The sequence below is a fragment of the Schistocerca piceifrons genome, chromosome 6, assembly GCF_021461385.2.
Source record: "Schistocerca piceifrons isolate TAMUIC-IGC-003096 chromosome 6, iqSchPice1.1, whole genome shotgun sequence".
In the NCBI taxonomy this organism is placed as follows: domain Eukaryota; kingdom Metazoa; phylum Arthropoda; class Insecta; order Orthoptera; family Acrididae; genus Schistocerca; species Schistocerca piceifrons.
In genome coordinates this window covers 270,302,064-270,374,152 of record NC_060143.1, presented here as the reverse complement: position 1 = coordinate 270,374,152, position 72,089 = coordinate 270,302,064, and the positions used below count along the sequence as shown (strand labels likewise).

At 43.1% G+C, this 72,089-nt stretch overlaps 1 non-coding gene across 1 annotated transcript; it reads right to left on the bottom strand.

The window, feature by feature from the left end:
- Window positions 1-35,798: 35,798 nt before the first annotated feature.
- Trnas-cga lies at window positions 35,799-35,873 on the bottom strand. The gene has a single exon. It is a non-coding gene; the product is annotated as a tRNA-Ser (tRNA).
- Window positions 35,874-72,089: the final 36,216 nt, after the last annotated feature.

Here is a 72,089-nt window from a genome sequence, read left to right as displayed (position 1 = left end):
AAACTTTAAATGAATTGTTAAGATTTTAATTTATTACTCATGATAAAACTTCCTTTTTTATTATGACATAGAAATTTCAGACAAATAAAAAGAGTATGTGTAAGATCTGTAGCATTATTTCTTTGTGACTATTTCGAATCGAAGACACAGAAATAAATATTGAATTATATCTTCACTTTTTAAAGGGAATTTGAATCTGAGAGAACCAAAATGTATATTTGAAAAAATTAAATCAACAATTTAGATTGTGAGCAAAATATAACAGTTGCCAGGGACAATTACACCTCAATAGTAAAAATTTCGATAACGAATTAATCCCACGGCGAATATTTATTGTTCAATATATCCACAAATACTATATGGGTAATGCTTTGGCTCTAAGCTGCCTCCTTTCATCTGCAAGAATGTAATTCAGAGGCTATAGCAATCCTTAAGAAACCACAAAAAGCCCTACGAAATTGATTTTTTCAGAATCCAAAAATTTTAGCACCGCTGCTATGGCAAATTTATATGTCAGTTTTATAGCGTATTATCAGTAAAAAAGTAAAGTGTCTGTTACAATCGAGATCAAACAACGGTTTTTCGGAACTATAATATTGGTATCGGTTTTAACCAGTCGGTTTCTCCCATCCCTACTCCAGTCGACCCGATCGTCCAACTCACTACCTTCTCTGGTTAAGGTTTTGGAAGCCATTCGTCCTCAGACAGACTATGGCAAGAAAAAGGAATAAAAGTGAGATACTGTTAATACTGTCATCCTTCTTTACCTCCTCTGCATTACTGCAGATGACGTGTCACTGAGCGCATTTGTACTATGCATGCAGTACACGTGAGGTGTCTAGTTGTTTCCACTGCCCTGTGTGGAATACACAAGTTCTTGTACACTTCACTGACCTGCTGTCTTCATGATAATGATGATGATGATATCCCCAGCGCAGAAAACAGCACGCAGGTCGTGGACTACTTTTTTGAGGTTGAAATTAACTTCGCAAGGAACTGCTGCTACGAATAAACTATAACTCATTTGGGATGCCACTCGCGTTTTTATTGATATGGACATGAGAAACTATTCTTGATCACAACGTATTGAACATATCTTTCCACAGTCATTATATGTGGCTAAAATAACATGAAATACATCCTGCCACAGACAGCATGTCTGTCTACTGGAACCGTCAGAACTGGAGAATAAAATTACATGAATCAAATACTACTATTACAGACAACATGTCTGTACCTAGCGACGGTCGAAACTGTAGTAAATAAAATTGCATGAAACAAATACTGCTATAACAGACAACATGTCTGTCTACTGGAACGGTCAGAACTGGAGAGCCGGACTGCCCGAGACTCTTCACGCGCCAAGCCAGCAAGGCGTGACCCGAACGCCACCGAAGTGCATCGGCAGTAATATCGTCAGTCTTTTGTATTAGTAATACTTTGATTTTAATAATTTCGAAATGACTGATTGATAGCTGGCTGTTGAGAGATGTTTATTTTAAAAAAATGAAGTAATTTGAATGACAGGTTTAATTAATAATAGCAACTAACGTTTAACGTTTTGGCGCCCTACCGCCGAACACAGCAGCCAATTACAGAGCAGCAGCATCTTGCAGGCGGTCTTTCTCACGGGAATGGTACCGAATCTAACATCTGTCACCGGTACCTCATCCCACATTGCGTCATATCTATGCTTCTTGCCTCTCCACTGCCCTGGGAATAGCTTCCTGGAGCCTTGCTCTTTCGCAAGAAATATTACAAGACAACTACTGAAAGTGTTCCCAATAGATCTAAAACCGCCATAAAAGCAAAGTGTTGGCAAAATTCATTTTAATTTCCACCAATTGGTGTCCAGATACTTATGACGAAGTGATGTACGTCTTAAACACTACGAACACAGAGTAACCGTGTTACTTCCAGTTTCGACGCGACCTCCCACTGCCCCTGAGAGCGACAAAAAAGTGTGGCGCCGCTGCGACGCCAGTAATTGGCTGCAGAGGTGCCGGTGTCGCCCAGTGTGTCCAGAGGCCGGGTCGGCCATAAATCGAGCGCGAGCCGCGGCCACAAATCAACGACGCGGGCGCCGGAGCGGGCGGCCGCCCGCGGGATGACAAGTGCCCGACACAAAGCGGCGCACTTGTTCCGTACACCGGGGGGTCATTACCGGCGTGATTTGTGCGGAGCGCGTGTGTGCCGTCGCTGAGCAGGGGCCGAGAGCAGCACGTCCCGCAGAGAACGGCGCTGCCGCTGCTGCGGGCTCGGCCAGTGTGTGTCGACAAAGCGGGCAGGGCCGGCGGAAACAGGGGCGCGGCGCCCGTCAGCACCGCCAGCTGGTGCTGGTCCGAGCGGCACGAACGACATATACGGGCCCTGCAGCGAACTTGTGACGTCATACTAGTAGTCCTGTTCGGCTCCCGCTCCGTGCATGGCCCATGGAGAATCGTTATTTAATTGAAATGTACCGACTAAAGGAATCAATTTTTTCGTGTCCTGTCGAGAACTTTTGTAAGATAGCAAGAACTATGCCCCTTAATGAAGTCATTAAAGATCACCTAACTCATGTTGAGCGAACAGTAGGGTTGAACAAAAATGACTGACAAGGCACAAAGCATCTTGTACACGGTATAATATGGACGTATTAATAATTGAGGTTGGGTGATGGTTTTAAAGTAATTCACACAACATGAAAAACTTTGTGGAAGTGCGTCGATTTACTGGAGGCAAGTTTATCCCAGGGAAATGTTCAAGAGTTGACCGTAGCCAGCCGGGAAGCGGCAAAGGGAAGCGACAATAGGCAGCTTAGGGCGGCTCAAGCTCTGAGAAAGTGGTAACGGGGCGGGGCCTCCAGCTGCCTTAAGATGAGTGACAGTGAGTGGGTGGTTGACCCCATGCTGGTGTACCAGGAGGCAGACGGAGAACTTGTACGCCTGTTGATAAATGTCCATCATCCCGTTTTCAGTGAAACATGCGAGTAAGCCACGAAAAGCTGCGGTGGACTGGTCAACAGAGGCCAAATTATGCGTGTTCGTGACTATAGCAACTTCGCGCTGAATTCACGGTCCGCAGAGTCTGTAGTAAATCAGGTGCAGAGCGACAGAATGAAATACGCCAGCCTCCGATGGGAACGTAGGACCCAGGAATTTGAAGTACTCTCCTGGGAGTCAGAATTCTGGAAAAATTGGTGTTTGTGGAGACGCTAACCTTGATGGGTGGCCTAGGAGGAGCTAAATAACAGAAGTTGAGCCGAAGGGAAATTTTGTGGGAATTTGTTCACTTCCAAGAGCAGGCATTGGTCAGTGCAGGGAAGTGACGCATCGTTAACGCGACTTGCGCTGCAATTAGCGTAAGTGATTTTGCTGGAGTGGAAACCGAGGTGAAGAGCGGACTGGGAGAAGTCCCCGTAGAGGTCTTCTGTTCCCAGCTTGCCTAGAGTACGGACATGGCGTTCTTTACTCAGCTTGCCTGAGAGAGAGTGAGCATCTCTGCAGTTTAGGACTTAGAAAACGGAACGATTAAGCTTGGAGATAGAAAGTTTTCGTTCAGCTATATACTGAGCAAGATAGCTAGAAGTGAATAGATGAGCGCAGCCTTGCAGCACCACAAGGTCGGCCGACGTCTACCGCCACACTTGATTTGGTGATATTGCGGTTGCTTCGGGCACTGATTAATTTGTTGTATCACATCGGCAAAGTTTCCACGAGGGTTTCATGGACTGTGTATTGTAGAATTCTTCTCGCACTTCGCATTACGCCTGGTTCAGTCGACAGGAATTACTTTTGATTTATCGCGCTTTACCCCACGCAAACGCAATTTATTACCACTGCCTGTTAGGAGAGTCACGTAATGTGATGACTGAAGGTCGTGAGTTAAAATAAATCTGTGCTAATCGACTGCATCTGTTTTCAATCAAGTAGTTGAAATCCCAAGTCACTTTCTTAATTAATTTTATGTTCAACATTTTCTTCTGTTGTTCAATAGCTGAATATAACATCAATGTGCACCCCTTTTTAATTAAAAGGGATCAATTCTGAACCAATTAATGTCAACACTGCCACTGCAGTTTAATCAGGAGTCACAGGGCCTTATTACTTTCTTTGCGTTATCCGATATTGCGGCAGTTTTGCACTCTCTGTTGATCTGTTAGTCAATTACCGGGGGTGAACACACACCAAAACCAGAGAGGACTGCTGGCACTACTAACACTTGCTGTGACGTGCTGTGACGTACGCGCCGCGGCCTCTCTTTCTCGGTGGCCTCGTCGTGAAGCCACGGGATCTGCTCTACCTTTCGAAAGTCCGGCAACCTGCCGACGTCTTTTGGCACTATTTCCAGTGCTTGGGCTCACAGACTGAACATACAGACTAACAAGACAATTACAAGACGAGGTCAACGTAGTGTACTCCTGCGAATGAGCGGAACCTTCAACACCACGTCACTAGAGGCACTTTGCGTTGTGATGGGAACCTGACCTATAGACATAATAATACGTCACAGAGCTGCACTTTACTGACTTAAGAGGGACAGGCTCGATAAAATCACCGAAATTACGGGAACCAACAGTATGAACAAAACACAAATGAAACTATGGCGGATTCAAACATGGCAGAGACGGTGGGATGCACCTGATAAGGGTCGCCGAGTACACTCTCTCTTTCCTGATGTTGACGAAAGACTAAAAAACTGAAACATGTCGACCCAAGCCGGGGGATGGTCCATTTCCTGACAGGCCACGGGCCGTATCCAGTAGATTTAAACCGTATGGGAATAACTAACGATGAAGTATGTGTTTGCGGAGAAACTGGGACACCAGAACATGTCACAATGCTGTGCAACACACTAGCACAAGTGAGACCTATACAGAATGACATCGCGAGAATAATACGTAACCCCAAAGACTGGAACACAATAAATAGCGTAGCCGATATTGTATCGAACACTCTGCACGAAGAATTCAAGCGCGAAAACCCATATAGAAGGAGGCGTAGACAAAGACAAACAACACAACAAACCACATGGGAGGATACAAACACGACCACAGATTTCGAAACCGAGGAAGTAACACTAAGTGAACATGACTCAGAAGGGATCAACATGTAAGGGATCAAAACCAACAATGTATGACACTGCAAGCCACAACACAGTCAAATGGTTCAAATGGCTCTTAGCACTATGGGACTTAACATCTGAGGTCATCAGTCCCCTAGAACTTAGAGCTACTTAAACGTAACTAGCCTAAGAACACCACACATATCCATGCCCGAGGCAGGATTCGAACCTGCGACCGCAGCTGCAGCGCGGTTCCAGACTGAAGCACCTAGAACCGCTCGGCCACAACGGCCGGCCATCACAGTCACAAACAAGACAACAATCATAAAACAAATAAACACTGGCATCATATGCTAAGACTGTAGTAATAAGGTAATGTCGTTCGAGCGGAGAAGGCTCGAAGAACTTTTATTCCGAGGCTCCTCCTCCCCAATGGCATCCTGCATAGAGTTTAAAGTATACTGCACACAAGCAGTAACGTATTGCTCGTCTTACTGTGTGCAGACAGAAGTATATTCTGTTCTGTATTCAAAGCTATAATCAGTGAATTTCATATTAACTTATTCAAGGAATAGCAATGAACTATATTCTATTTCAACTAACAAGTTACAAACATATGAGTATTTCTCATGTGAAGCTAAAATTCATGTATTCCTTGTATGACTATATTCTATTTCAACTAACAAGTTACAAACATATGTGTATTTCTCGTGTGAAGCTAAAATTCATGTATTCCATGTATGAAGTGCTCAATCAGCATTTAATCTGTATAATCTGTGTAAACATACATTAGCGCAAACCATTTCAAATGAGAATAGCTCGAGGTTGTACCGAGACCTTCTCAACTGAAATAGATGGAAATAGGCCATTACTAACCAACACGAAACTTAGACTGTACTACTGATCCAAATACAGCATATGACTTCCCTCTATATAATACAAATTATTCTTAACCATGCTCATTGTGTTACATTTTATTTTTTTATTTTTATTTGACATTTGCATTGTATAAATTATATTCTCATCAACTACATAGTAAGAAATTATGTGGAACCATTTTGACAATTGTTAAGCATTCAATTCGCTGTAACCTCAGAGAAGTCTTTACATATTATGATCTTTATATTATTTTAAAAAAACCATTAACAACTATATACCAGTAAGACTGTAACAATGACAAGTCTTTGCTATTAGATTCAGAAGCATCCGACCGATCTTACATTTCAAGGCGGTGTGTTACTCTGCACTGTTAATGAAATAAAATAAAATAACTACTTCCAAGACTTGTCATACCCACCTACCTTACTTCTTTTAAACACATTTACTACTCAACCAAATTTCTCTCAGCTTTCATATTAAAGTAAGGATCTTCTTTTGAAACTATGTACAGCATAATCATTTTTCGATAGTGAAAGTTTCACTCTGCAGCGGAGTGTGCGAAACTATCTGGCAGATTAAAATTGTGTGCCGGACCGAGACTCGAACTCCCGAGTTGCTATTCGTGGGCGAGTGATCTACCCGTGAAGGACAAAGGTCCCGAGTTCGAGTCTCCGTCCGGCACACAGTTTTAATCCGCCAGAAAGTTCAATAACTATTTTTCGTACACGTTATTCTTATGGTTAAATACAGATCCCAATTTTCAGTATAAACTCGCTTCGTATATCGTTATAGTCCCCAATAATTCACTAACAACCGGATCAAGTATTACCTCCTCTGCTGTAAATTTCTATAACACCGTTACCAGGTAGAACTAATAGGAAAATAGAGAACATCCAACGAAGAGCATCGCGTTTCATCACGGGATCGTTAAGTTGGCGGGAGAGCCTTACACAGGTGCTCAATAAAAGTACAGTGGCAGACGCTACAGGAGAGGCGTGCATTACGGAGAGGCCTACTATTGAAGTTTCGAGACAGTACTTTCCGCGAAGAGTCGGACAACATATTACTTCCTCCGACACACATCATGCGAAATGACCTCCATGAAAAAATACGAGAAATCACAGCTACTACAGAGGGCTACCGGCACCTATTCCTCCCACGCACCAGTCGCGAATGGAATAGGGCAGGAGGAATTACTTGGTGGTACCAGAAGTACTCTCCGGCACACACCGTTATTTCAAACCACTCAAACATATGGACAGGTGGGTCCTGCCAGAGGTACAGTGCATTCTTCACAAGGTTTGAAACGTACATAAAGTTTAAGTAATACTATGAAACAACGATATATTTACGTATCTTTTTCAAACGAGGAAAGCCTGATTTATATCGATTATTTTTTTAAATTACTTTGTCTTATATTAAAAAGTAAGTCGGAATATAGTGTAAAATAAAGATGGCATTCGTAGCAATTTTAGAACGACACAATGAACATTCGCTAATCGCTAGAGTGGAGGACGTGCACTATGAAATGATAGTTTCGGTGGGGGTTGGGGGGGGGGACTATAGGTTTATGTAAGATTGTAGTAGCTTGTTACAAGCAGTTAGTCCCGATGGATTGTGCTGGGATAGGTACTACAATGGATGATAGGAAAAGGGAAAAAAATGTGTGACACCGGGGTGTGGCTAAGCTTTCATGGAAAGAAGTGGGTGGAAAAGACGGTGTCATTATGTGCGATGGGATACAGAGGGAAGCCTAGAGGTCACAGAATGAGTAAAAATTGCGGTGGATTTCATTGACTGTGGTTAGGAGTCCCTGCGATAGGCTGTGGAATATATGAAAGTATAGACAGGCGCATCGTGTTCGTATAGTCGCGGTACCGAACTGGGATTGTAATTAAAGGGTAACGTAAATTGCCTTCACTTAAAAATCACTATAAATATTTATATATGCGTATATACCGAATGAGAATGCAAACTGTCGTGGTGGGTGGAGGAAGTTACATATGTAAATGGACCGTGTATCTGACATACGTTAATTAATCTGTCTCCACTATAATGAATTAGGAATACAATGACTACTATATGAAACAAGAATCACAATTACTTCTATTAGTCTGATAAAGTTGCTCGTAAAACAACTGACAAACAATGGCAACATTATTATAATAAAACCTACGCATGAGACCTGAATGTTGAAATAATTTACGGGATTCAGCAGGTGACCCCGCCGACAAATATCTGCGTTTGTCGACGTCACCTGGCTGCATTCCCTTAAGTCATTTGAGTCCTGTACACATCTCACATCTCAAATTGTTAACCTCTATGGGGAGGAAATATATCGTTGCTTGCCGTGGTTGGATAAACTTCACAGTAATAGAGTAAGGTTTCTATGTGCGTTGTCATCTTTGCTGATGAGTCGTAATCAAAATATTGTTTCAAAATATTGTTCTAACGTTTGTCACATTAATTCTCCTGCTGCCAGTCACATCAAGCAGTACGCTGGCCTAGCTCTTGTTCGTCAAAAGATCCATTACAATCATCGACAGTTGGATTTTGTTTCCGAGAAATTGTTTCGGCTTCATTTAATTATTGTTTCAAAAATTTTCGTCTTATTCTTGGGATTGCCTGGACTGTGCTTCATGGTCGCAACCTGACTGGGAATTTCATTCAGTAACAATCTCAAAGAAAGCAGGTGTTGACAGATGTGAAAATTACCGAACTATCAGTTTAATAAGTCACAGCTGCAAAATACTAACGCGAATTCTGTACAGAGGAATGGAAAAAATGGTCGAAGCCGACCTTGGGGAAGATCAATTAGGATTCCGTAGAAATGTTGGAACACGTGAGGCAATACTGACCCTACGACTTATCTTAGAAGCTAGATTAAGGAAGGGCAAACCTACGTTTCTAGCATTTGTAGACTTAGAGAAAGCTTTCGACAGTTTTGACTGGAATACTCTCTTTCAAATTCTAAAGGTGGCAGGGGTAAAATACAGGGAGAGAAAGGTTATTTACAATTTGTACAGAAACCAGATGGCAGTTATAAGAGTCGAGGGACATGAAAGGGAAGCAGTGGTTGGGAAGGGAGTGAGACAGGATTGTAGCCTCTCTCCGATGCTATTCAATCTGTATATTGAGCAAGCAGTAAAGGAAACAAAAGAAAAGTTCGGAGTCGGCATTAAAATCCATGGAGAAGAAATAAAAACTTTGAGGTTCGCCGATGACATTGTAATTCAGTCAGAGACAGCAAAGGACTTGGAAGAGCGGTTGAACAGAATGGACAGTGTCTTGGAAGGAGGGTATAAGATGAACATCAACAAAAGCAAAACGAGGATAATGGAATGTAGTCGAATTAAGTCGGGTGATGCTGAGGGAATTAGATTAGGAAATGAATCACTTTAAGTAGAAAACGAGTTTTGCTATTTGGGGAGCAAAATAACTGATGATGGTCGAAGTAGAGAGGATATAAAATGTAGACTGGCAATGGCAAGGAAAGTGTTTCTGAAGAAGAGAAATTTGCTAACACCGAGTATTGATTTAAGTGTGAGGAAGTCGTTTCTGAAAGTATTTGTATGGAGTGTAGCTATGTATGGAAGTGAAAAATGGACGATAAATAATTTAGACAAGAAGAGAATAGAAGCTTTCGAAATGTGGCGCTACAGAAGAATGCTGAAGATTAGATGGGTAGATCACATAACTAATGAGGAGGTATTGAATAGAATTGGGGAGAAGAGGAGTTTGTGGCACAATTTGACTAGAAGAAGGGATCGGTTGGTAGGACATGTTCTGAGGCATCAAGGGATTACCAATTTAGTACTGGAGGGCAGCGTGGAGGGTAAACATCGTAGAGGGAGACCAAGAGATGAATACACTAAGTAGATTCAGAAGGATGTAGGCTGCAGTAGGTGGTGGGAGATGAAGAAGCTTGCACAGGATAGAGTAGCATGGAGAGCTGCATCAAACCAGTCTCAGGACTGAAGACCACAACAAAAAACAACAACTACTAGGGATTTGGCGAAGTTTGAACGTTTCCGTCGCTTTGAGTGTAACACTACATCACAACGTTCTTTAATACAAGATAATCAATAAGAAGGAACGAATTTCAAATATTTATTGCTTCCAAACTATAAAAGATAGAAATACAGTTCCAACGTTCCTGGAAAATATCTGAAATTCGTTCAAATTTTTATGCAGTCAATGTGAGCACCAAGTGCTACACGACAGATATCAAAACGGTGGCCCATTTCTTGTCACACACGAAGCAGCTGGTTTCTCGTTTTCGAATTCATAGCTTCAACAATGCTATGTCGCCGACTTCCAAGATTGTCAAGTATAGCTGGGATAAAAACGCGGTCTTTTACGTAACCCCACAGGTATGTCACAATTACAGGGTGTGGTAGATAAGTAATGAGACTCAGTCTAGAAAAACAAATTTATTGATCCAATTTGTACAAAACGTTAATATTCTTCAAAGTACTCGCCTTGGGCGTCAACACAACGTTGCCAGCGCGTTTTCCAAGCTTCATAGGCCCCACTGTAGTCCGTTTGAGTTATCCCAGTTAGTGCCTTCGTGACAACACGTTGGATGTTCGGAATATCGTCGAAACGATGACCCTTCAGGCATCTTTTGACCTTCGGAAATAGGAAGAAATCAGAAGGACTCAAGTCAGGGCTGTATGGTGGCTGTGGCAAAACTTCAACTCCAATTCGGGTCAAGTAGGAGGTCACGAGGAACGCTGTGTGCGCCGGAGCGTTGTCGTGGTGGAGACGCCAGCGTTGAGCAAGGTCCTGTCGCTTCCGTTTGACGGCTCTGTGCAATCGCTGAAGGACTTCTTTGTAGAATTCGGCATTGACAGTCTTCCCCTGAGGGACAAACTCTTTGTGAATTAACCCTCGCTTGTCGAAAAACACAATCAGCATTGTCTTGATGCGGGACTTTGACATTCTTGCTTTCTTCGGCCGCAGGGATGCCGGTGTGTGCCACTCCGAGCTCCGGGTCGTACTGGAATGTCCACGATTCGTCGCCTGTTACTACGTTGTCTAAAAAGTGTGGATTATTTTCCAAATCATTCAACATCTCACGGCAAACGTCCACTCGTTGTTGCTTTTGTTCGGCGGTGAGCACTCGGGGAACCAATTTTGCGCAAACTTTCCTCATCATCAAATCTTGCGTAACAATTTGGTGAACCGTAAATTTACTCACGGAGACCTCATCAGCGATCATTTTGAGACTTAAACGACGGTCGGAGTCCAGGAGTTCTTTCACTTTGGCCACCGTTTCATCCACACGACTCGTTGAAGGGCGTCCAGATCGTTCCATGTCTTCAACGGATTCCCTCCCGTTTTTAAATTCATTAAACCACCGGAACACTTGAGCTCTTGATAGGGAGTCTTCTTTGTAGGCCTCCGTAATCATAGCAAAAGTTTCTGAAGCAGTTTTGCCCAAGCGACAGCAAAATTTGATAGCATACCGCTGTTCTATCGAGCGATCCATCTTCAGCGTTTTCACAAGTGTCACGGGCACACAAACAACGTAATACGCGAAGCTCGACCCTCACTGCACCAGAGCTCCGACGCGACTGCGAACCGGTTCTATTGTTAGCCCAGATCCCCCACCACGTGACGTACAGGTGGAGACCGCCCTGCGAGCGACTGGGGCGCCGCGCGGCGGCCAGTCTCATTACTTATCTACCACACCCTGTACGTGGTCTGGAGGACTGGTGGTCACATTGAAGACATAAAAATTTGAACTCCTCTTTTCCCAGGAACGTTGGAATTGTATGTCTAAATTTTGTAGTTTGAATAGCCCTGTAAATCTGATGGACAAAGTTTTCGACGACACTGCTTTCTCTGTACTAGGGTAAGGTTTAAAATTTGCCCCCACACGCAAGCCTTTGCCAATGGTTGATGTTATTAGTTCTATTGAACTGGCTGTTTTTAAACTAGCTTCTGATCCTCTATAGGAGGCTAGAACGAGAGGCATGTCGTGTGCTGACGAGTGTGCTTTACGTTCATTTTGGTGATACGGATGTTGTTACGACGGTAATACCAAAAGTAAAGTCTCCTATTTTTTTATAAGTACATAGACCTGTCTATTTCTACAATGGTTTAAATCAGTTTACAGCTTGAACATTTGGCTGTTTTTCGACAAATCACCATTTCTGTCGATGCATTTTTGTAGACGCTGTGGCAATATTTGTATGCCCATGCCATACCAACTCGCCAGCATGCTGTTTAGAAAGTTATGAAGTGGCGTGATTGTTGCTTGGTTTCAGGTGTGAAGCGGTATGCCCACGTTTCGTCACCCGTGACAATTGAGTCCAGAAAGTTGTCCTGTTCGGCTTCAAGGCGGTGAAGAAATGCGAGGGAAGCATCAACTTGTTGCCGCATGTGGTCCTCAGTCAGCATGCGTGGCACCCATCTTGCGCACACCTTCCAGTAGTTGAATGTTTCCGTTAAAATTCTATGAGCGGTGCTTTGGGAAACCTCAGGAACCAACTTGCAGAGATCATCCAGGCTGATCCACCGATATTCACGCATGCTTTGCTCAACCTTCAACACTGTCTCCTTAGAAATTGACGGTCTCCCTCTTGGTCCGACCATCTGCAAACTCTCTACACCACTTACGAACATTTTTGACATCCTTGCACGACTCACCATACACTTCCGTCAATTGGCGATGGATTTCAATAGGCGTAGTGCCCTTTGCGTTGAGAAACCGAATAACTGCATGCAATTCGCACTTGGCGGTAACATCCAAAGGGAGCTCCATTCTCAACGGCTGCCAAGCCAAGATTGAGGGTAGCAGAGCGGCGTGCGCATGTTTACACACTGCGCGTGAAGCATTCTTCATAACAGTGTGACCAACTGCCACACAAACAGTGTGATACGACATCTGTTAAGGGTTGGGGTTGGGTTGTTTGGGGAAGGAGACCAGACAGCGAAGTCATCGGTCTCATCGGATTAGGGAAGGATGGAGAAGGAAGTCGTCCGTGCCCTTTCAAAGGAACCATCCCGGCATTTGCCTTGAGCGATTTAGGGAAATCACGGAAAACCTAAATCAGGATGGCCGGACGCGGGATTGAACCGTCGTCCTCCCGAATGATCTGTTAAGGAATCAGAGAATAGCTTCCATGGTACTACAGGTTGCTGTAGAAGGTAAAAACTGTAGAGGAAGGCAAAGATTGGAATTCATCCAGCAAGAAACTGAGGACACAGTTTACGTGTGCTAGTCCGAGGTGAAGGGGTTGGCACAGGAGAGGAATTCGTGGCGGGTTGAATCAAACCAGTAAACAAACTGATGACTCAAAAGAAAAAAAGAAGCTTTCTCTCCACACTTTTTCTGCGTCCGGCACCGATCCTGTGATACGCTGAATTACACAGTAAACATTGCATCTTTTGAATGTAATCCTGCTTGTCCAAATCAACGGTAGCGTTGCCCTTGTCCTCAGACAAAATACGAGGGTAATCCCAAAACCAGGGCCACCGATTTTAACTGCTGAGGTCATCAGTCCCCTAGAACTTAGAACCACTTAAACCTAACTAACCTAAGGACATCACACACATCCATGCCCGAGGCCGGATTCGAACTTGCGACCGTAGTGGTTGCGCGGTTCCAGACTGAAGCGCCTTGAACCGCTCGGACACCCCGGCCGGTCTATTCCCTTTGCATCTCTCTCTGTACCCAACGTGACAGGTCCATGTCGGCAAAGTCAGTCCCTGTCTAACCTCTACTTCAATTATGTTAGCTAATCCCTGCAGTTCTCATGTTGTGTAAGCATTTGGATTTTGTAAAGTGGAACGTTCGGCGTCTCACACCTTCAAAGGCTAAAACTGTGGGTTCCTATTCTGGTTTCGAGAAGTTTATCTGTGGCGTGCAAATGTTTTCAAAGAAAAACTCTGACTTCTAGTTTTTGCACAATAGTGCCTTCTGTCAAACCTCGTTCATCCTCTTTCCATTCCTAGGTTGTGGGAGTGAGGGAGGGGATGTTGCGCCATAAGAGATCCTATCTGTGTTTGTCAATGATGGTCTGGATGTCACAGGTCGGCATTACAAAAGACCGTCCACTGCCACTGCCTGCGAGACATTTACCTGTGCCTCTGCTGGCACATCCTCCAGTGAAACCGGCTCCAGGGGTGGCAGCCTATGTGAGTCCCCTCGCAGCCCAATTGCTTCTGGTCCGACCCAAACCTGCTTTCCACCCATACTATTTCGCAGGAATTATCTACTTCAATTTCACTACAAGGTAAACTACTTCTGACTGCAATAAATACTCCACCACCAACTGGGTTTAATCTATGCTTCCTGAACACGTTAGGTCGTTTGAAAACATTTGGGCTGAACATACTTCCGGGTAAACGTCAACAACAACGACAAACTGCAGGAACGGACTCCTGCCTCGAAATGGATAAAAGAAGGCCCTATGAACGTGTGTACGGAAATTTCAGACTACCTAACAGATGAATACGAAAATTTCTGTTCCGACACTGACAATGTTGAATGTTTATGGAAAAAGTTCAAGGCAATCGTAAAATGCATTTTAGACAGGTACGTGCCGAGTAAAACTGTGAGGGTCGGGAAAATCCACCATGGTTCATCAACAAAGTTAGGAGGACGAGGAGGAGATTAGTGTTTAACGTCCTATCGACAACGAGGTCATTAGAGACGGAGCACAAGCTCGGGTTAGGGAAGGATGGGGAAGGAGATCGGCCGTGCCCTTTCAAAGGAACCATCCCGGCATTTGCCTGAAGTGATATAGGGAAATAACGGGAAACCTAAATCAGGATGGCCGGACGCGGGATTGAACCGTCGTCCTTCCGAATGCGAGTCCAGTGTGCTAACCACTGCGCCACTTCGCTCGGTAACAAAGTTAGGAAACTACTGCGAGAGCAAAGAGAGCTTCACTGCAAATTTAAACGCAGCCAAAACCTCTCAGACAAACAGAAGCTAAACGATGTCAAAGTTAGCGTAAGGAGGGCTATGCGTGAAGCGTTCAGTGAATTCGAAAGTAAAATTCTATGTACCGACTTGACAGAAAATCCTAGGAAGTTCTGGTCATATGTTAAATCAGTAAGTGGATCGAAACAACATATCCAGACACTCTGGGATGATAATGGCATTGAAACAGAGGATGACACGCGTATAGCTGAAATACCAAACACCTTTTTCCAAAACTGTTTCGCAGAGGAAGACCGCACTGCAGTTCCTTCTCTAAATCCTCGCACGAACGAAAAAATGGCTGACGTTGAAATAAGTGTCCAAGGAATAGAAAAGCAACTGAAATCACTCAAGAGTGGAAAGTCCACTGGACCTGATGGGATATCAATTCGATTCTACACAGAGTACGCGAAAGAACTCCCCCCCCCCCCCCCCCCCATCTAACAGCCGTGTACCCCAAGTCTCTAGAGGAACGGAAGGTTCCAAATGATTGGAAAAGAGCACAGGCAGTTTCAGTATTCGAGAAGGGTTCTCGAGCAGATGCGCAAAACTATAGGCCTATATCTCTGACATAGATCTATTGTAGAATTTTAGAACATGTTTTTTGCTCGCGATCGTGTGAGACCCATCTCGCTTTATTTGTTCATGAGACCCAGAAAATATTAGATACAGGCTCCCAGGTAGATGCCATTTTCCTTGACTACCGGAAGGCGTTCGATACAGTTCCGCACTGTCGCCTGATAAACAAAGTAAGAGCCTACGGAATATCAGACCAGCTGTGTGGTTGGATAGAAGAGTTTTTAGCAAACAGAACACAGCATGTTGTTCTCAACGGAGAGATGTCTACAGACGTTAAAGTAACCTCTGGCTCGCCACAGGGGAGTGTTAGGGGGCCATTGCTTTTCACAATATATAAAGATGACCTAGTAGATAGGGTAGGAAGTTCCATGCGGCTTTTCGCGGATGATGCTATAGTATACAGAGAAGTTGCAGCATTAGAAAATCGCAGCGATATGAAGGGAGATCTGCAGAGGATAGGCACTTGGTGCAGGGAGTGGCAACTGACCCTTAACATAGACAAATGTAATGTATTGCGAATACATAGAAAGAAGGATCCTTTATTGTATGGTTATATGATAGCATAGTAAACACTGGTAGCAGTTATTTCTGTAAAATATCTGTGTATGCGTACGGAACGATTCGAGGTGGAATGATCATATAAAATAAATTGTTGGTAAGGCGGGTGCCAGGTTGAGATTCATTGGGAGAGTCGTTAGAAAATGTAGTCCATCAACAAAGGAGGTGACTTACAAAACATTCGTCCGACCTATACTTGAGTTTTGCTCATCGGTGTGGTATCCGTACCAGGTCGGATTGGCAGAGGAGATAGAGAAGATCCAAAGAGGAGCGGAGCGTTTCGTCACAGGGTTATTTGGTAAGCGTAATAGCGTTACGGAGAAGTTTGGCAAACTCAAGTGTCAGACTCTGCAAGAGAGGCGCTCTGCATCGCTGTGTAGCTTGCTGTCCTGGTTTCGAGAGGGTGCGTTTCTGGATGAGGTATCGAATACATTGCTTCCTCCTACTTATACCTCCCGAGGAGATCACGAATGTAAATCTAGAGATATTCGAGAGCGTACAGAGGCTCTCCGGCAGTCGTTCTTCCCGCGAACCATACGCGACTGGAACAGGAAAGGGAAGTAATGACAGTGGCACGTAAAGTGCCCTCCGCCACACACCGTTGGGTGGCTTGCGGAGTATAAATGTAGATGTAGATGTGGACGAAATGGAAGGTGTGCGTGCAGCGACAGCGAACCGTCCCGCAACACAGTAAACAGATGCATCGCATCTACGTCACGACAGAAGTTCAACGTAGCCTCCAAAGGATGCAATCCACGCTTTAGCACGTCGCATCATCGATCGCGGCACTCTTTCGCAAGTGTCGGCCTCTCTCCGAATAGCGTCGTAGACGTCGTGAAAATACTGTTGAAGGATCTGTACATCAGGATCTGGTTGAGCAAACACAACAATTTTCAGATGCCCCCAGAGGTAGCCTTCTGAGGTAACCTTGCAAGTGCAACATGTAGTTGTCGATTATGTCTCTGCATTTCAGACTTTTGCATCTACCGTAGTCATCAGCAGTGTGTGTTTTATGTATAAATCACGATCTGTTTTTGAAATTTTTACTTGGCTGTTGAAATAACCAATTACTTCATTAGCAAGATCAGCTATTTCACGAAAAAAATCTAATTCGTAATGGTCTGCAATATCGACGAGATAATGATCAACAATTTTTTCAAACAATTAGGTCTTAACTCGTGTGACTGATAAGCTGGAGAGAGACTAAAGAAGATTGAAATATGTTCGCATCAGAATTATTATTGTTTTCAAATTTTTGCTTAAACTGTATTTGTTGTGGACCGTCACAATCCCATTTGTAGATAAGTCGCAATGCATTTATGTCATTATAATGTAATGGACGATCACTTAAACTTCTTCCAGATATAATATTAATCGCTCAAATTAGTGATTAAGCAATGTTTGAAGTTGAATCTTCGCACATGTGCAGTCATCTGATAGGATTCAGTTACAGGGGAGCTTAACTGTACGAACGACTGTGACGTCCCATCAACTCGAGATTTACGATAAGGAAGCTTTACGGTACTTAGCAGCCAATTATGGCTATTTTTTGAAGCAGGTGCTTTCAACTTTGCATGAAGCAAGCTAGCGTTTCTTTAACTTTTACTTCATATGCGAGAGACTATGTTTAAAACCCTTCTTGTCTTCATAATGGCAAGTAGCATCCGCTAATATATAATATTCCAAGAATTCCAATGCTTTAGCAAACAATTTTTAGAACATCAGTTCATGAGGTCATAGACGCCTTTTCGTGTTACCTCGGACAAAAACAAAATACTTTCAGAATTCATTTCCAAGATGAAATCTTTTATAGCTGACTCTTGTAAGAGTATATTGTGGGTAATAAATGAAAACGTCAATTTTGAGCTGTCTTTGTCAGTGAAAATTCTGTAGGTCAGTGTTTGATAAAAAAAACTAATTAAAGAGGTAGTTTCAGATTTAGCACATTGACAAACGCAGAGTGATTTAAAACTGGTAGACGAACTCCAGATGCACTGTAAGCGAGACGTAAATACAGATTATCTCTATCATGTATCAGTGCACGATGAGCAAATAACACACTGCTTCAGCTATGCTCCGTCTATCAGACTATCCCAGGGATTTATGCATTCCGAGAATTACTCTTATTTGGAAAGTAGACATTTGGACAGCTTTTAGGGCAGCGTTTGAAACTTGGTACTGAACATCGTCGCATTGTGGTAGCTCTACCCAACCTCATCAGTGAATGGTTTGAGCTGGATATGCCACACCACAAGAAACGAGTGGATTCCGCTGTCCCCGTGAGCGTGACCATCTTGAACGCTAAAGGCAGTACTACACGGTTTTAGTTCGATGCCTCCTGAGGTGACAAATTTGTTGTCCAGCGTGTTCATTTACTGTAATTCATGGAAAACTAGCAAGACAATTTTTTCCTAGTGGTACTTATAATTTTTTCTCGGTGTTACGGTACAGATTTTTGATGCATGTACAGTACCAATAAGCACGGAGACTCGTGGAGGCTAAGCGCAGAAGTTACCAGTTCAGACACAGAATGCAGTTGCCTGGACAACAGAACGAGACCTTAAAGCTCACTACAAAAGTTACCAACTCTACGAAACGGTTTGAAGCTACTACACTTTGTAACGTCCCCGCAGAAATTAAGGAAGAGATTTATATTTAAATGTTAATGGACGTCGTGCTAAACGTAACCTCCCAGCAGAAATAAAAGAAAAGTCTATGATAATGAAAACGAGCCAAATATTTGGTCCCCATAAAAATTATAGAAAAATAATGACCCAAATGTAAACTCGACACAAAAATTGAGAAATGAACATTAATCATTAAACCCACAATAATATGGCAGCATCGCTGACCTTAGGCCCTGTGCAATAATTAATCTGATAAATTGGTTCAGGGAGGAAAAGCATAGGAAATATTGTTTCAATTAGAATGATTCTTTTTTTTTTAAAAAAAAAAAACGATTGCTTTGAAAACAAAATTATTATTGGGGGGAATTTTTGAACAAATTAATTACAAGTAACATACATTACATTATCAGATGTGCGCAATGCTGCTTCATTACCTTATTTAACAATATACCTCGTTCCGAACCTTGACCAGAGACCCAAGTCGACGCCCGCCGACTCCTCACACACTACTCCGACTGAGTACAACTCGCAACTGAACTGTCGCGCAGTCAAGCGCAGACTAGCAACGATAAACAACTCTCTGGTCAGAGATTCTGTCATGCCTCGCCATTGCTGTTAATGAATACACTGAATACATACGTGTTTCATAACCCTCCACTGGTGGGGCAAAAATTTGGCAGCGATGGTGAGTCATTTGGACTTGCCATGAGCAACAAATTTTTTCTTAACTGATTAACTTTACAAACAGATGTAGAACATGAAGTAAATATGGTGCACATGCACCGAGTACAAAACATATCAGACAATGAAAAAAAGATATATATACAATGAGTACAGAACATATCAGCAAATGAAAAAAAATGTACATACAATGAGTAGAAATCATGTTAGAAAAATGACAAAAGTGCACACGCACTGTAATTCAGAATATATCAGCAAATCACAAAATGTACATACAATGAGTAGAAATCATGTTAGAAAAATGACAAAAGTGCACACGCACTGTAATTCAGAATATATCAGCAAATCACAAAATGGACATACAATGAGTAGAAATCATGTTAGAAAAATGACAAAAGTGCACACGCACTGTAATTCAGAATATATCAGCAAATCACAAAATGTATTGGTCATGAATACAAATCATGTTAGCAAAAGAAATGATTTTCACTATGTTACAAGAATTAAGATAGGAAAGGGAAGGATTGCATCATGGTTGTAGCACTTTAGGTTCCACGCAGCTTCACTGAAAGTCCATATCTTTCTACTGAAGTACAACACCAAGTGAGACAATCTGAAGTTCTTTTCCCAGAAGTATTTATCAGCGTACCCAAGACACTGAAATGTCGTAGTAATATTCCATATTGTCATTTTGGCAGTACATCAGGTACACCAAACAGTGGGACCATAATAACGTCTCCATCGCTTACGGTGGTGGACAGCATGTCGTGTCAACACCACGCTCTTACAAGGCACACCAACGTAGAATTAGTGCAAAAACCAAATATAGTGCTCCATGATCAAGAGGATATACAGGACAAATGGATATTGCAGTAATTCAAGGTAGTTAGGTCAGAAGGTGAAGGACATTAAGTCACATACTAGTCTTCATTGGGAATTACATTAGTAGTTTGCGGCAGTCATAGCCCAGTTATTGAACATTTCTGTACCATGTATGTAGTATTACAGAAAAATGTTCATTAATTGTTTTACAGAGAACATTGGCACTCATTCTCTAATTACAAATCATAGAAGTCATTCGTTTTACTGAGAACATTTTACAGAGAACATTGGCATTAATTCCCTAATTACAAATCATCAGAAGTCATTACTTAAAACAGGAGGTAGTCAATAACATAGTATTACAGAAAATGTTGATAATTAATCATTGATCATCCCAATACAGTAATCAGTAGCATTCATTTCCCAGTTACAAAGCAATATTAATTAATCATTGGCCATCTCAATACAGTAATCAGTAGCATTCATTTCCCAGTTACAAAGCATTATTAATTAATCATTGGTCATCCCAATACAGTAATCAGTAGCATTCATTATTATTCAAGTGACATACTATTCAGAGCTAAACAGTATTACTCAGAACTCTCTTAAACTGGTATCATTATTTGGGACTGGTAATACATTTTTTTGTTAGCAATGCATTGCTTTGGGTAATTATAGGGGAAAGCAAGAAGAGAAAAAGAAAAAAATTGCTTCTGATTTGTTCCTGTAAATGAAAATGTGTAACGTGATTCGTCATGAGTCAGCTGTAGCAAGATAATGAAACAAGTAGAGTATATGTAATCACATTCATAAATGACATAGATTTAATGAACAACTGCTTATAGCACAGTAATTTCATAAATAATTTCTCCTGCAAAAATATATAAAAAAATGGATTATTAAGCTGAAAGAAGAAACGCATTTTATGCTGAAAAGTAGTGAACTTCGAATTAACAGGTAGTGAAATGAGTATAAAGATGTGTTCCATAGCTGTCCTTTCCAAACCCTTCAGTCATTATACTATGCAATATAACACCTGCTGTCAAAGCGAACTGCAACAAATACTTAAATAACTACATAGCATGAATACATAACTTCCACATTATCCTCATGTGTAAAGAAAAAGCTTCATTATCCATCACTTCATTATCTATATTATCATAACTCCATTATTATCATCACCTGTAAGGAAAAACTTCATTATCCATAGTAGTATATTCTTCATAATTATTCATCAGCATTCATTATCATCTGCAAAAAATCACTTCATTACTCATTATACAACTATTCCTTATTTCTGTCGTATTTCATCACTAAAACTAAGATGTGTAGTTCTGTCTGACAGCCTGCATCAATCGCCTCGTATTCTGAAAGAAAAAATTAGTTAAGACTGCTATTCTACGATGTGTATAGTATATTCTTGTTAATGCTTGTTAATCCTGATCCATTTACTCTTCCTCACGAGATTTGCATCTTCTTTCGATCATTCCGAAGGTGAAATTCCATTTCTGTTTAATTTATTTCTTTCACGCATCATTTCTTTCTGAAATTGATGAACAGAGATTAATGTCTTGCATTTAAATCATATACTCACTAAATAATGATTGGTTTATGGTAACATAATTAAGCATACAGCATAACATGTCAGAAACGTAATATGTGAAAAACTTATATAGTTTTCAGAGGCAAAAATGTACTCAGTGTAACACAATGTAACAGTAAAGTAGTCACGATGTTGAGATACCATAAGGCAAAATGTCAAAGTCAACTGGTGTTTGCTATATCTTAACTATTTCATAGTGCATACAAACAAAACATGAAACATTCGTATATACCTAAGAAAGACAAAAAAATGTGAAGTTCGTTGTGTTCAGCTTGTATGTTGTGTAGTTAATAGAGGCGAGAATTAAAGACTTAAATGGAGAGAAAATTTAATAAAATTAATATGTCACTAGATGACATTGCGTAATTATTCATAAGATACGTAAGTTTCTCTGGGAAAAAATGTGCACAGTCTGATATGTAACGACAAGAAGAGCGACCTGCTAATCTTACCTTGCCGGGCATTTGCCAAGAAAAAAAACGATAATCATCAATAAGTAGTCATGTGAATACAATTGCATAAGTGATCATAAAACCAGCAAAATGGCATTATAGCATGTTAAATCATAAAGTGTCTTCATTCAATAAAAGGTTTGATGTTTGACCAATGGTGGTTGCCTTTGGATTTTCTGGTTCTCAAAGTTTCGACATGTACAACATTGGGGTGAGGAATGCTGCGAATCCGATATGGACCTGCGTATAGAAGTTCAAATTTACTGCACCTACCTTTTCCTTTGTTGGATAAGTAGTGTGTACGTACTAATATTTTCTGTCCAATGTGAAAGTCACGGCGTGTACAAACCTGTTTTTGCTGTCTTCTCCGGCGCTCTGCGGCACGTTTGATGTTGTTCAGCGCAATGTCGATTATTTCGTGGTGTCGTAATCGACGAGATGTAGGAAAGTTGACTAATTCTGTAATTTTGTTAGGTGGTTCAACATTTTTCAGTATAACAAACGGAGATAGCATAGTGGATTCATTGGGAATGGAATTAATTACATCTTGGAATGAGAATATGTGTGTGTCCCAATCAATATGTCTTTTGTGGCAGTATATTCTACACAGTTTACCAATTTCTTTCATTAATCGTTCACAAGGGTTCGAAGAAGCATGGTACTTGGATATATAAATCGGAGAAATGTTTCTAGCTCGTAACATACGTGTCCATATACCAGATCGAAATTGTGATCCATTGTCAGAAATTACTTTCAACACATGCCCCACATGAAATAGAAAATGTTTTACAAATGCTTTCGAAACGGTTTTAGCAGTAGCTTTCCGTAACGGAGTGAAGGTGACAAATTTTGAAGTGAGTTCAACAGCGACAAAGAAGTAGCAGAAACCTCTATTAGTTCTGGGAATCGGACCAAAAATGTCTACAGCGGCCATATGTCTTAATTTAACAGGTACAATGGGATATAATGGAGGAATATGTGAAGTTGTGTCTGACTTAGCTTTCTGGCAGATTTTACATGACGCTAAAACTCGTCGTATACGTTTCTCCATGTTGGTAAAATAACAGTTCTGTCTCAGTATAAGAAAACATTTTCTGGCTCCGAAATGTGCGTAACTTAAATGAGTATACCAGATTAATTTGTTAACCAGTTCATCAGGAATGCATAATAACCAATTGTTGCTGTCAGGATGAGAGCGGCGAAACAGAATGTCATTGCGTACAGTGTAATGGTTTCTAATCGTAACATTATTCTTATCTTGCCAAAGGTGTTTAATTTCTTTCCACACGTTGTCTTTATTTTGCTCTTTTGCTATGTCCTGTAATGACGACGAAATAAAATTTTCAAATGCAAGTTGCTGAATGTACATGACGCTGAAATTTGCTTTACAGAAGTTGGTTGCGATTTCTTGCTGATTGTTGCTGAGAGAACGAGATAGTGCGTCTGCTACAATATTTTGTGTGCCGGGAATATGAACTATTGTAAAATTAAATTCTTGTAAATAAAGTTTCCATCTACTTAACCTGTCGTGAGTAAATTTAGCTGAAAGTAAAATTTGTATCGCTCTGTGGTCTGTGTAAACGGTGGTATGTCTTCCATAAAGAAAGTGCCTAAATTTCGTAAAAGCCCATACAACACATAATGTTTCAAGCTCTGTAACGGAATAATTTCGTTCAGCAGGTGACAGAATGCGACTTGCAAATGCATGTTTTTAATTACAGTTGAGCCATCTTCTTCAATTTCCTGAAAAATATGTACGCCTAAAGCAATGGAAAATTTTTTGGTAAGATCTGGGTGCGATAAAAGTGGAGCATTCAACAAGGCTTCTTTCAGGTTCACAAACTCAGAATGTGCTTGCTTATCCCAGGACCAAATAGTGTTTTTACCTGTCAATTGACATAATCTAGGTGTGTCTAAAGCAGAGTGATGAATAAATTTACGAAAAAAGTTAATTAATCCCAAAAAGCTGCGTAATAGTTTTTTTTGTCGTAGGAACAGTAATTTCACGTAAAGCTTGAAGTTTTTCCGGATCAGGCGCAATGCGTTCTGCTGAAATTACATGTCCAAGAAATTTTATAGAAGTTTTGCCAAAGTGCGATTTACTGAGATTAACTGTGAGTCCTTGTGCATGAAAAGTTTGCAACAGTCGTTCAAGAATCATATTGTGTTCAGACCAGTTAGCTTCTGCAATAAGAATGTCGTCTACGCACGTCGTGATTATGTCTTTAAGTTCTGTCGGAAGTATTGTGTTCAAACCGCGAATAAAAGTTGCTGAAGAAATAGTTAAGCCGAATGGTAATTTGCAAAATTGATAACAGTCACCAAAACAGAGAAAAGCTGTATGCTTTCTGCAATTCGGATGAAGCTGAATTTGCCAAAATCCCGATTTCAAATCTAGTGTGGAATAAATAGCCGTACCATGAAATTTTTGTAGTAGTTCTTCTAGTGTCTGTAGTCGATCTGTTTCATTAATAATAATGTCATTAATGTGACGCGAATCAAGTACAAGGCGAAGTGAGCCATCCTTTTTCTTAACAATATGGAGCGGGTTTATGTATGGACTAACTGCTGGTTTAATAATTCCTTGGTCAAGCATATCTTGCAATTCTTTCTTAACTTGCTCGCTATGGATATATGGAATGGGATAATGCTTGGCTTTAAATGTGTCGTGCTGTTTAACTTGAAATTCATACATAAAACCGGACATAATACCAGGAATGTTGTCAAAAACTGGAGATTGCTGTAAAAGAATTTTGTGTAGTTGCGTCCGTTCGTCGTCTGTATTTGCACTGCTCTGCTTGACTTTATCAGAAATCGTCTGTATAACGTCATACTCGGCTTCGTTTGGAGTATCTGTGAACAATGTGGAATTACAGTCTATGCCACGTGATACGGAAATGGCCTCTGTACAATTAATTGTTTGTTCTTCCGCAGATAAAGAGTGCTGAAATTCTAAAGCCAATTGTACATTTTCATCCTTTAGCATTAAATAGGAATTTTTAAAGTCAATAATTGCGTCGTGTTGTACCAGAAAATTATTACCTAAAATAACGTCTGTTGTCAATAAAGGATCAATCCAAAAATTTGAGTGAAAAGTATGGCCTGCAATACAAAATGATAACTGTGTCTGTAATTTAACATCGACTCCTTTACTCGATACTGCTCCTTTTACTTTCGTTTTGCCTAATGGTAATGTGGGATAGGTATTCTCTTTGTTACACTCGTTGAAAGTCTCCTCATTTATAACAGCCATAGGTGATCCACAGTCGATTACTGCTGAAAATTTCGATGAACCAATTTTAATTTCGATGACAGGGTGTGAAATGGTTTTTTGAACAACTGGTCTTTCCTGTAAAAGAGTGTCTCGGATATGGTCAAAAGTAATTACATTTTCGTGAACAACATTCTGCGTGTCTAACATAGTGCTTGAGTTACTGGAAGATGCGATCTGTACAGTATCTAGTCAAATTCTATCTGACGTGTTATTATTGTCAGGACGATTCTGTGGCATTTCGGCTATTTGAACTGTTCTATTATTTCTTCCAGACGTATTACGTTCTGGATGATACCTACTGTCGGGTTCATTCATGAGAATATGTTGTTGCTGATCATTTTGCTGCTGGTAAGACCGACTGTTAGTAAACGTATGTTGATAGTTATGCTCATTGTTTTTACGCCTGTCGTGATAGTCATTCCTATACGGTGCATTGCGGTAGGATTTGAAGTACTGTGTTTTCTGCACGTAGTTATTTCCTTGCTGCTGTGCGTTACTGTTTGTTGTACCAGGGACTATACGTCCACGCGGTGAAACATTAAAGTTTGGTTGACCTTGTGCATTACATTGTTGGTTAGGTATGCTAACCGGCTGGTTTTGTTGCTGTTGTTGTGAAAAACCTCTATTGTATATGGTTCCTGCTGCTGATAATTTTGACGATACTGATAATTAAAATTTTGTCTGTTATTAAAGTTCTGGTGGTTGTCATTCCTGGAGCGTCTAATACCTTTACTATTGAAATTACGTGGCTGATCGTAATTGATGTATGTATGTTGACCTTGGTTATTATATGAAAAATTTTTGTTTACAAAGGAATAATCCGATTGCTGTACTTCCAAAAGCTGTAACAGATCTCTGAATGCCGAAATGTTTTCTTTCTGCTGACCCGTTAGAAGTGACACTCTTAATGACTGTGGTAATTTAGAAATGCATAATTGTATAAGTGCAGATTCACTGTACGGTTCACTTAGGTACTGGTTTTGTTGCACCATGTGCTCAAAAAATTGCGTGACACTGGGAAAGTTTGAGTTCTCATAATTCAGTAAGCTAATTAGTTGATCCTTAATTCCACGCTGTGTCGTCTTCGACCAATACGCTGACAGAAAAGCATTCTGAAATTCTCCTACCGAGTAACATTGTCTCGCTATTGGTCTCATACGAGTTGCCGGTTCGCCTTCCAAAAAACTGCAAATAAATTCAAGTTTGTGTGTTACGGGTCAAGTCGGTGGAAAAGCAAAGCTAAATTGTTGTATCCAATCCAGTGGGTGAATCTGTGTTCTGTCATTTTTAAACACTTTAAATTTTCTCACTGACAGAAAATGTTTGTAATCAAAATTATCGTCTCTGTATGATGGAACAGGTTCAAGATTGTAAGAGAATCTATTTGTCTGTGTCTGTTCGGAATCTAAGTCGCGTATTCTCTGTAGATTACCCAAATTATACGCGCTGCGTGAGTCTGACAAATGTTCGCAAAGTGGCGTCTGTTGTGATGTGTTATTAACTGAAATATTTTTCATCTCTGTTACTTCTTTCTGTAAACTTGACAACTTTCTACGTAATGTATTATTAGATGAATCGATCTCATTGATTGTCTGTTGTAGATTTTGGAATTCAGATGTTTGATTAAATGAAACCAGTGCATTATCTTCTGATTTGCCATCATTATTACTTTCTATAACGTCAATACGACTGGCCAAAACATCATATTTTTTAGTCAGTATTTTTACCTGATCACCGGTTTTAGTGTCACAAGCATTAAATTTTTTTGTATTTTACGTGTGGTTTCATTCAATTTTTTAACGTCTGCTTCAATGACATCAGAATCATATGTTAGTTCTAATTGTTCGAGTCTGTCTATCACTGTCTGAATGTCTGTTGTGAATGTGTCTGTTTTCGATTTAAGATCGGAAATTTCGTCACGTAATTCTGTGTTCGACTGTTTGATGGTATTAATTTCGTCGGACACTGTAGTAATATTGTTGTCTACATATGTGTTTGCTTTCGCGAACTATTTACGTTTGTCTTCCTGTCTTTGTGCAGTGATTGTTTCCATGACTTGACGTTTTACTTTATTTTGGTCGTGTATAAATTTGCGGAAACGCGTATCACTGTTTTGTATGTGGTGATTAAAACGTTCGTCAATCTGAATGTTCTTTTGGTCAAATTTCGCGTCTATCTTTGCATCCATTGTGCGCGAAAGTTCTGCTGTCATTAATTTAAACTCGTCGCGTAATTGTGTTGCTTTTTCAGAGCATTGTTTAGCGACTCCGCTAATTTCGTCTCTAAGTGTTTCTGTTGTAGCTGTTTGCATTTCCCTTAATTCTTGAGCAACAGATCTAATTTCTTCGCTACTTTTCCTAGCACAAGCCTCAATTTCCTCGCGTAACTGTTCTTTAGTATCATGACATTGCGCAGCAACGGCTCTAATCTGTTCAATAAGCTGTCTGGAATTGTTGTCTAATTTTTCATTTAATTGTCTGGAATTGTTGTCTAATTTTTCATTAAGTTTGTCTTGTTTTTCATTCTGTTGGCTGACCTGTTCATTAAGTTGTTTGAAATTTTCATTATTATTGTCTGGTTTTTCTTTCTGTTGTTTGAAATCTTCACTAAGTTTGTCTTGTTTTTCATTATTTTCATTAAGTTGTTTAGTCATTTGTAGCAACAATGCTGTTTGATGGTGTACCTGCAATTGTCACGTTTTGTGTATCCATTTGGATATTCTGTGATTCTCGAAAAGGTTTGCTAATCGGATGCGCACTGTTAGTCACTACCTCCGAATTAAATAAATCTGTCGTGCTTTGAGTACACTGTTCATTTTCATTAGAAAAATTTGTCTGTTCGTCACGTGAATTTTCCAAACCGGTTGTGTTAAGCTGGGCAGAGCTCATTACAACAGAACGCCTCGCGTCATCAATTGTCGTCAAATTAACAGAGGACACAATTGAATTCGTCTGTTCATCACTACGATCAAAATCAACATTGGTGGTCGGTACATATTGATTGTCAATAAACGGAGGATTGTCATCAATACATTGTGTGTCACAAGTATTATCGGTGAAGTTATTTAAATCGGTTATTTCCCTCATTATACCTCGCGATGCACTATTAACAGTCTTTCGCGGCATTTTTACACTAGTCACAATTATTCACAATGAGACATAGACAATGCAAAATCCAACAAATACAAATACAACAAAGAGCAACGAATTGCCGATGATCTGTAGAAGAAAGTGACAAAATTAGTAAAAGCGTTGCGCCAAATGCTAATTATATTTAAGTAAATAAGAGCAGATATCTAACTACTTCTCAGAAGATTCTCAACGAAATACGATCCTGGTCCGGATGTCGCCAAGTGTAACCTCCCCGCAGAAATTAAGGAAGAGATTTATATTTAAATGTTAATGGACATCGTGCTAAACGTAACCTCCCAGCAGAAATAAAGGAAAAGTGTATGATAATGAAAACGAGCCAAATATTTGGTCCCCACAAAAATTATAGAATAATAATGACCCAAATGTAAACTAGACACAAAAATTGAGAAATGAACATTAATCATTAAACCCACAATAATAGGGCAGCATCGCTGACCTTAGGACCTGTGCAATAATTAATCTGATAAATTGGTTCAGGGAGGAAAAGCATAGGAAATTTTGTTTCAATTGGAATGATTCTTTTTTTTTTTAAAAAAAACGATTGCTTTGAAAACAAAATTATTATTGGGGGAATTCTTGAACAAATTAATTACAATTAACATACATTACATTATCAGATGTGCGCAATGCTGCTTCATTACCTTATTTAACAATATACCTCGTCCCGAACCTTGACCAGAGACCCATGTCGACGCCCGCCGTCCCCTCACACACTACTCCGACTGAGTACAACTCGCAACTGAACTGTCGCGCAGTCAAGCGCAGACTAGCAACGATAAACAACTCTCTGGTCAGAGAGTCTGTCATGCCTCGCCATCGCTGTTAATGAATACACTGAATACATACGTGTTTCAACTTCAAAGGTGTAAAGCTGCGTGTACTTCAATATATTTACTTATTTAACTTCCTTTAATTTAGTGAATATATGACAGATAGGAACAGCTTCTCAAACTGAAGACTGAACTAGAGCTGAGAAATTTTTCCCAATTAACGCAAAATATTTAAAGGTTAGGAATCCTGTCGAAAGAGCTTTCAGATGCAACAGTATCATACATGAACAGTGTTGGTATACAAAAATGTAAATTAAGTTAATAATTGCTTGAATACAAGGTCAGTTTAGTGGCAGTAACACAGCATTTATTAAAATTAGTAATTATCACCATATTTGTTCAACTTATTTATTGAAAAACCATTGAAAAATTGAAAAGGATAACCAAAGGAATTAAATTAAAGGGGAACGAATACACTGTATCCGTTTTGCAGATGATTATAGTAGTACTTGCTGACTCAGTAAAGGAAATGGAGTTTATGTTGCTAAAATATGCCAGAATCCTAAGAGAATTTAATCTAAAAATAAATAAGAAGAGAAGAAAAACTATGGTAGTAGGGAAGACAAAAGAAAATGGTAAAGTTAATATTAAACCAGAAGATGATGTTCTAGAGTAGGTTGAGAGCTTCCGTTATTTGGGGAGCACAATCGGTGACGACAATAAATGTATCACAGATATAAAGAGAAGAATATCCTTGGCAAAGCAAGCTTTCCAAAATAAAAGGAATTTACTAACAGGCAATCATATAAGCCTAGAAAGTAGGAAAAAAATTGCCAAAACTTTCGTCTGAAGTGTCTTAACATACGGATGTGAAGCATGAGCTCTGGGAAAGGCAGAGAAAAAGAGACTGGAAGCAATGAAAATGTGGACATCGAGAAGAATGACGAAAACAAGCTGGGTACATAGGAAAAGTAATGAACAGGTCTTAAGAGAAGTGAATGAGAACAGAACGCTGCTAAATTACATAGGAAGAAGGAAATCAAAAATGATAGGGACATAATGAGACACAATCAGTTCCTAGAGAATGTATTTCAAAGAAAAGTTTTAGGGAAAAAACCAAGAGGTAGGCCAAGAGCAACGTATTTTAATAACATCAAAGAAGATATGGTGATAAAATCGTATGAAGAATTGAAGAGGATAACAATGGAGAGATGGACGTGGCTAAATCGACAAGGCATAGCCTTTAGTTTATGACGAGTAAGATTCTGTTGCAAGGCATTCTCCTCTTTGAAAACAATTCACTTATGCTGCACGCCAGTTGTTACTGTGGATAGGGCGAACTCACACTGGGGACGAAACGAGAGTCTAGCTAGTCGGTGTAAGACGGTGTGAAGTCGGGGTTTAACTGCCGGAAGGGCTATTGCCCCGTTCTTCTGTATGAAAGAATAACAAGCGATATCGTAAAAGTCTTCTGAACTAACGGAGGGATAAAGGCATGAGAGAGTCATAGACTAAAATAGGAAAAAGTCCTCGGTCAGTGCTCCGCACTTGTCCGCAAAACTTTTGCAACAGTAAGAACAAATCTGTAAGATCAGTTCCGTTCAGAATGAACTAGCTCTTAGTCGTACAGGTTGTCCTAGGAGGAATGGCCAATATTGAGGGATATGACAGGAACGAGCATTCTAAACAGAAAAATGCAGAAAAGTGGGCCTTGCAATGAAAACTCTTAAAGCTATGAGCAACCGAGTGAGGTGGCGCAGCAGTTAGCTCCCTGAAGTCGCGTTCGGGAGGACGCTGGTTCTAATCCCCGACCGGCGACCTAGATTTCAGTTTTCTATGATTACCCTAAATCGACCCAGGAAACGCCTGGATGGCTCCTTTCAAAAGGGGCACTGCTGATTTCCTTCCTCATCCTTCCATAATCCCAGCTTGCGCTTGTCTTTAATGACCTTGATGTCGACGAGACGCTAAACTCTAGTCTCCTTCTCCAGATTTGAGCACTTTTTCGTGTTCGCTTCTGTGAAGAAAACCACTTCCACTGCAAACTATTTGCTTTCCGAATGTCAAGGGGCGGTAGCATGGCCAATAACAAGAAAAAAAGGTAATTAAACATGGGGCCCAAAGTGCATATCTTACGAACTATGAGGACTTGCTGACCTTCGCTTGGTGAAACACATCTCTCCTACTGAACAAGTGTTTATTCTCTTCAGGTAAGCATTTTATAGCCCTAATTTACCAGTCATTTTCTTGTTTCGATCCATACTACCTCTTCCCAAATTGGGAGAAGCAAAAACCTTGCAGTAGACGAGAATTGTTTCACAGCACCGAGATTGAAGAAATGCTCATAGCGCTGAAAGTCTACACTTTAGAGCCCATATTTACTGCAATTCTCACTTCGAATGATCGTTCCCGTCATATCCCACCTGGGACATCCTATATACAATATGTGATCAGAAGTTCGTGGTTCTCTCCACCGGTAACGCTGGAATTCAGTATGGTGCTAACCCACCCTTTGCCTTGATGACAGCTTCCACTCTTGCAGGTATACGTTCAATCAAGTGCTGGAAAGTTTCTTGGGAAATGGCAGCCCATTCTTCACGGAGTGCTGCACTGTCTAGAGGTGTCGATGTCGGTCGGTGAGGCCTGGCACGAAGTCGGCTTTCCAAAACATCCCAAAGTTCTTCTATAGGATTCAGGTCAGGACTCTGTGCAGGCCAGTCCATTATAGGAATGTTATTGTCGTGTAACCACTCCGCCACAGGCCGTGCGTTATGAACAGGTGGTCGACCGTGTTGGAAGATGCAATCGCCATCATCGAATTGCTTTTCAACAGTGGGAAGCAAGAAGGTGCTTAAACCATCAGTGTATGCCTGTCCTGTGATAGTGCCACGCAAAACATCAAGGGGTGCTAGTCTCCTCCGTGAAAAACACGACCACACCGTAACATTAACGCCTCCGAATTTTGCTGTTGCCACTAAACACGCTGGCTGATGATGTTCACCGGGTATTCGCCATACCCAAACCCTGCCATGGGATCGCCACATTGTGTACCGTGATTCATCACTCCACTCAACGTTTTTCTACTGTTCAATCGTCCAGTGTTTACGCTCCTTACACCAAGAGAGGCGTGATATATCGCTAATTAGCAGCCGCTCGACTAAGAAATCCATGTTTCCTCAACTCCCGCAAACTGCCATAGTACTTGCAGTGGATTCTGATGCAGTTTGGAATTCCTGTGTGATGGTCTGTATAGATTGCCTATTACACATTACGATCCTCTTCAACTGTCGGCGGTCTCTGTCAGTCAACAGACGAGGTCGGCCTATACGTTTTTGTGCTGTACGTGTCCCTTCACGTTTCCACTTCACTATCACATCGGAAACTGTGGATCTAGGAGTGTTTAGGAGTATGGAAATCTCGCTTACAGACGTATGACACAAATGGCACCCAATCACTTCACCTCGCTGGAAGTCCGTGAGTTCCGCGGAGCGCCTCATTCTGCTCTCTCATGATGTCTAATTACAACTGAGGTCGCTGATGTGGAGTACCTGGTACTAGGTGGCAGCACATTGCACCTAATATGAAAAACGTATGTTTTTGCGGGTTTCCGGATACTTTTGATCCCATAGAGTAGGTAACAACATGTGTGCCTGAAAAATGTAGTCGAATAATTTTTTTAGTCAGCCGTTCAGTAATCTCTTCAGCTTCGTACATAATACAGAATTTACCTGAAATACGTGACTGTTTTTATAATTTCGGTTCAGCCGGTTCTTTGTTACCAACGGTATATCATGTCGGAAATCACTGTAGTGTGGAAAAGTCTATCTCTGAACCATTTAATTCAAGCTTTCTTGCAGGAGTGAAATTTTAGAGAGCACCGACTGTGATCCATAAATCACCTGATAACATGAACTGAAACCGGACAGATTCACTTCTCTTTCCATTGTAACTCACCAGCGTGAATAACTGTCGCCCAAACGCGTTTCTCTCGCTTCTTCGTCAATCACTCTAAGTTGGGCTATTGTGTTCGCGGCGCCAAGTTTGGCTGCGTACCTCACGAGATCAATCTACTAATGTTTGTAATTCATGCACGCACACCTACCGGCAGACTCGAGGGAGCTGTGCCGTTTAATGGAGACCAACCCCGAAAGCAATTAATCACCGCACTGGGACCGCCTCTGGTCGCCGTGAGAAGCTCGGCTTCACCAAAGTAGCTGCTATAACGTCATTCACCGACGTCACACGGCCGCTGCTTCACGCACCCACTCTCTTCTCCTTGCTAGGCATACGATAGTTTGTAGCTTTCTTAACAGCAATCTACTGAAGTCACATTTTCAGTTTCTACAATGTCACCTGAAATGGAAAATGATTCTTTATGTTTAATGGTACACACCCTCTATTAATAGAATAAAATAAAAGATATACTCAAATGAAACAGGACTGAAAACATCTACAATGTAAATACATGAGACCTGGCAGAAGAATTAAAAATGATTTGTTATGGACTTCAGCATGCATTGAAAGTCGGCTGTGGCATTGAAACTTCTAATATGTATCTTACTAATTTTGCAGTTCAGTTACAGTATTTCCTACGCTTGTCAACGCGGGCTTACTAGAATGATGAATTTCTGTACATAGTATCGATTCCTAACAACTCAGTTATTTCTACATCTACATCTACATCCATACTCAGCAAGCCACCTGACGGTGGCGGAGGGTACCTTGAGTACCTCTATTGGTTCTCCCTTCAATTCCAGGCTCGTATTGATCGTGGAAAGAAGGATTGTCGGTATGCTTCTGTGTGGGCTCTAATCTCTCTGATTTTATCCTCATGGTCTCTTCGCGAGATATACGTAGGAGGGAGCAATATACTGCTTGACTCCTCGGTGAAGGTATGTTCTCGAAACTTCAACAAAAGCCCGTACCGACCTACTGAGCGTCTCTCCTGCAGAGTCTTTCACTGGAGTTTATCTATCATCTCCGTAACGCTTTCGCGATTACTAAATGATCCTGTAACGAAGCGCGCTGCTCTCCATTGGATCTCCTCTATCTCTTCTATCAACCCTATCTGGTACGGATCCCACACTGCTGAGCAGTATTCAAACAGTGGGCGAACAGGCGTACTGTAACCTACTTCCTTTGTTTTCGGATTGCATTTCCTTAGGATTCTTCCAATGAATCTCAGTCTGGCATCTGCTTTACCAACGATCAACTTTATAAGGTCATTCCATTTTAAATCACACCTAATGCGTACTCCCAGATAATTTATGTAATTAACTGCTTCCATTTGCTGACCTGCTATTTTGTAGCTAAATGATAAGAGATCTATCTTTCTATGTATTCGCAGCACATTACACTTGTCTACATTGAGATTGAATTCCCATTCCCTGCACCATGCGTCAATTCGCTGCAGATCCTCCTGCATTTTAGTACAATTTTCCATTGTTACAACCTCTCGATATACCACAGCATCATCCGCAAAAAGCCTCAGTGAACTTCCGATGTCATTCACAGGGTCATTTATGTATATTGTGAATAGCAACGGCCCTACGACACTCCCCTGCGGCACTCCTGAAACCACTCTTACTTCGGAAAACTTCTCTCCATTGAGAATGACATGCAGCATTCTGCTATCTAGGAACTCTTCAATCCAATCACACAATTGATCTGATAGTCCATATGCTCTTACTTTGTTCATTAAACGACTGTGGGGAACTGTATCGAACGCCTTGCGGGAGTCAAGAAACACGGCATCTACCTGTGAAGCCGTGTCTATGGCCCTCTGAGTCTCGTGGACGAATAGCGCGAGCTGGTTTTCATACGACCGTCTTTTTCGAAACCCATTCTGATTCCTACAGAGTAGATTTCTAGTCTCCGGAAAAGTCATTATACTCGAACATAATACGTGTTCCAAAATTCTACAACTGATCGACGTTAGAGATATAGGTCTATAGTTCTGCACATCTGTTCGACGTCACTTCTTGAAAACGGGGATGACCCGTTCCCTTTTCCAATCTTTTGGAACGCTGCGCTCTTCTAGAGACCTACGGTACACCACTCTAGGGCAGTCTGTGAGTTATTCAGGAAGTATTGTTTAAGTTCCGCTAGTGCCGGCCCATCAACTCACAAGTAGACGTCCCTATCTCCGCCGCTAACGTTAAAGCAGCTCAGCCTGCCATAACGGAAACACAAGCTTACATATACACTGAGGCACAGTGATCAAAGCAGGCTAACTTGGGTTCCGCAAGCCTGGAAGGCTTCACGGGACACTTCCACCCTGCCGCACGAAATAACAGATTGCACTATCAGTCCAACGTGACTACAGAATAGCCAGGTATGTATTTGCGTAGGTGACCAGAATGAGATTTTCGCTCTGGAGCGGAGTGTGCGCCGATATGAAACTTCCTGTCAGATTGTGTGCCGGACCGAGACTCGAACTCGGGACCTTTGCCTTTCGCGGGCAAATGCTCTACCAACTGAGCTACCCAAGCATGACTCACGAGCCGTCCTCACATCTATAACGCCAGTACCTCGTCTCCTACCTTCCAAACTCTCTGCTCAGTTGGTAGAGCACTTGCCCGCGAGAGATAAAGGTCCCGAGTTCGAGTCTCGATCCGGCACACAGTTTTAATCTGCCAGGAAGTTTCATATCAGCGCACACTCCGCTGCAGAGTGAAAATCTCATTCTGGAAACATCCCCCAGGTTGTGGCTAAGACATGTCTCCGCAATATCCTTTCTTCCAGGAGTGATAGTTTTGCAAGGTTTGCAGAAGAGCTTCTGTGAAATTTGGAAGGTAGGAGACGTGGTACTGGCGGAATTAGAGCTGTGAGGACGGGTCGTGAGTCGTGCTGGGATGGCTCAGTTGTTAGAGCACTTGCCCGCGAAGGGCAACGATCCCGGGTTCGAGTTTCGGTCCGGCACACAGTTTTAAACTGCCAGGAAGTTTCATTTGCGTAGGTGGTTTCACTGAAGGTCATTTATCATAGCGATGGCAGCAGCAGAATGTAAAAACCAAACTTAAAGGACATTGAAGAAAAATTAAGCATTGGGAAAAATAGACTAATCACGAAACAGAGCCCAAATCCAGCAAGAGAAAGGTTATCATGTGTTGGTGAGACGACTTTGAATAAATCTGTATGTGTCTCACCAGCAGATTAAGTATAAAGTTATTAAACTTTCATTCGGGAACCTCGAGTGTGTTAAATGTCTGTAAATTTGACCACTAGTTTCCTCACTCATAAATATTTCGAAGAGGACAAAGACTTAGCGGCTGACAGATCATTGGAAATGTGTGCTAAGGACTTGATGCCATTTAGCGATATATAGGCTTTCTACATGTAGAACGAATCTTGACTGAAATAGGAGAAGAGAATGGCTCAGTGGACATTAAAACCCATATTCCGGTGGCGTACAGAATAGTGCAAACAAATTTTAGTATAAGAGAATGGCTTCTTCCTTCAGAAATGTACATTTTAGATTAATGTAACATCGAAAGCAAACTTTTGTTAAAACGCAGTTGGAGGATTTACAGGTATTATTTTCGCCACTTAAAATGAATTCAGCAAACACGCAATACACATCCTGGGAAAAGTAATTGAAATTTACTGAATTGGAATCATATTTGGCTAAAACACACTAAGGTTACAGAATCTAAGTATCCAAAACCTTACTTGAGTTGGCGTTATAGTATAATAGACATCTTCAGGTTTTTGGATGCAAATGATGTCGACTTCTGCTTATTATAGGAAACAAGTATCAGAGAGAACTGATGATGGCTGGAATTTAGAACAGGCAGTACTAGTCAAAAGAGGGTGAAGTTGCAGAGAAAACCGTTCATATCGAAATAAATGAATAAGACCGAAATACTCCGAAAAGGAAAAAAAAAGAACGACGAATAAAATCCACCGTTTTCTGGTCTTCAGTGACACAAGATGACTATGTGATACTCGCGTAAAAAGACATTCCATCAACTTCCAAACCCTACTTGCAACAACACTGCCTGAAAGAGTACAGAATACACTGCCACGTAACGTAGCGCAGAGGGAAGACGGGCAGAGAAGCAAGATTCCTTCAGCTTTTCTGCTGATGACGTGCTGGATAACGGGCAAGCATGGGCAGGTCAAAAGCGGAATGCATGCATCTCTGCTCACAACCCGCCTTGCTGAGAATGTTGGGAGCATGAGAATGCAGAACTCACTCCCGTGTTCTGCCCTGCTTGACTCATTCCTGTTTGAGTCTGATGCTACTGGTTGCCGTTTTGCTAAACAGTGAGGTAGGGATAAGTAGGTCGCATGGCTGTGAGCAACCTGAGCACATTTGCCATACGATTATCCTTACCATTCTTAGCTAACGTGTAGGTTCATGCGTAGGTATCTTCTTGATTCAGAGGCGAAGTTACTGTAGCTTTTTAGGGTTGTAAACGTTTCTTGCATGTTGAGATTCTGTCGTTGTATCTATGTGATGGGAGTATGTTTCGAGGCTCTGTACAGAATCTGTTTGCTACTAATTCTTCCTTATGATAAATGGTTCAAATGGCTCTGAGCACTATGGGACTTAACTGCTGTCGTCATTAGTCCCCTAGAACTTAGAACTACTTAAACCTAACTAACCTAAGGACGCCACACACATCCATGCCCGAGGCAGGATTCGAACCTGCGACCGTAGCGGTCGCGCGGTTCCAGACTGTAGCGCCTATAACCGCTTGGCCACTCCGGCCGGCCTTCCTCATGATAGTACAGCCAATTTTGGTACACTCCCTTATGAATGAACCTTTGTCAGTACTTCGCGAATTATTCTTTTTTTTTTACATTTTAGAACTTTGCGTGCCACGTCTTTTCTGGGCACTTATATTACACGTAATAATATGAAGGAATTACTTTCTGGTAGTCAATTATATGGATTGAAATTCAAATACTCTTCCACATCAGTTTTGCTTGCCACTCTTTTTCCTTGCACTCAGAAGTTGGAATATGATATCTTTATGTAAAATATACGAGGGCTATCCACAAAGTACATTACGTTTTGGAATTAAAAATAAATAAAGTATTGGAATTCTTTTTATTATATACAGATGAAAGCCACACTTAAATACTACTTTTCTACATAGTTTCCATTTAAATTAAGGCACTTATCGTAGCGACGGACGAGCTTGGAAATTCCTTCGTCGTAAAATTCGGCCGCCTGCGCCTTCAACCACGTGGTTACCTCTTCTTGAAGCTGTGCGTCGTCATCAAAACGGTGCATAGCCAACCACTTCTTCATTGCTGGGAATAAGTGGAAGTCGCCCGGTGCCAGGTCGGGACTGTACGGCGGATGAGGAAACAACTCCCACTTAAAAGATTCGAGAACTTCACGAGTGGCATTTGCCGCGTGGGCCCGGGCGTTGTCGTGAATCAGCAGGATCTTTGAGCCCAACTTTCCCCTGCGCTTGTTTCGTATTGCTCTTCTGAGGTTGTGCAGAGATTGGCAATACCTTTGAGAGTTTATTGTAGTGCCTCTTTCCCGGAAATCCACAAAAATCACACCTTTTCTGTCCCAAAAGAGGTAACCACGTGGTTGAAGGCGCAGGCGGCCGAATTTTACGACGAAGGAATTTCCAAGCTCGTCCATCGCTACGATAAGTGCCTTAATTTAAATGGCAACTATGTAGAAAAGTAGTATGTAAGTGTGGCTTTCATCTGTATATAATAAAAAAAATTCCAATACTTTATTTATTTTTAATTCCAAAACGTAATGTACTTTGTGGATAGCCCTCGTATTATTTAGCTTCAGGAATTGGTAGAATCTTAAAGGATTTCTTACTCGAATTAATGTCAGCAATAGCAGTATCACTATGAAAATTATATTTAGCATTCACTTGCACGCTTTTCAGCAAATAAGATAGGTGCTGATGTCGGAGTAGTGCTTAATTCTATAGAAAACTTGGACATGTAATGCCTTGTATGTGTGAGTTGTTATAATTATTGGGTACACATGCCAACACCACTGCATGGGGCAGTAAGCCACGGTGTATTACACTTCTGTATGCTTCGCAAAATTGGTGCGTTTTTCATGTTCACTTAAATTCGATTTCAGTTCGCTATGCCCATTGTAAACCACTGCACAAAAAATGTAAGTGTTCTTTGTCAAAGCAATTTTCAGGAGAATCTTCGAAGTCAGATCACTTTGATAATCTGATTCATCATTCTAACACTGTATTTACTGGGGCATTTCTCTTAATAAAGGATATCTAGACTTACCTTCACAGGTAATCCGTTTTTAAACCTAGCAGGAATATTAAACATGTTATGTAGGGTTAACTGCTTTCTTGAAGCAAATTGAGTCCTAGGAGCTTGCCGAGAACCCTTCACCATTGAAATCTAGTATTTTAATCTTATTGTTCTCCACATTTCGTTACAATGATAATTAATGCGATCAACTCTCAGCAATAGATATAACCAGATTTTTCGATAAATAGCAGTACTCTGCCCTTTCACAAACTCGATAAATCAACGATATCCTACGTATTTTGGAACACTCCACAAATCGAAGTGATGGTCACGACAAACCCTCAACAAGCAAACAGCAATTTGTAATTCACAGTGTGCTCGTACATAAAAATCTGTAATCTGAATGTTTCGTCAGTTGTTTTGGTAATCATTTCGGTTTTTAGCTCATCGCAACACTCATGCTTTCACTCAATAAATAATAACGTACTACAGTACATAAATTACTTCAAAGAAGTACACGTCTTTGGTTCACGTAGAACTGTCTTCATTATTTAGCTGAAAATGTGGCTTTGATGGATTAGTACTTCATAATCACTATCTAGAAACGAGAAAAGGAGAAGCACAGCCGATTCCAACTGTGACTCCATAACTGGCACAACCGTCATTGGGTAACGAAATCAGAAAGTTGAGTATTTTCAGATAGGTTCACAACAGAGGACGCTCTTTCAGTAGCCCAGGTACACCATAGATTTCCTTAGCAACTTTAGTTTTGTACCAGGTACTCTTATTTAGACTGTTTATTGATTCCACGTCGATCAATCAAACACCTGTTAAATCTTGCAAACATTATTAGAACTTTATCTGAGGTCCCTTGAAATTTTAACGATCGAGAGTCGGCTATAGTTGATTTCTGAGATTTTCATCAGGGAATTTCGAAGCTCCGTATAATTTTAAAAACAGGCTTACAGACAGAACAAACAAGAAAGGACACTCTACCCAGGGTACGTTGCTGTCCGGAGCAGCTTCACAAGGCTCCATACTGTAGTGCAGAAAGAGTGATCTACCGCCTACCTCATCACGGAATTATTTACTCCACAGCAAAGGACTTAGATATTACCTAATCGATGCTGCAAATCGAGAGCAGTCTGAGACGCCACGAATGAATTTATCATTACCAAACGCACCAGCCTATGGAGCGGCTGATAGCTGAAAATGTGTTTTCTGATTTTCTTGCTGTGAGCAATAAAAGCACCTTAAATAGTAAACAAAATGATGTTTGTAAATGAAGCAAACCCACGTCAACTCATGTAGCTGATGTAGACGTTTCCTTTAACAAATTAAAAACGACTTATTTCACTCATGCACGTTTTCATCACTACTGTGTGTAAAACCTCTCATTCGATTCTGAAGAAACTAAATGTTGCACAAAATTGATTTCTGTCATAGCTTATAGTCTGATATCACAACTCTATGATGAACTCTCCATATTTTTCGATCTTGATCGTAGTCACGATGATAATTCGCTAGTACGCTGCAGCATAAAAGCTTAAGAGTTTGCAGTGAAAATTGTGGTCGCTGTGGCTGTGTACTAAATGTAGCTAACATATGCAACCTGTTTTTAAATTTAGAAGGAAATCCACTTAAAGTATTGTATTTAAAAAGTTAAAGTATTTTATTTGAGCGCGGTGTCTGACGGCGCCACATTGAAGTAGCCTGCAGTTCAGTCATGAACAGTTCGTGCAAGCAGATGCACGGTTCTTTCTCAAATTAATGATCGTGGTTTGTTGTTAAACTTACTGGTGCAAGAAAATGATGAAACGGAAGACATTCCACACCAGCAGTTACATAATGAAAAACCTGAATAACATCTCATACTTAGGACAAAGCTTCACAAAAGTTTCTTTGCGACACTTATATCGTAATTTTTAAACGAATATGATTCATATCACATAATACATTAGATTTGCCTAATTGAAAACATTTGTATATATTAAACTTTAATGCAGCCTGTTGTCTTCATTTAAAGTAATACCTATGTTAATTCGAAATAAGTTCGCTGACTGCGAAAATGTCGGCATCAGCTGTGTTAGGTACAGTTACACTACTTGCTGAAAATGTCGGCATCAGCTGTGTTAGGTACAGTTACACTACCTGTTATTCACATATGAAAAGTTGTGCAGGACTATGACTCGAACCCGGATATTCAGCTTCAGCGTGGCACGTATTTCGAATTAGTTCCGTATGTCCGTCATCATCATTAATGACTGTTTATCCAGACATGAAAGAAAAATATGTCTGTATGTTACTTTCATGTTGGAAACATAAATGGAAATTCCAGCAATGATACAAACAATGAAACTCCTGCAGAATGTCCGATAACAGTTGTTTCGGTTGGAAGCGATGATGATTTATCACCTCAGAGTGCTGGGAAAGAAAAATTAAGAACTAAAGTAAAACTGCTGCTAGTAAAAAGCAGATATTTACAAAAAAAAGAAGCTTCATTTTCATCTGAAGCAAAAACTTATGGTAGTTCATAGATCTTACATGCGAACAGTAATTTAAAAGCTTATGTGATAAGTTTCTAACCCAAAATTTAACGCAACTTGTTTCATTAGCGTTTCTCTTATTAAAAGTTTTCCTTTAGTCGCTTGGATTACTTCCGTCTCGTAAGAATTTCCATTTCGAGACGTAGTAGTAAGCAGCTGTCTTTTCACGTCTACTCGGTCTCAGTACTGCGACAAGCGCAACGCTAGGCTTCATTCAACTAAAAGGAACAACCCTCTTTTTATACACAGTCTATTCTGTCGTATTACCCTAATGGATATGAGGCTCAGATATTAGCCACACGCGACACCACCAACAATTGGTACGACATACAACGGCAGCATTAAAGATACCTGCAGAAATATGTAACTTCAGGCAGCAGTAAATTCCTCCGTCAATATCCGGGATGGCTACTATCCATAAGTTACTTTATCTAAGAATGATGCAGGAAGTAAAGTGCTGACTTAGAAAATCTACGTATTGTCCGTGTACAGTATAGCAGGAATAATACACTACTGGCCATTAAAATTGCTACACCGCGAAGATGACGTGCTATAGACGCGAAATTTAACCGACAGAAAGAAGATGCTGTGATATGCAAATGATTAGCTTTTCAGAGCATTCACACAAGTTTGGCGCCAGTGGCGACACCTACAACGTGCTGACATTAGGAAAGTTTCCAATCGATTTCTCATACACAAACAGCAGTTGACCGGCGTTGGCTGGTGAAACGTTGTTGTGATGCCTCGTGTAAGAAGGAGAAGTGCATACCATCACGTTTCCGACTTTGATAAAGGTCGGATTGTAGACCATCGCGATTGCGGTTTATCATACCGCGACATTGCTGCTCGCGTTGGTCGAGATCCAATGACTGTTAGCAGAATATGGAATCGGTGGGTTCAGGAGGGTAATACGAAACGCCTTGCTGGATCCCAACGGCTTCGTATCACAAGCAGTCGAGATGACAGCCATCTTATCCGCATGGCTGTAACGGATCGTGCAGCCACGTCTCGATCCCTGAGTCAACAGATGGGACGTTTGCAAGACAACAACCATCTGCACGAACAGTTCGACGACGTTTGCAGCAGCATGGACTATCAGCTCGGAGACCATGGCTGCGGTTACCCTTGACGCTGCATCAGAGACAGGAGCGCCTTAGATGGTGTACTCAACGACGAATCTGGTGCATGAATGGCAAAACGCAATTTTTTCGGATGAATTCCGGTTCTTTTTACAGCATCATGATGGTCGCATCTGTGTTTGGCGACATCGCGGTGAACGCACATTGGAAGCGTGTATTCGTCATCGCCATACTGGCGTATCACCCGGCGTGACGGTATGGGATGCCATTGGTTACACGTCTCAGTCACCTCTTGTTCGCATTGACGGCACTTTGAACAGTGGACGTTACATTTCAGATGTGTTACGACCCGTGGCTCTACGATTCATTCGATCCCTGCCAAACTCTATATTTCAGCAGGATAATGCACGACCGCATGTTTCAGGTCCTGTACGGGCCTTTCTGGATACAGAAAATGTTTGACTGCTGCCCTGGCCAACACATTCTCCAGATCTCTCACCAATTAAAAACGTCTGGGCAATGGTGGCCGAGAAACTGGCTTGCCACAATACGCCAGTCACTACTCTTGATGAACTGTGCTATCGTGTTAAAGCTGCATGGGCAGCTGTACCTTTACATGCCATCCAAGCTCTGGTTGACTTAATGCGCAGGCGTATCAAGGCTAATATTACGGCCAGAGGTGGTTGTTCTGGGTACTGATTTCTCAGGATCTATGCACCCAAATTGCGTGAAAATGTAATCACGTGTTAGTTTTAGTATAATATATTTGTCCAATGAATATCCGTTTATCATCAGCATTTCTTCTTGGTGTAGCAATTTTAATGGCCAGGTGTGTACTTCGCTATATTTTTAGGTGATTTAGGGGTATGCAGTGCGCAGAAAACTGTACACAGAGTTGCAATGTCTGGCAGCATCAATGGCTCTGACCCTTCTGACCATAAAGTCAAACAGAGCTTGGGCGACAGATACGGCCGTGTCATTCCAGTCTACTTCTGCTCTGAAAGTGCCTCAATCGTAGTGACTGGTTGGGGTCACGTGGCCGTCTCCCGCCAAACGATGTTCAGATGTGTTCCGTGGATAGGAGGTCGGCAGAACGTTGAACTAGCCGGCTACTTATGAAGATACGTCGTAACAGTTCGCGTAACATGAGGTCTTGAGCTATTTTGATGAAAGCATCGAGAGAACTTGGAGAAAGGGAAGAGACAACAGCCTTAACACGTAAGGAATGTGTTGTCAAAATTACCGGATATATGATTCAGAGGTGATGGTAAGCAGAACTGGAATTTTTTCTGAAAAGAATACCACTATGTCCAGTGGTCAGTAGGCACGCCTCTCTCTGTTGCCGCATCAAGGGAAACTGCAGCTATACTGACAGCTCGTGGTGCTCCAGTCGTTGCCGCCGCCGCCGCCTTGTACGTTTGGGTACTTTTTTTTGTTTTTAATCAGCCGGACCAATGAGCTCAGAAGTTTGGTCCCTTAGGAGATCACACACATTTGAACATTTCTGGTCCGATGCAGCCCGCCACGAATTTCCCTCTTGCGCCAAATCTTCCTTCTGAGAGTAGCACTTGCAACCTACATCATCAATTATTTACTGGATGTATTCCAATCTCTGTTTTCCTCTACAACTTTTACCCTCTACAGCTCCATATAATACCACATAAGTTATTCTGTGATGTCTTGAAAAATGTCTTATCATCCTGTCGTTCTTGTCACTGTTTCCTAGCCGGCCGCGGTGGTCTAGCGGTTCTAGGCGCTCAGTCCGGAACTGCGCGACTGCTACAGACGCAGGTTCGAATCCTGCCTCGGGCATGGATGTGTGTAATGTCCTTAGGTTAGTTAGGTTTAAGTAGTTCTCAGTTCTAGGGGACTGATGACCACAGATGTTAAGTCCCACAGTGCTCAGAGCCATTTTTTTAACCACTGTTTCCTACATATTCCGCTCCTCGGCGATTGTCCAGAGAACCTTCTCATTCCTTACCTTATCAGTCCACCAAATTATCAACATTTTTCTGTAGCACCACGACTCAAGTTATTCGATTCTCTTCTTTTACAAATTTCCCACGGTCCATGTTTCGCTACCATACAATGCCGTGTTCGAAATGTACATTCTCAGATATTCATTCCTCAAATCAAGGCCCGTGTTGGATACTAGTTGACTTCTCTTGGTCAGGAATGACCCGTTTCCCAGTGCCAGTGCCTTCTTGCTCCATCCATAAAGTATTGTTTTGCTGCCTAGTTTCCAGAATTCCCTTACGTCATCAGCTTCGTGATCACCCAGTCCTCATGTTAAGTCTCTTGTTTTTCTTTGATTTTCATTGAATCCATATTCTGTATTCATTAGACTGTTGATTCCATTTAACAGACCCCGTAGTTCCTCTTATCATTGGTATCCTATCACCTTGAATTTCTTTTCCACTCCTCAAACTTGCATTTATTTCCGTCATTTCTTCTTCGATATATACTCGTAGATTGAAGACCACATCTCTGTCTTACAGCCTTTTTAATTCGAGCACTTCGTCCTTGGTCTACTCCTCTTATTGTGCCATCTTGACGTATTACATATTATCCGTATTTCATTATAGTTACTCCTATTTTTCTCAGAATTTCGAACATTTTGCTCCATTTGACATTGTGAAATGCTTTCTCTAGGTCGAGGAATCCTGTTAATGTATCTTTATTTTTCTTTAGCGTTGTTTACTTTACGAACCACAGCGTCGTAACTGCTTCTTTAGTGCCTTTACCTTTCCTAAAGCCAAACATTCTCAGTTATTTTTCCATTATTCTGTATATTTTCTTTTTAGCTGTTTGGAAGCATGAGATGATAGGCTGACTGTGTGATAATTCTCGCACTTTTCGGCTCTTGCAGTCTTCGGAATTGCGTGGATAATGTCATCCGACAGTCAGGTGGTATTTTCCCAGACTCATACATTCTCCATACAAACGTGAATAATTGTTTTGTTGCTACATCCCCTAGTGATTTTAGAAATTGTGATAGGTTTGTCTATGCTTTTGCTTTATTAGATCTTAAGGCTTCCAAAGTTCTTTTAAATTCTGGTTGTAATCCCGGATCCTTAACTTCATCTATATTGACTCTTGTTTCTTCTTCTATAACATCATCCGACAAGTGTTCCCCCTCGCAGAGGGCTTCAATGTACTTTTTCCATCTATCCGCTCTCTCCTCTGAATTTAACAGTGGAATTCCCACTGCGCTCTTAATGTTACCATCCGTGCTTTTAATTTCACTAAATGTCGTTTTGACATATCTATAGCGCCGGCCGCTGTGGACGAGCGGTTCTAGGCGCTTCAGTCTGGAACCGCGCGACCGCTACGGTCGCAGGTTCGGATCCTGCCTCGGGCATGGAAATGTGTGATGTCCTTAGGTTAGCTAGGTTTAAGTAGCTCTAAGTTGTAGGGGACTGATGACCTCAGATGTTAAGTGCCGTAGTGCTCAGAGCTATTTGAGCCATTTGAACTTATCTATATGCTTTGTCAGTCCTTCCGACAATCATTTCTTTTTCGATTTCGCCATAGTTTCTCTGCGCAGCCTATTAACGCCATTCCTATGTGACTTTTACTTCTGCATTCCTGATTTTCCCTGAACATTTTTGTATTTTCTTATTTCATCGATCAACTGAAGTATTCTTCTGTTACCCACTGCTTCTTCGTGGTTACCTTCTATGTACCTAAGTTCTTCTTTCCCACTTTCGTGATTACCCTTTAGGAGATGTCAACTCATGTTCAACTGAAGTGGCTACTCAACTATTCCTTATCGCATTATGATAGCCTCAGAGACATTCAATCGTATATCTTCATCAGTTAGTACTTCCGAATCCCACTTCTTTGTACATTGATCCCTCCTGGCCAGTCTCTTAACCTTCAGCTTACTGTTTACTAAATTGTGATCACAGTCTATATGTGTTCCTTTGCCAACTTAACAATCCACCATTATCTAATTTAACTGAAATCTTCCCATTTTCCAATTATACCTTCCCCTTTTTGACTGTTGAACTGAGTATTACTGACTGAAATTGATTGCAGAACTCAATTACTCTTTCTTCTCTCTCATTCCTAGTACTAAGACCATATTCTCCAGTAACCTTTTCTTCTACTCGTTCCCGCGCAACCGCATTCGAATCCACCATGACTATCAGATTTTCATCTCCTTTTACGTAGCGAATTACTTCTTATACTTTCCCGAGTGAAATTTTCATTCTGCAGCGGAGTGTGCTCTGATATGAAACTTCCTGACAGATTAAAACTGTGTGCCGGACCGAGACTTGAACTAGGGATCTTTGCCTTTCGCGGGCAGGTGCTCTACAGACTGAGCTACCCAAGCACGACTCATGACCCGTCCTCATAGCTTTAATTCCATCAGTATCTCGTCTCCTACCTTCCAAACTTCACAGAAGGTGTCCTGCGGTAGAGCACTTGACGGCGAAAGGTAAAGGTCTCAAGTTCGAGTCTCGGTCCGGCACAGAGTTTTAATGTGCCAGGAAGTTTCTGTTATACTTTCGTTATCTCTTTCATATTAAACTTGCGACGTCAGCATGTATACCTGAACTATTTCTGTCGGTGCTGGTACTTATCTTGCAGTAAAGACGCCAGTTTCCTGTCTCAAGACACGTACCGTGGTTGTACGATCCTGCTCGGCCGAGCAGAGATTGTTATTATCCTCTAGGGTGCTAGTCACGTGGGACAACTGAGACCTTACAGAGTGTTGAGTACGACCTTCCTGGGTCCTTCGATTTCATAGTCGAATGACTGTCTTGGGATCCCGAAAAGTGCGAGCAATAACGTAGCGTAAAGGTAAACGGAAACCACAATAGGCCACAGTCTTGCCGCTGACAATTTCAAAGAGGTCCTGCTAAATGTTTGTCGTTCTTACACTGGACCTAAGAATACGTTATCACAAAAAAGAACATTCACATACGATGTCTGCACGAAAAGGAAAATCGGCAAAATGTCCGGAAGTGTGCAAGTCCTGCAAAAATTAATAATGTGTATAATAAGAGGAAAATTGTCTTGGGTGTTGTCAAACTGGTGACAGGACACGTACTTAGCGTACAAGATACCATAACAATGAAACTAAGTGGCTATATTGTCACTGGTCATTCACAAGTTTCGAACACTTTTGACAATAACTCTCACAATGTGGCAACAAAAGCGGGATAAAATGATTAAAATGATACAGCGGAACAAGCACGAGAAGGTATTAGAAATGTCTGTCGCAAACCTTTATGCAGGTAGAAGCGTCTCCAGTATCCTTATAAAAAATTCTGAAACACTAGTGCTTGTATCAGAATGTTTATAAGGTTACTGGAGCTACTCCTATGTGCTTAAAGGTTTGTGACCGACATTTCTAGTGCTTGTATCGCATCACAGACACAGTTGCGCCTGTGCAGCCGTGGCGAGCGAATCGCTGTTGCGGAGCAGTCGGGTTCCCCGGTGAAGCACGCGCGCACTGCAAATTGTTGCGTTGTTGTACAGCAAAAGCAGAGTTGTCGTGTAGCGTGTGGGTGTCACCATGGCCCAGTACTCGCACAAGAAGAAGGCGATAGCAATGAGCAGACACCCGGCGAAAGTTGCCACCGCGGAGAAACACCTTCCGGACGATCCGCAGGAAGCCGAAGAGGAAACTCGCGAAGTACACTACTGGCCATTAAAATTGCTACACCAAGAAGAAATGCAGATAATACACGGGTAATCATTGGACAAATACATTATACTAGAACTGACATGTGATTACATTTTCAAGCAATTTGGGTGAACGTGCTGGCCAGGGCAGCAGTCGAACATTTTCTCCATCCAGAAAGGACCGTACTGGACCTGCAACATGCGGTCGTGCATTATCTTGCTGAAATGTAGGGTTTCGCAGGGATCGAATGAAGGGTAGAGCTATGGGTGATCACACATCTGAAATGCAACGTCCACTTTTCAAACTGCCGTCAATGCGAACAAGAGGTAACCAAGATGTGTAACAAGTGGCACCCCATACCATCACGCCGGGTGATACGCCAGTATGGCCGTGACGAATACACGCTTCCAATGTGCGTTCACCGCGATGTCGCCAAACACGGATGCGGCCATCATGATGCTGTAAAGAGAACCTGGATTCATCCGAAAAAATGACGTTTTGCCATTCGTGCACCCAGGTCCGTCGTTGAGTACACCGTCGCAGGCGCTCCTGTCTCTGATGCAGCGTCAATGATAACCGCAGCCATGGTCTCCGAGCTGATAGTCCATGCTGCTGCAAACGTCGTCGAACTGTTCGTGCAGATGGTTGTTGTCTTGCAAACGTCCCCATCTGTTGACTCAGGGATCGTGAAGTGGCTGCACGATCAGCTACAGCCATGCAGATAAGATGGCTGTCATCTCGACTACTAGTGATACGAGGCCGTTGGGATCCAGCATGACGTTCCGTATTGCCATCCTGAACTCACCGATTCTATATTCTGCTAACAGTCATTAGCTCTCGACCAACGCGAGCAGCAATGTCGCGATACGATAAACCGCAATCGCGATAGGCTACAATCCGACCTTTATCAAAGTCGGAAATGTGATGGTACGCATTTCTCCTTCTTACACGACGCATCACAACAGCGTTTCACCAGGCAACGCCGGTCAACTGCTGTTTGTGTATAAGAAATCGTTTGGAAACTTTCTTCATGTCAGCACGTTGTAGGTGTCGCCACCGGCGCCAACCTTGTGTGAATGCTCTGAAAAGCTAATCATTTGCATATCACAGTATCTTGTTCCTGTCGGTTATATTTCGCGTCTGTAGCACGTCATCTTCGTGGTGTAGCAATTTTAACGGCCAGTAGTGTAGAAGAAATCGATCGCGACACTACGCTGTCGCCCCCTCCGATCTATGTCCGCTTTCGGGATTGGTGGGAAGTCTACGGCAAAATGAACACCGCCGCGACAGGACGGCTGAAAGTAGTGTCTAGGCAAAGACACTGTCTAGACAAAGACAGATCAGCCAAGCTGCATGAACGACTTCAAAGCCCTTTGCCTATCGAAAACGCCGGCGCTAGCCAAGACGCAGCAGAAGGAAAAGAAGGTAATAGTCGCTGCTCAAGGAGTTGCCTTGGCTGTGCACCAAAGGGAGTGTGCGGAAAGCACTGTGAGATCGCCAGCTCGGTGGCGTGGCGGTAAAGCTGCACAGTCGCACTAACAGGAGGCCACCGCTGTTCATCCCGGTTGTGGTTGCACCAGCGATGACGGGGATGCCTCTGGCGGACCAGGTCTACGAGATCGACACAATTCTAGTCCTCCGCGTGACGCTGGAGTCTTACCAGCGGCGCTCGACACAAGGCCACATTGCTTTAAGTGTCAGCAAGAAGGACATGTGGCAGAATATTGCCACAACGGAGCGACTTCTGTAAAGTGCTCTCGCAACCAAGAAAGACGCAGAAGCGCAAGGTCGCGTGAAGAACGCTACAACGTGGCAAGCTGGCGCGGCGGTAAAGTCTTCGCGGGCCACAACAAGAGGAACCAGGCAATTCGTACATCTATAGGAATTGCTGAGAAGGAAGACGCAGAAGAAGGCGGCGCAGGAAAGCCGCAGATGCATCTCCAGAGCAGACAAAGGGCGAGACGGCAGCGGCATCCCTTCCCGCTCTGACGGCTGTCCTCGCCACCAGTGAGATTGGAAGTGGCGGAGGGGGTGGGGGTGGGGGGAGTCTGCCGCGCGTAGTGGGTGAGAGTCTGTCAGCACCACAACACCGAGCACAGAAAGAAGCCACAGTGGCAGTAGGTGGCGCGCAAGAAGGACCGCCTATCGACAACGGAGCGGCGCTCCAAGAAGCGGAAGCCCTGTTCCGCATAGCGCTACACGCAGAAATGGAGGCTGTCTGCCTCATGCTGCAGGTGGCCTACCGCCGGCGGTTGCAAATCGAAACTCGAGCGCTGCAGACGGGCGGCCAGGTCAACACTTCAGCGGCCTCACAGAACGACCCCAACGAGACGAAGCAACAAGAGACGCAGTCTACCCATCTGAAACGCCATCCAGGGGTGTCAGGATGACTGCAGAAGACAACCATCAAGACGCGACCGACCAGTGCAGCATGACGGACAAAACCAACTATGTATTTTACTTATTTATTTATTGCCAAATTATAGACCTGTTACCTGTCGTTTTAAAACAGGTCGTACATCTTACAATTCTCGTTTTTCGTCTTTTTGCAGTTTTTTTGTCTTTTGTTTTAAGAAGAACATTTACAAAGAATAATACTTAACAAAAATGGCTATGAGCACTATGGGACTTAATTTCTGAGGTCATCAGTCCCCTAGGACTTACAACTATTTAAACCTAACTAACCTAAGGGCATCACACACATCCATGCTCGAGTCAGGATTCGAACCTGCGACGGTAGCGGTCACGCGGCTCCAGGGTGCCTAGAACCGCTCGGCCACTCCAGCCGGCAAAAATAACAATAATTTAAGGTTGAAATATTAATAAAATTTTGTTACTTTTTTAGAAAGAATATAAAAACATGACAGGATAGAAGAGAGATTTGTTAGTACCGTCACCGATTGTGACTGATGACTGACGGTGAATACCTCGGAATTGATCTTCGAGCCGTTGACCGCCAGTCACACCCACACCCACACACACACCCACACACACACACACACACACACACACACACACACACAGAGAGAGAGAGAGAGAGAGAGAGAGAGAGAGAGAGAGAGAGAGAGAGAGAGGTGGGGGGGGGGAGAGGGGGAGAGAGAGAGAGAGAGAGAGAGAGAGAGAGAGAGAGAGAGAGAGAGAGACAGAGAGAGAGAGAGATGGTTAATCGTAAAGAAATAGTATTGCTAATCCTATTTATTACTAATCCAATTTATTAACTTTAGGTGCCCATCCGTGTACAGCATTTGGTGATTTCTTGGATAGATCGCCACCACCTTACGCTTATTTACTGTCACATCTCATCTTCCTCCTTCTGTTCGTCCTCATTGTCACGGTTTTCGATTTCATTGTGGGTATCGCTGTCCACCTTCTGGAGATTGTTGTTACGTTGCCCATAGGCATGTCTGTTACGTCGTGTCCGCGTTTACTCTTCATGTGTTGTGTTGGAAACACTGTTTGTCAATACGCTTACTTGTGCCCATTGTTCTTCGTCTCTTACTGCTGTGTGTATATATCCATGTCTGTATCTGTGTAATCTAAGTGTAGTGTATGTCTCTTGTTCGCGTATTGCCCGCAGAAAAAGACAATCAGTCCACTCTCTCCTTCTGAGGTGGGAATGAAAAAAAGTTATTAACTACTACGACATGCTGACATCACATAGCCACTATGAATGTAAGAAGAAGAACCAGTCGGGAAAAATCCACGCAGATGCCGTCTTCCTGGAGCCATACTGGAAGAGGTATAGCTATCAAAGAAGACGCGAGAAACGAGAGAAGACTAAGCCAGTCGAATATGGCCAAGAAACTGAGGACCAGCACGACTGGGAAATTGTGCTGCACAAACACAGCAAACACAGTGCACACACAAAATGGTGGTAAACCACCAGCAGCTCTTGCCGGGTTTTGAAGGTTTTCCTTAGGCCGTAAGGTGAACAACGTTGCTGTCCCCACGTTGTTGTTGTTGTTGTTGTGGTCTTCAGTCCTGAGACTGGTTTGATGCAGCTCTCCGTGCTACCCTATCCTGTGCAAGCTTCTTCATCTCCCAGTTCTTACTGCAACCTACACCCTTCTGAATCTGCTTAGTGTATTCATCTCTTGGTGCCCTCTACGATTTTTACCCTCCACAACCTCCTGCAAATTCCCAATTGGGAGACAGCCCCTCCCCCCATACCCCCTATACCAATACATAAATAGTGACCCAACAGAATGACCAACAAAAGCCAATAGGTACACAAGCAGCTCGCCCCCTACCTTCTGAGGTGGGAATGGAAAGTAAGAAAAAAAATGCTTGTATACCGTTGATGAAATGTCATACAGAAGTCTTTCTTTTAACATTCTATGTAAACGCTTCTTCTGTCCTACCGTCCTACTCATAGCAATGGAGTCGCTACGAGGTGCTTAATTTTTGACACCAAAACGTTATGGTGATATTTGATTATGGCACTGCCATTTCGAATCGTGGCTGTACCGAAAGCGATACAGAAAATTACTTATTTCAGTGTCTGCGAAAACAATGAGTTACGAGGTAGCGCACACTAAACTAACGCTGTCCTTAAGCGCTGTCGGGTTTGGCTAGCCTTTGGATGAGTGACCGCCTGGGTCTGCCGAGCATTATTGGCAAGGAGGCTACGCCGAGCCCTTTAGAGGCGAATTGAGAAAGTACTCGACCGAAAAACAGCAGCTCCAGTCTGGCAACGACGGCGAGACTGGTGTGGTGACCACACACGCCTTATATCCGTATACAGAGATACCTATCGGCTGAGGATGACACCGTTGGACTTTCAACGCCTGTTCGGACGGAATTTAGTTTTAGAGCTTTACTAATCGTGATCCATTGTATGCTTTCGAATGAAAGCTGCGTTCAGCACGAAATGTTGTCCTTTATAGAACAAATGTATCGGAATTAAAAACTTGTCGATGTAAGCTCAATCTAATTGGGCTCAAATTTAACCCCTAGCGGTAACAAGTGCTTTACTGCTTCATCACGTTACATGTTAAATTTAATTCCATATACATTCCTGTTAAAAAAAATCACAGATTTATCGAAACTCCCTCAAAAGACGTCGTAAATTCTGACGAGACAGTAACATTTGTTGCTCGAGTTCATCAAATGTATGGATGGAAGAGCTGTACACTTTGAAGATTACCTCAGATATAAACGGACAGGTGATATTGATGGTCATGGTGCAGGTTCTGCTCAATTTGTCCCTCTCGGTTTGATGTGGTCTGTCAAGAATTCTTCTTCATCTCAGAGTAGCACTTGCACTTATCCTGCTCAGTCATTTCTTGGTATGCCGCATGACTTGGATCAGAAATCTGATGAAAACAATGTGTCCCCAACAGAAATATAACCAGCTTATCTCACTAAGAGCAATATTAATACACAACTGAACATACGATAAAATATATCCATGCATTATCGCTATAAAATAATCTTTCTTTGGCCCAGAATGACTATACAAGAGCGTTCCAGACTAAATTACAGCTTGTTTCTGCTGTAACCTGTTGTAACGGCGACCGGAACGATCGCGGGTTGGCCGAGAAAGCTCGGCAGGACCAAACGGAGAGCGGCCCTCGAACAAACAAACGAACGGAAAGGACGGACCCGAAACGACGGACGATGGAGAGACACTTTACGACGACACCACGCAAGAAGCAACGGAGTGACAGAGACAACCAAACGAATCCAAGACGTCCACTAGTAATGAAAACAAAGAACAAATAACACGCTGTCTGTTGTCGAGGCGATATCTCAAGACTCACGCAACAATTAGACTCACAGGCTGAGCTTTTTCTCTTTTTTTTCTTTATTGATTTTCAATTTCCCCCGAAGGGGGCGGGCTGGCAGCAGCTTACTATGGTGCTCTACAGCCTACAGACTTTTTTTTAAATAAAGGAAGAAGAAAGAAACAAGAAAAAACAGGCGATAAAATGTCGATTTAAAGTGGAAAATGGCGTAAAAATGCGGAAAGTTAAAACAGAAAGCAAAAGGCGATGGCAATGTTGATAAAATACACAGGAATCAGTCAAGTAACATAGTAGACACACAATTAAAAAACATGGCGACAGTCTGGATTCTGTTCGCAAGTGATAAAAAGCACACCCAGCGACAGTATGATGGCTGCTCGCTACACTTCCCAAAAAACACAACACGGAGCACGCACTGGAAAAAAACACTGTAAAACACTGCACGAAAAAGGCGGCACAAAGATGGCACTCCTGATCCAAGGCAGATTGGGGGGGGGGGGGGAGAGGGGAGGTGTGGAAGAAAGAGGATGGAAGGGGGGGAGAGGGAGCCCGGGAAAAGGACAGAGGAAAGGAGGGGGAGTGAGGATCAGAGTTGATATGAGGGATAAATGGAGGGAGAGAGGGCATCATCTGGGAGGGGGAGTTGATGGAAGCCACCTTGGGAAAGGAGATGTAGGGTGTAGAGATGGAGGGTAGGGGGGACACAACGATGAAGACGTGGCAGGGGGCGGGGATCGGAGAGGAGAGGAGCAACCAGGGGGTGAGGGGATTCAAGACGGCGGGAGGTGTAGAGGATGCGGATATGTTCGAGCAGGCTGAGCTTTTTTTTTTTTTTTTTTTTACTTTATTGTTATTTTAAAACCTGTACAACTCAGGTAGGCTGGCAGCGGCACACTACGCCGCTCTTCAGCCATAGCGTTTTACAAGAGTATAAAACATGGTGAATGACAAAGAACAAAGTGACGGGCAAAAGAGAGAGGTCACAGAGACATAAAAAACACGGAGTCGTTCACATGTGACGATAACAACACGGAAAACACGTCGGCACGGCGCACAAAACACTAATGAGTCCGACGGCACAAGTGAACGTAGGAGTGGGACGGCGGACACCAAAAACACTATACGACGTCACACACACGAGACACAAAAGGCGACGATCTCCGGCGCGCGAATGTTCACTATACGTGTGCGAGTCCGGGGACCTGCCAAGAGAGGAGGAGGAGGAAGGGGAGTGGGAGAGCGAGAGGGGAGAGCAGAGATGCCACGGGCAGGGGAGATAGGGGGGAGGGAGGAAGGGGGAGAGGAAGCCCGGGGGAAGAGGGGGAAGGGAGGGGACAGGGAGACGGAAAAAGAAGGGAAGAGAAGAGAAGGGAGGGAGGGTGCCGAAAGGAAAGGACACGGGAAGTGGGGGGCGGGGCAGGGTCAAAGTTGATAGGAGGGGTAGATGGAGGGGACGAGGACATCATCAGGGAGAGGGAGCCAGGCTGAGCGAGAGGCAGGCGCTTAAGTACTCTATCGGGGGCGCCGCTATTGGCCGCTGGAACCACGTGTTCCACTGTGGCGCCCTCACACTAAAAGCGAGCCAGGAGGCGCGCGCCGCCACAGCTTACGGTGGGATGGTGCAGAGACCTCTAGGGGTCTTCGACATCCATGACGTCTGGTGGGGATTCAAATTCCGAGGCGCGCGGTACCAGAGTTTCTGCTCGTGATTAATCTTACAAGCAGGCTCCAAACGAAAGAAAAAATTAGCTTTGTGCCATGAAGGAGCAATCCTTTCCACTTCTCGCCCATTAACGATCCTTCTTAGCGTGTGCTGTTTGGCCTCTTCTGTAGGAACGAACTTCCGGGCTCATAGTCAGCGGTGCCCATTGAGGGGTGGGTATTTAAGGAACATCGTGGGCAGTACAGTGGAGAATCGCCTGGACGAGGAAGCGCGAATGCGGTGTGGAGACTTTGGCTTTTCGTGACTTCTTCTGTCGGCAGTGTCTTGTGGCCAAGGGGCAGTGTGTGTTGTCAGCAGCCCGACTTGCGCTGTGGTGCCTACTCCGTAATATGGTGCTAAGTAGACTTTCATAAGAAATCCGATATTGGAAAGACTTCACTGCAGAATGACAGACCGTAATAACGAGCAATTTCTTGGTTCAACTTTACCATTTTGCTTGCATTGTCCGTTAGGTGGTGACTGCTGCGCTCTGTTCTGTATCATTCCGCCCACGTTCTGTACTGGCGATAAGCGCCGACACTAAATGGTTTGTTGTTAGTGACAATACATGCAAGCATCTCAGTTGCAGACCTTCAAGAGCCATTAAAATATTTGTATTTTGGTTCGCCTGTCTGTTGTTTGTTGTAGTTTTGTTATTATTACTTGTTGCAGGTTTTTTGTTATTACTTTTTTGTGATTGTTACTCTGTTTCAATTCCAGCTGGCTATGTAACTGTGCTGCATGATCTTTAATGCAAGCTAATGAACTGAGTTCAACAAATACGCCACGTATTAGAACGTAATTGGTCCATGTTCAGAACGTGTGATGCAACTGTTGCATGATCTTGGATCTTTTCACTTCTATCTTATATCAAACGAAAGCAAATTTAATAAGCTTACTTTAGCGCAAAATTAAACAAAAATGTAATGATAATATTAGTGGCACAAACTTTCAAGTCACTTGAACTGTTCGCTGTATTAAAAATTTCTGGCCAGATCATAAATTTCAAGTTCCCTTTATCAAATATTTCAGTTACTGCTTAGTCTCGGGTTGGTTAATGATCACATAAATTGTCTTGTAAGTCAGTAAAGTTTCCTTAGTATATAAGACTGCATCTTTTACCAGCCGCGCGGAGTGACCCTGCGGTTTGAGGCGCCAGAGGTTCGAGTCCTCCCTCGGGAATGGGTATGTGTGTTGTTCTTAGTACATGTTAGTTTAAGTTAGTTTAAGTAGTATGTAAATCTAGGGACCGATAACCTCAGCAGTTTGGTCCCTCTGGAACTCACACACATTTGAACATCTTTTACGACATTTAGAATTTCACTTTCATAAACGTGGCACTGTATGCCACCACAGTCACGGGCGTGCAGAACACTCGACAATAGTCTTGGTTCTATCAAATTGTTCATGGGATGCTGCTCTATTTCAGTCTAAAGTTGTAATTCTGTAGCAATTTTATTTACTAGAATAATGTTCAAGATTAGTTTTATTTTTATTGGCTGTTCTGTGCTCTAGCATTAAGGTTGTTGTGGTAAGTTCTTCCTGCTGTGTATTTGGTATATCCAAAAGGACGTCATCCACAATATAAAGAGTCTAGATTAGTAAAAAAAATTTGGGGGCTGTCTGTTGTTAGTTAACCTTTATAGCATTCCGCTGACGGTATCTTTTGGAGATTACAAGTAACATAATTTTTTAACAATTCTGGCAACAAACCTCATACATACAAATATTAGAGTCATTCAGTATAAGATTAAAGGTATCAGTTTACCTTACATTAGGAAAGTTGGCGCACTCAGCGACTGTGATATTATTTATAAATTATAGAGCGCAGCAATCAGTCTTCCTTTTTTCGTAGGTTTTACTTGGCAAATCTAGATATCGGCTAGTGCGTAGCCATTATCAATGCACTATTTTATAGTCTCGATACATGTCAGTTCCCCGTTGTTCGGCCGTCTGTCACATCAGCATTCATAGAACTGTGACTAACTCCCGAACAACAGGGAACTGAGATGTATCGAGACTAGAAAATAGTGCATTGATAATAGCTAGGCACTAGCCGAAATCTGGATTAGCCAAATAAACCCTACAGAAAAAAGGACGACTGATTTCTGTGCTCTATAATTTATATATTTATAAAGATTAAAGTTAATATATTTAATCATGAATATTGCTTAATCTAATTTATTGAAGATGTAAGGATCTTAGGTTTTCAACTGAATGCGGATTGCATTTATTAGAATCTGTGATGCTTTTCTTTAGTTGTATATTTTCAGATTATATCTGTGGTGCCCACTGGAGTTGAATAGTTGTTGAATAAATGTTATTTGATGGTTTAGTTTTGCAATTTTCACTGTGTTCAGCTCAGAACCACTTCCCAGCCCTTTCCCTGCCTTTTCGCGCCTCTCCATAGAACAATGGGCTCACCATATTTGCAATTTCACTGTCAGAAATGTGACACTGTATCACAGCCACGGACGTGAAAAAAACTTGACACTAGTCTTGGCACAGCTATATTTCTCATGGGTTCGCCGTGCTTTCACACTCGTACAATAACAAACTGAATCCAACCAATTTCACCTGTTCCGTTGCACGCTGCTGTCCTGAAATGTAATTGGCCAAGGACGCATACCACTGCCTGACAACAGCAAAAACGAGTCACAGATGCACACGTCACTTCATGCTCTGCACCATCTCGCTGCAACCAACCTCTCGACCTTTCCTCCTCCCTAACTGTGAGGAGCCGTCTTCTCCCAGGCACTGACAAGACGACACGATCCGCTGCTTCAGCTTGATACTGTTTTCGTTACAGCTGGCCATCAGCCCCCTCTAACCGTTACAGTACACTTACACTGTTTTCACGCTGCTCTGTGTTACGCGGCACTCTCCGTCCAGGGCTTAGTTTGCTTGGTGGAGGTCTACGAACTGCCAGTCCGCTCTACCACGCTTCCTGACTCCTTCCAGAACGACGCTCGCATGAGTCCCACGCTCTGCTAGTGGCCTAGTGTGGAATGTGCCACTGCAGTGTACCAGAAAACTAGGCTTCAGCGGCATGAAGTTGAAATATGCCGCAATACATCCATTGGATATGATCCCATTTCTGTCTTCCGTTGCAGTTTTTACCTTTAAAGTTTTCCCTAGTACCAAGGAAGTTATATTTTGGCGTATTAACACGTCATACCGTGCAGTGCCTTATTTTTGTCAAGTGGTCTCGACACACTCCTTTCCTCGTCGATCCTGCGGAGAACTCGCTTTCTTATGTCAAAAGTCCACCTATGTGTTCAGCCTCCTTCATAACACTGCACTCAACCCCACTGGTTCTCTTCTTTCTGGTTATCATCTCACGGTCCATAATTCACTTCCACACAATACTATGATCCAAACGTATATTCGTAGAATTTTATTTGTCAAATTAGGGTCAATGTTTGACAGTAGACTTCTTTTGCCCGACAGGTCATGTTGACACGTTAGATGTCATCTCTCATCAGCAGCGAAATTGCCAGCGCTCCATCAAACACACAGAATAGTACATTCTCCAACTGCGGCCATTGGAGAAATTTGATCCTAACTAGATGGGAACCCAGTCAAAAAGTTAACGTTTCGGAAACATTTTTTATTCCACAGTTTCGTGTTGACACGTCGCCTGTTTGGACACATCCAGTGCTCGCGATTTTGGTGGTGAATGAGGGACCGGTGGTATTTAATTTTAACATAATACTACACATGGTTATATATGGCCGGTTTTTGACCACTTTTTCGGTATGTGGGAACCCTTAGCTCAGCAGGTACTGGTACACCTGGTCTCAAAAGAGCGTATCATGGCAGCGTTATACATTGCTTTATGATATGTTATAATTGACTTCCACAGTGTAGGGAAAAATTGCTGACTGTGAACGCTGGGTTATCTCATTCTCTTTTTTGATCAGAACATGACCTGATTTTATTGCACCTGACGATTAAGCTAAATGCTACAAAACAGGTCGCTCTCATAAATAAAGTACTTACAGCTGAAGCAGTTTTATCTTATGTTGAATTCAGGCTGGGGATGCCCTGAATACAAAGCCTTCCGCATGAAAACACTTTTTGTAGAAACGGTAGTATTTTGCACTTGAAGATGAACACATCAGCAAATATCTTGCAAACGGCTCGTTTGAGAAAGAATGTTAACTGGAACGTTATGTACATCTGTTTTAGTATACTTGCATCCTTATCACATTTCACTATCTGTTATGATACACCCAGTTTATTTAGAAGCACTAAGAAGTGAAAAGAGTCTGATCAGGACAACTTAACTTGCATCAAAGCCCATTTTATGATATATGGACCCTCTAGGACGAACCTGGTATGAAGGCTCTGCTAGAGACAGTTTTTTTAAAGTAACTCTTAAAAATATAATTTCATAGTTGTTATGCCGGAGCCAAGATAGCCCTTGAGTGACGGAAACCCATATTACACCACAGAGGACGGGGTTGTCTACGTCCATGGCGTACCAAAAGCACCATGGTAAACACCGGCAGACATTCCGAGCACTACTTCCTGTAGGGGGAGCTCGAGCCACGGCCTGCAGGAAGTATCACTACGCCAAAACCTGACTGGCTGCAGACAGCTATTCAGGGACTAGAACCAGCCATAAAGTTCAGTTCACTCCAGATGCTGACCTCGTGGACTTCGACTGCTGATGATTACATCTTCGTCTCTGAACTGGACTTTACTAGTGTGTGTGTGTGTGTGTGTGTGTGTGTGTGTGTGTGTGTGTGTTTTACCACGAACCTTTGAGGAAAATTAGAAGTGAACTTAGGAGACCTTTACTGGCATCGTTATTGTTACCTTTCTTTTGTTGTTCAGTCATCAACCTTGTAAACGTACATAAATAAAAATTTGTGAAAAATTGCGAATTATCAGTCACTACAATAGTGATTTTAGAATTCAAATTTTAGGCTTATTTTTTATGTGTCTAAAATCTTACTACACGATTGCATTATTTTATAACTAATGGTTAAGTCGATTAAAACTTAGAAGTATTTAAATCATTATAGACAGTATTAAGACCAACTATATTTATTATAGGGTGTACCAAAAGTTTATATTCATGTCACCCAAAAAACAGTATTCATATTTTAGAAACAGTGTATTGTAATTTTAAGCTATTGGTAGTGGTATAACTGTTGCGACCAAAGAACGTTATTAATACATTCTCCCCAAGAAAAGCATTCATTTATTTGGCTTCAGAATCTCTCTCCAAGAATACTATGGTTGCTGCTTGACTTTGCTGTGACTGCAAGGCCCATAAGTTGCCTGTCGGAAGCTAAGGACCTTACGCCACCTTGTAAATTTCTTGCAGTACATCATTAACGTATCAAGTTACCTGACAGTTGGTTTCCTCTGCTCCAAGAGTTCGAGACTCAGCGATTAGTGGAGTGAAATTGAGGGTGTTCGTTTGGGTGATATGAGGTATGGAAGACATCTGCTTTCTCAGAAACCGAATTCATTGAAGACTGCCAAAATTCTCTTTAACATGCTTTTAAAAATGCTGATGATTTTCCAGCAGAAGTGTCAACCATTATACCTGACACAACCCAGAATATAATGTCAGGGCGCGGGGTTTTGAAATTTAAATGCTGACATAATTCACCGTCACATGAAAAATTCGGCCGAATAAACCGATACAAAATACAAGGGCGAGCAAATATTTTCCGTTCGGGTGCCGTACAGTCTAGAATCTGTATGCCAAAGAGACAAAAACGCCTTGAGCACTGAGGCAATCGTCCCACTGACGAACCAGGTAGAAGATACCTGTTTTGTAAAATACTTTGTCCTGCTGTGTGAAGAAGCCCGTAACTTACTCCTGTACACCCTCTTCCGACAGGAATCGTCGACCCTTCAAGACTCTGGCTTTAGAGCAAACAGGATTGATTGTAATAAATGTGATAACGACATGAACCATACACCTTGCCGTTGGTGGGGAGGCTTGCGTGCCTCAGCGATACAGATAGCCGTACCGTAGGTGCATCCACAATGGAAGGGGATCTGTTGAGAGGACAGACAAACGTGTGGGTCCTGAAAAGGGGCAGCAGCCTTTTCAGTAGTTGCAGGGGCAACAGTATGGATGATTGGCTGATCTGGCCTTGTAACACTAACCAAAACGGCCTTGCTGTGCTGGTACTGCGAATGGCTGACAGCAAGGGGAAACTACAGCCGTAATTTTTCCCGAGGGTATGCAGCTTTACTGTCTGGTTAAATGATGATGGCTTCGTCTTGGGTAAAATATTCCGGAGGCAAAATAGTCCCCCATTCGGATCTCCGGGCGGGGACTACTCAGGAGGACGTCGTTATCAGGAAAAAGAAAACTGGCGTTCTACGGATCGGAGCGTGGAATGTCAGATCCCTTAATCGGGCAGGTAGGTTAGATAATTTAAAAAGGGAAATGGATAGGTTAAAGTAAGATATAGTGGGTATTAGTGAAGTTTGGTGGCAGGAGGAACAAGACTTCTGGTCAGGTGAATACAGGGTTATAAATACAAAATCAAATAGGGGTAATGCAGGAGTAGGTTTAATAATGAATTAAAACGTAGGAGTGCGGGTAAGCCACTACAAACAGTATAGTGAACGCCTTATTGTGGCCAAGATAGACACGAAGCCCACGCCTACTACAGTAGTACAAGTTTATATGCGAACACTAGCTCTGCAGATGACGAAGAAATTGAAAAAATTTATGATGAGATAAAAGAAATTATTCAGATAATGAAGGGAGCCGAAAATTTAATACTCATGGGTGACTGGAATTCGATAGTAGGAAAAGGAACAGAAGGAAACGAAGTAGGTGAAAATGGAAATGGGGTAAGAAATGAAACAGGAAGCTGCCTGGTAGAAATATGCACAGAGCATAACTTAATCATAAACTTGGTTCTAGAATCATAAAAGAAGGTTGTATACATGGAAGGAGCCTGGAGATACTGACACGTTTCAGATAGATTATATAATGGTAAGACAGAGATTTAGAAACCAGGTTTTAAATTGTAAGACATTATGCAGGGGCGGATGTGGACTCTGACCACAATCTCTTGGTTATGAACTGTAGATTAAAACTGAAGCAACTGCAAAAAGGTGACAATTTAAGGAGATGGGACCTGGATAAACTGACTAAACCACAGGTTGTGAAGAGTTTCAGGGAGAGCATAAGGGAATAGTTGACGAGAATGGGTAAAGAAAAACAGTAGAAGAAGAATGGGTAGCTTTGAGGTATGAAATAGTGAAGGCAGCAGAGGATCAAGTAAGTAAAAAGACGAGGGCTAATAGAAGTCCTTGGGTAACAGAAGAAATATTGAATTTGATTGGTGAAAGGAGAAAATATAAAAATACATTAAATGAAGCAGACAAAAAGGAATACAAATGTTTCAAAAATGAGATCGACAGGAAGTGCAAATTGGCTAAGCAGGGATGGCTAGAGGACAAATGTAAGGATGTAGAGGTTTATCTCACTAGGGTAAGATAGATACTGCCGACAGGAAAATTAAAGAGACCTTTGCAGAAAAGAGAACCACTTGTATGAATATCAAGAGCTCAGATGGAAACCCAGTTCTAAGCATAGAAGTGAAAGTAGAAAGGTGGAAGGAGTACACAGAGGTTCTATACAAGGGCGATGTACTTGAGGACAATATTATGGAAATGGAGGAGGATGTAGATGAAGATGAAATGGGAGATAATATACTGCGCGAAGAGTTTGACAGAGCAATGAAAGACCTGAGTCGAAACAAGGCCCCAGGAGTATACAACATTCCATTAGAACTGCTGACGGCCTTGGAAGAGCCAGTCGTGACAAAACTCTGCCATCTGGTGAGCAAGATGTATGAGACAGGCGAAATACCCTCAGACTTCAAGAAGAATATAATAATTCCAGTCCCAACGAAAGCAGGTGTTGACAGATGTGAAAATTACCGAACTATCAGTTTAATAAGTCACGGCTGCAAAATACTAACGCGAACTCCTTGCAGACGAATGGAAAAACTAGTGGAAGCCGACCTCGGGGAATATCAGTTTGGATTCCCCAGCAATGTTGGAACACGTGAGGTAATACTTACCCTACGGCTTATCTTAGAAGGTAGATTAAGAAAAGGCAAACCTACGTTTCTAGCATTTGTAGACTTAGAGAAAGCTTTAGACAATGTTGACTGGAATTCTCTCTTCAAATTCTGAAGGTGGCAGGGGTAAAATACAGGGAGCGGAAGGCTATTTACAATTTGTACAGAAACCAGATAGCAGTTATAAGAGTCGACGGACTTGAAGGAGAAGCAGTGGTTGGGAAGGGAGTGAAAAGGGCTGCAGCCTCTCCCCGATGTTATTCAATCTGTATATTGAGCAAGCAGTAAAGGAAACAAAAGAAAATTTCGGAGTAGGTATTAAAATACCTGGAGAAGAATCAAAAACTTTAAGGCTCGCCGATGACATTGTAATTGCTACTTACTTGACCCTCTGCTGCCTTCACTACTTCATCCCTCAAAGCTACCCATTCTTCTTCTACTGTATTTCTTTCCCCCATTCCTGCCATTTGTTCCCTTACGCTCTCCCTGAAACTCTGTACAACCTGTGGTTTAGTCGTTTATCCAAGTCCCGTCTCCTTAAAGTCCCACCTGCACTTTCTTCGGTTTTAATCTACAGTTCATAACCAATAGATTGCGGTCAGAGTCCACAACTGCCCCTGGAAATGTCTTACAATTTAAAACCTGGTTCCTAAATGTCTTTCTTACCATTATATAATCTATCTGATACCTTCTAGTATCTCCAGGGTTCTTCCATGTATACAACCTTCTTTCATGATTCTTGAACCAAGTGTTAGCTATGATTAAGTTATGCTCTGCACAAAATTCTACCAGACGGCTTCCGATTTCATTTCTTACCCCCAATCCATATTCACGTATTACGTTTCCCACTCTCCCTTTTCCTACTACCGAATTCCAGTCACCCATGACTATTAAATTTTCGTCTCCTTTCACTATCTGAATAATTTCTTTTATTTCATCATACATTTCTTCAATTTCTTCGTCATCTGCAGAGCTAGTTGGCATATAAACTTGTACTACTGTAGTAGGCGTGGGCTTCGTGTCTATCTTGGCCATAATAAGGCGTTCACTATGCTGTTTGCAGTAGCTTACCCGCATTCCTATTTTTTTATTCATTATTAAACCTACTCCTGGATTACCCCCATTTGACTTTGTATTTATAACCGTGTATTCGCCTGACCAAAAGTCTTGTTGCTCCTGCCACCGAACTTCACTAATTCCCACTACATCTAACTTTAACCTATCCATTTCCGTTTTTAAATTTTCTAACCTACCTGCCCTATTAAGGGATCTGACATTCCACGCTCCGATCCGTAGAACGGCAATTTTCTTTTTCCTGATAACGACGTTCTCTTGAGTAGTACCCCCCCTCCCCCCCGGAGATCCGAATGGTGGACTATTTTACCTCCGTAATATTTTACCCAAGAGGACGCCATCATCATTAACCATACAGTAAAGCTGCATGCCCCCGGGAAAAATTACGGCTGTAGTTTCCCCTTGCTTTCAACTGTTCGCAGTACCAGCACAGCAAGGCCGTTTTGGTTAGTGTTTCAAGGTCAGATCAGTCAATCATCCATACTGTTGCCCCTGCAACTACTGAAAAGGCTGCTGCCCCTCTTCAGGAACCACACGTTTGTCTGGCCTCTCAACAGATACCCCTCCGTCATGGATGCACCTATGGTATGGCCATCTGTATTGCTGAGGCACGCAAGCCTCCCCACCAACGGCAAGGTCCATGGTTCATGGGGTGGGCTACGGACTTAAGTGATTAAATCCCCCTTTTTATTTTACATCGTACAATTATCACTGAAGAACATGTGTACGCCTAAAGTAGCGACATCTGGCTAGCTTCCGATATAGACATTTTATGGCTACTGTACAACAATTTGTTTTGAACAGTAGCGCTGTTAACAAGATTAACCTAGTATATACTGTAATTTACAGGGTGTTTCAAAAATGACCGGTATATTTGAAACGCCAATAAAAACTAAACGAGCAGCGATAGAAATACACCGTTTGTTGCAATATGCTTGGGACAACAGTACATTTTCAGGCGGACAAACTCTCGAAATTACAGTAGTTACAATTTTCAACAACAGATGGCGCTGCAAGTGATATGAAAGATATAGAAGACAACGCAGTCTGTGGGTGCGCCATTCTGTACATCGTCTTTCTGCTGTAAGCGTGTGCTGGTCACAACGTGCAAGTGTGCTGTGGACAGCATGGTTTATTCCTTAGAACAGAGGATTTTTCTGGTGTTGGAATTCCACTGCCTAGAACACAGTGTTGTTGCAACAAGACGAAGTTTTCAACGGAAGTTTAATGTAACCAAAGGACCGAAAAGCGATACAATAAAGGATCTGTTTGAAAAATTTCAACGGACTGGGAACGTGACGGATGAACGTGCTGGAAAGGTAGGGCGACCGCGTACGGCAACCACAGAGGGCAACGCGCAGCTAGTGCAGCAGGTGATCCAACAGCGGCCTCGGGTTTCCGTTCGCCGTGTTGCAGCTGCGGTCCAAATGACGCCAACGTCCACGTATCGTCTCATGCGCCAGAGTTTACAGCTCTATCCATACACAATTCAAACACGGCAACCCCTCAGCGCCGCTACCATTGCTGCATGAGAGACATTCGCTAACGATATAGTGCACAGGATTGATGACGGCGATATGCATGTGGGCAGCATTTGGTTTACTGACGAAGCTTATTTTTACCTGGACAGCTTCGTCAATAAACAGAACTGGTGCATATGGGGAACCGAAAAGCCCCATGTTGCAGTCCCATCGTCCCTGCATCCTCAAAAAGTACTGGTCTGGGCCGCCATTTCTTCCAAAGGAATCATTGGCCCATTTTTCAGATCCGAAACGATTACTGCATCACGCTATCTGGACATTCTTCGTGAATTTGTGGTGGTACAAATTGCCTTAGACGACACTGCGAACACCTCGTGGTTTATGCAAGATGGTGCCCGGCCACGTCGCACGGCCGACGTCTTTAATTTCCTGAATGAATATTTCGATGATCGTGTGATTGCTTTGGGCTATCCGAAACACACAGGAGGCGGCGTGGATTGGCCTCCCTATTCGCCAGACATGAACCCCTGTGACTTCTTTCTGTGGGGACACCCCTGTGACTTCTTTCTGTGGGGACACTTGAAAGACCAGGTGTACCGCCAGAATCCAGAAACAATTGAACAGCTGAAGCAGTACATCTCATCTGCATGTGAAGCCATTTCGCCAGACACGTTGTCAAAGGTTTCGGGTAATTTCATTCAGAGACTACGCCATATTATTGCTACGCATGGTGGATATGTGGAAAATATCGTACTATAGAGTTTCCCAGACCGCAGCGCCATCTGTTGTTGAAAATTGTAACTACTGTAATTTCGAAAGTTTGTCTGCCTGAAAATGTACTGTTGTCCCAAGCATATTGCAACAAACGGTGTATTTCTATCGCTGCTCGTTTAGTTTTTATTGCCGTTTGAAATATACCGGTCATATTTCATCACCCTGTATATACGTGTGACGATGCTGGCGCTGATTTGTGTTCAGATGTGTGTGAATTCCTATGGGACCAAACTGCTTAGGTCATCGGTCCCTAGACCTACACACTACTTAAACTAACTTAACGAAAGGGTAACACCATTCTTCGGCGGAACTCGTGAGAGTTACGCCCTTCAATAATTGCACCCACACTAATTGAAGCTTAGGTGTTTCAGCAGCAGTGGCAGTCGACGCAGCAGAGCAGTTCCTGAGGCAGCAGCAGCAGCGGCAGCAGTACCGACGACAGCAGCATCGCCAGCAGCTCCACATAGCGCCAGCCGGTCCCTCGAAACGCTGGCAGGTTCCAGCGCTGGTCAGCCCAGCAGCCTTGCGACAGTGGTGGACGCGGTCAGCCCATCGCCGCCCACCGGCACTGGTTCTTCATCCTCTGCAGTCGCCCTCCCGCCAGCGGCAGCGGAGTGGGGCTTTGGCCCCAGTAGGTGCCTTTGTCTTTGTCTTAGTCTCCATCTTCGTCTCCATCTTCATCTCCGTCTTCGTGTTTGTGAGTGACCCGTCACTGTCTTCATCCCTTGTTTGTACATGTCTCCTGTCCTGTTTCTTCCCTACTTCCACTCATACTCACTACCATGACTACCCCCACCACCACTCCAACGACCACAGCCATCATCTACACTTACCCATCTGCCACCACCACCACGATTATGTGGTGCACCCAGTCACTCCCCCCATTCCATCCCCCACTTCTCACCATCCCCACTCCTGCACCCTTCATCACCCTGTCCCCTGCTCCTTCCCCATAGCCTCCTCCTCTGATACCTTCCCTCCACTCCTCCACACTGTTTCGACTGTACCTGTGGCCCCTACCAGGGTGGTGGCCCAGAGGTCCACAGCCCACACCTAACTATCGCCATCTCCATCCCAATCTCCATAGCCTTCACCTTCACCATCACCATCTTCAGCACCAGCACCAGCTCCAACGCAGGGACCTGCCACCTCCCGCCATCTCCTAGTTGCTCCTGTCCCCCACGTCTCTTCCCACCCTTCTGTCGCTGTCTAGCACCCCAGCAGCACCCCCGCCTCCTCAGCTCCCAAAAACTCCCAGCCCCTTTCTCCCCCCCCCCATGGATGCCATGGATGTCTCCCCACCTGCCACTTCTGCCCCCTCCTCTTCCTCCTCCTCATACAAGTACCTCCTGTCCTGTCCTGATCCCTCACTCCTCGAGGCCAGGAACCTCACCCTACTTCGCCGCCAACAGTATCCCAGAGCCCCCATCTCCCTCCTTACCCCCAATAGGGACTCTGTCCTAATCACCTCCCCTAGCCCCACCCTCCATTCTGACATTCTCTCAAAAATCCCCATCACCTGATTTAGTCCCAATGCCTCCCTTGGCCCAGCTCCTTCACCAAACCTCCCACCAACCTCAACCCCCACATCATTCGCCGACACTCACCCCTGTGATCACTCGGCTCAGTCTGACAATCACAGAGGAGGAGAAGTTGGCAGAGTTGAAGGTGCACCCCTACTTCGACATACGTGCCGTCCACCAGATTTACAATCCTGCCGGCCCCACCCGCTTTATGCAGGTGTTCTCTGAGCACGCTCCCTCTATTGACCTTTTCCTATAGGAGGGAACCCTCCTCTTCCATCACCCCTACAAAAATGACCTCTCCTTAATACATCTGCTGCCAGAGGTGCTTGCACTACAACACACACCCTACATCTGAGTGCTGTGAGGCCCCAGTCTGCCCACACTGTAAAGAGGTGCACTTCCTCCACTCTGGCAGTGTCCCAACCACCAGCCCCTCCTTCTGTAACACCTGCAACCTCCCTCACCCCACCTACTCCCATAAGTGCAAGGCCTGACCCCCCCTCCACTCCTGAACTCACTGTCCCTGTCCGCCCTCTGGATGCCCCCACCTCTCCTGGCAACTCCCTTTGTGCACCCCCTGCCCCCACTGCTGAGGACAACCTTCAGGTTTGTTACCATCATCCCCCAAAAGTCCATTCTTTCCAGCGCCCTCCCACCCTCCAGCACATATCCCTCGTCCCCCAATCCATCTTCCACCTCAATACCTATGCCACCTACTCCCACAACCAAGCCCACTTCAGCTTCTCCCATCTCGACACCCTCATCTATGTTCCAGTCATGGTGTGACAGCACTGTATCTTGTTCAACAACCTCTGCTCCCTTCCCATAAACTACAACCTCCACATGCACACCCTCACAGCCCAATACGTGGATGCCTTCCCCCTTAACGAAACCTTTCTCCAGCCCCAACATCCCTGTTCAGCTCCAACCCCTCCTTCCCAACCCCACAGAACACCTGATTGTCAGTCTCTTCTTCCTCGGCCTTACTTGCGCCACCATCTATGCCCACCCCTGTGCTCCCATTCTTTTCGACTCACTTTCCCACATCGACCGTACCTTTCCTCCTATGTGATTGCCACTGACCTTAACATCCATAGTCTTTCAGCTGCCCAGCTACAGTGGTGGCATCACTTCCTCTCCACCCTCCAAGGTGACTTCCCATTCCCCATCACACCTGCCCCAAATCCAGTGTCACTCCCGATGTCATCCTATCCTCCCCTAACCTCTTGGCCGCATCTGAGGCCATGGAGGCCCACATCCCTACTGTCGCCATCCATCTTCACCATCCCACTTTACGCCCCCCCCCCCCCTGGGCCATCCTCCTCCTCCGTGAATCCTGCAGTCTATACCGTGCCTTCCTTCACACACATGACCAGGACACACTACAACGCCAATGGCAACTCCAACGACATGTCCAAAACTTGCTCGCAGTCAAGAAACGCCAGGACAGACATACACTCGTCTTAATGCTAACCTACCTTTCAACTAAGTACTGGTCAGCCTTCTGTCACCTTACCAGATCTAACCCCCCCCTACTACCCTCCTCCATGATGACCACCACTTTCCTGGTAACCTCAGTAAGGCCAATCATTTTGCTTCTTACCTCTCTGATATCTTTACCCTTCCTGACGATCCCCAGTTTGATTACTCCCTCTTCCCTGATGTCCGCAATTGAACAGACACCTTTGACCCCCACTTGCTCCTGGCTTCCAGTAAATGGACAACATTACAGACACCGAACTCAATGCCCTGATCACTACTCAGGATATCATATCTACACTGTACATGTAACGCAATGCCACTCCCGGCCACAACCATGTTACCTATCGTCACCTCTGTGAAGCTTCCGCCTCCTTCCTCTGCACCCTGGCCAGACTATATACTGTGGTCTTGTCCATCTGCTTCTACCCCGACCTGTGGAAAACCTCCGGGATCCTGATGTTCCTCAAACCCGACAAACTGCTGTCTGCTGTCTCCTCCTACTGTCCCATCAGCCTTACCTCGGTCTTCAGCAAGCTCCTGGAATCCATCCTCACCTGATGCATCCACCAGCATCACCACCAACACCGCCTCCTTCCCACTACCCAATGTGGCTTCCGACCCTCCTTCTCTGCCAATGACCTTCTCCTTCACCTCACTCACCTCCACCCTTAGCAACTCAATTCCCATCGCTCCGCCATCGTCCTCTCCCTCGACCTTTAACGTGCTTAAGACTGTGTATGGCATTCTGGTCTCATCTTCAAGCTCCAAACCTTCGCCCCTCCTATTAACTACGTTCCTCTGATCGTCTCCTTTCTTTCCCAACATCCTTCATATGTCACCATCCATAACACAGATTCCTATACCTTCAACCCCTCTGCCGGTGTGCCCAAGGTTCCATCCTCTCCCCTTCTCCCCTCTTTCTACCTTCTATATATGGCGGACGTGCTGCAGCCTTCAACCCCTGTCCACCTTCTCCAGTATGCTGATGACACCGCCTTCCTTGCCCTCGCCCCCACCCTGCAGTGCTCCCAGCACCTTCTCCAATCCCATCTTGACTGGTTCACCAGTTGGTGCAACCAGTGGCTGCTCAAGGTCAATCCATCCAAGACCCAGGCAAAACCACCCCTCCGTTCCAACTCCTCTACAGCCATGACCTTGGCATCACCCTCGACCATCGCCTCTCCTGGACCCCCCATCTCTGGATGATCCAAGCCAAGGCATGCTCTCAAATCCACCTCCTCAAAATCCCTTCTGGCCGCAAAGGGGGCCTGGACCCCTCTACCTTTCTCCACACCTATAAATCTCTCAGCTGCCCTATCCTCTGCTATGCCCATTCTGCCTGGATCTCCACGCCTCCTACCTTTTACAAATACCT